Below are 72089 nucleotides of genomic sequence, written 5' to 3'. Positions count from 1 at the left end.
GTAAGCCTTAACAAGCCAACTTTATACTACAGTACTAAAGCTTATGGGTATCATCCCCACCCCAATTTTACTTTCTATTTGGAAGGTTTCTGAGTTACCATATTGTATGTCAAAGTGTTATGAATGTTTTAATGCTTTAAATTTTCATGCATGCAATTAGATAAGAATACATATGAAAGATTAATTGGTGAATCAAGATTAATTTTTATTGGTTCCTAATTCACCCCTCCCCTCTTAGTAACCTAGCCTATCTTATATTTCCAACAATTGGTATCAAAGTTGTGTGGTTCTCAAAGAAGAAGTTTAACAACTTGAGCAAAGATTAGAAGCAATGGAGGTATTAAGACTTGATAAGGTTATTGACAATGAAAAACTAGATTTGGAATTGGCTATTGGGCAACTTAAGAAAGAAAAGGAGAAACTCTCTAAATCCCTAAAAAGAAGAAAAGATCTTGCAGTACAGATGAATGACAAACTCTACACTAAAGAAAGAATTGAAGATATCTACTTAGAAATTAATTCAGATGAAGCTAATGAAGCAATCAAAGAACTATTAGAAAAGAATGGTAAACTTAAAGAAGAAGTAAGAAAGTTTAAAAAATTACAAGAAATTCAGTCAGTAAGATTGTGTGAAGTCATGGAAGAGAAAAAAAAAGATAAAAGAAGAGATAGAAGGAAAGAACAATGAATTCAGCATCTACCCCTTCAACAGACAAACTTCATTGATCAACTTACCAATACAAATAAAGAAATTATGAATCTAAGATCAGAGAATGAAAGATTGCAAAATGATTTAAACACTGAAAAGCAAACAAATGAGAGGATGGTGAAATCTCAAGTAGACATGTATCAATTAAATGAGAAAAACCTGTACGGATAGAAATGCAAAGCAGGAATTGGATAAACAGAAGAACTTGAATCATCCAAGCAAGGAGCTCAAAAGGATCTAAGACCTACTTGCAATCACTATGGTAAGTTAGGTCATACATCAAAAGAATGTTGGAGTAATGGTAAAGCTAAATTCAATGGAAAATGCTACAATTGCAATAAGCATGGTCATAGAGCTAATGAATGCAAAGAGAAACCTAAATTTGAAGACAAATGTCACAAATGCAAGAAGCATGGACACAAAACATATGAATACAAAACCAAGATATTGAACCGAGCAGAATAGATTGCAAAAGCTATAGTTGGTTGGGACTACAACACATGGTGCAAATGTCACTACTGTGGAGATTTTGGACACATCGAAATAAACTATGTGATACATCACATGAGGACAAGAGACACCACTAGAAGAAGTTTTATTTGTATAGAACTTGGACACCTTGCCAAGAATTGCATGAGCACTGGAAAAATTGAAGATGAAAGAAATCCAAGGCTCACAACATCACAAAGCAGATGAGACAGCAATGGACTCTAAGATCTTCTGAGAATGCAAGTCCAAGTAATGAAGCACATGTCACTTAAGAATTGGGTGACTCAAGCATTTCTATTTGACCTCCCACAAGGATAACTGGAATTGAGATTTTGAAGTAGACATCCTACATCAATTCCAGTCAGCTAGAAGGAAAGATCCATATCAACATTCAAGATGCAAAGGGATCATTGAGTGTCTAAGGTAAAACAAAGACCTTATCGAGCTAGGTTGGGTTGCAAGACCCTGTCGAGCAAGGTCGGGAGTAACTAAGTCATTGTGTGGGCACCAAGTCATGGATGACTCTATCGAGTAATTAGATCAAACCAAGTGGAAGATAGTCTGTCACTGAGCAAGTGAATGTACCAAGCATTTATAGCGATTGGAAAGTGAATTTGTTAAAAGGGATGAAATCGAATTCATTTGTCACCATGAATTTTCAAAGAGCTATATGTGAAGAGTGATTTCTATGCACCCAAGCAATATTGGTGATTTTTTGTTGAAGTTTTTCGTGTTTTTGTAAACCCTACCAAGCATGGCATCCTCTAGTAGCAAAGACAAGAAGGGATCTGAGATGTTGGTTTGCGGAATTGAGTGGAAAGCACCCGACTTCAAGTTAAGTCTGGCAATTACAGAAATGCTTGATCCAACTAGAGCTTAGTCACATATTCCACCAAAGGTACTACTAGTTAATGATATTTGCTCGCATTTTCATTGTTCGATTCAAGACATTAGAACCCTAGAAATGGATGAAACTCTGGAAAATTTGTGTGTGAATGGTGTGTTGAAACCCAAGCATCAACACTTGGAACCCAAGGGTTTAATCCATATTCCACATATGCTCCCAAGACTTTTAGATAAAATAGATAAGGCTTATCCTTAGTCATGCACACAACGGGTAGCTATGGTTGGAGCATCCTATTCCCATAATGAAAAAAATGATTCATCGAATCACAAGGCTCCCAATGTTGACCAAGGCAAAGTCTACCAAAACCCTAAGTTGGGTAGAACTAGAAAAGAAAACTCTTGTCGAATGGGATGGAAGAGGCATGAAGATTAGTTGTGTAGCTGACATGGAGCTGAAGTTTGGAATTCATATAATAGCACATAAAATATATAGCTCTAGTCATCTCAACAATGTATCATGTGATGCAATTGATCTCACTCTCAAGGTGGTGAAGAACAACATGTCCTTCAACCTTGCTGAGCTAATGTTGAACCAATTCGACAAAAACATGGAGAGCATCAGAACTTCGAATAATAACTCGTGTAAGTTTGGTTCACTTGTAACCTGTTTATTCTTCTTTCTGAAAATTTTTTTCCCTTTCAAAGGTATAGTTGTATGGAGAAAATATGTGCCTATACTATACCAAATCAATGAATATATAGCAGAGATGGGTGAGAACTATGTCAGTATCATGGATAATTATTTTGATTCATTCAAAGAAAAGATGAATAACAAGTTCAGGATTCCCAATAAACTTATAGAAGTTTACAAGGATGATGTTTGTTTTATGGTAGACTGTGACAAGGTATAAATACATGCAGTCAAACCTAGAGTGGTTTGGGTTAAGCCTCTAGGCTATGAGATTAACATTGATGACACCAAGGACATCATTGAGTCATTGTTGAATGAACCTGTGGATCCCAAGGCTATGTATATTTCAGTACATATGATGAAGCCAAAGCCAGAATTGAACTAGAAATAAAGCTTCCTCGAGCTATCAGCAAAGGAAAGAAGAGGATATCAAAATTGAGATAAACTAGTTCTACTCTCCTATTAACAGAAGGTAAAGGAGATGATGTGGTAGAAGATGATGTAGAAGATGAGGCAGATGAAACTAAATCAAAAGAAGAAGAGCTAATCAAGAAAAAAGGTAAGGTTATCATAACTAAAACTACCAAGTCATCAAATATAGTATTCACAAGAAGAACATCTAGAAAGAAATTAAAATTGGGTGAAGAAGCAGAGGATGTTGTTTTCAAATGGCCTCCACCTACATTTCAAGAGAAACTGAAAGAGATTAATTCTGGAGCTAGCATGGTAAATTTTAAATCATTGAGCTATGAGACTAGAAATGTGGAGAAGAAGAAGCAAGTTGAAGACATGACTATGTCTAAGCTAGATAAATGGAAATATTCATCTGATCAACTTGCATAGAAAATTCCCAATGAACTAATAGAAAGAATCAAGCCAATATGGGAACATGCCAAGAAAACTACAAACAATATATATGAGCAAACTCTGAGGTAACTCTTGTCGATTCTTAATGAAAAAGAAGTAAAAGAATCCATGAAGTAGAATGAAGAAAAACTCACTTTGAAATTTAACACTTGCTTGATACTAATTAATGACATTGAACATGTGGTGAAGAATGTCGCTACTACATGGAAGAATATCTACAATCTTCATCAAAAGAGTGATTTTGTTGTTCATTTCAATGATAAAGATGATGATGAAGATGACAAGGAAGAAAAGGAAAATGATGAAGAAGAAGAAACAAATGATGATAATAAAGATGATGAGGGGCAAGAATAGGAAGCTGCCGAGGAGAATTTTCCTAAGATTCGGAGCATTAAGGAAACAAACCTGAGAAAATTGCAGCAATAGTTATGGCCTCATTTCCTCACTGATGCAGAGCCACACCTTGGAAAACTCAGGAGGATTCAGTCACTCAACTGAGTTTCTTCAAGGGGCACGACATCAATCAGTCGGGATCGAACTCGCATAAAGAAAATCATCTCCAAAACTTTTCCACTTCGATTTTTTTCTTTTTGATATCGATTTACAAGATGAGAGAGTAACAAGGCAAAAACTAAAACTTTCTCTATTACCCAAATTCGAATGCCTCTCTTACATAGCCAACCAGCTTATTTAAAACTGACTCTCCTTTTCTAATAAAAGGATGAGAAACATTTTTTCGTCTTCTATCCAAGAAAAGGATAAGAATCTGAAACTGCCTACTACCTATTATTGGAATCTGACAATCATGCAGTAGGCCACATTTTAAATATCCATATTTTTTTTCGTCTTCTATCCAAGAAAAGGATAAGAATCTGAAACTGTCTACTACCTATTATTGGAATCTGACAATCATTATCTACGAATTAAAACTATTCTAATTTAAAAAACCTATACCTGGTCCTAGGTGGCTATATCTGGAGAGCTTATCGAACTGCTACTCTAGGTATGCCACCACATGTAGGACGTTATTACAAACTTCAAAAACTAAAAGCATTTAAAACATAACATTAAATTTCATTACATTTTCAACAATGTTGCCTCCTATAGCGTTTCTCTTCTCTGCCACTGCAGCATATTCCCCTGTAGAATGAATCTCAAGTCCTCTTGAGATGATGTGTTGTAGAAATGAATCTCATTCTTCTTTTGAACTTTCCAATTTCTTTGAACTAGGATGAGCATATCTTCAAGAAAAACAAAAATAATATCCAACTTCTCCACATTGTAGCTTTGATTCTTTAATGTTGTAAATGTCACAGAAAATTCTCCAGCATGATTCACTATACATGAAATCTACATCTCTGCATAAACATTATTAGAAGAAAACATATCATCAACATTAAGATTATTTGAGTTCTGTTTTTGAATATGAGCTTCCTTATACACCATGTAATGTGCATCATATCTATCTTCATCAATAGTAACCATAAACTTATCTGCTTCTTGACTATCAACCAGTTTCACATCTTGAATCTTAAGAATCGTATTTATCTCTTCTTCCTTTATTAAACATTTATCATCATCTTGATCTTCTGTAGTAATCTCACTTTCAAATATCTCTTTCTTATTACAACTTTTCTCAAGAACAATAACAGTATTGCACTCTTTCCTTTCTTCTTCAAGCTGAGTTTCCATACTACCGCCATGCCTTTTCCATTCTCCCACGATGGCTGCAAATTTTTCCCATAAATCAGATTCTTCTTCAGAACTTGCTGTTACACATTCCTTAGCTTCATCTTCATGCCATTCCTCTTGACATTTTTCTTCATTATGCATATTTAAGGCTTCATCAGTTGCCTCCAAAATCTTTTCCGTAGGAGTACCTTCCAACATTGTACTCTTCTCTATTTTCAAAGGACACATTATTGTTCCAACCATAACTTTATCACACTCAAATCCCATAGGGCTTTCCTCTTTATTCTTTTCATCAACATTTACTTGTTGCACTCCTTCTTTCTGCATTTTATTTTCTCTCAACTTAGCTTCATTCTCTTCACGTTTCCTTCTCAAACTTTTTATTTCCTCTTCTATCTTGCTTACCTCTTCTTTTTGTTTTCTTATTTCTTCTTCCTCTCTTTTCTTCTTTTCTATCACTTCCACCTTCAAGTTTGAAAACTCCATCTCTAAATTTTCTTCCTCAGTCTGATTTTTAGCATCATTCTGTAATTTTTCTTTGAGTACCGGAACCAGTGCAAAGAGTGGGCTCTTCTTTCCTTTCACCTCTTTCAAGAATTCTTTCTTACCCATCACCATAACTTTGGCTTCTGCAGCTTTTGATTCTTCTTCACTTGGCTCAACTAAAGGTATTATTTCAATGACCTTTCCATTCTTTGTAATGGTATACGTATTCTTCACTCCATCATGATGTGCCTTGAGATCATATTGCCATGGTCTACCGAAAATTAAATGGCATGCATCCATATTAACAATATCAAACAATAATCTATCCTTATAGGCTCCAATATGAAATTCCACCCAAGCTTGCTCTTCTACTATAGTCTATTGTCCTTTATTTAACCAAGATACTTTGTAAGGATACAGGTGTTGTATTCTTGGTAGCTTTAACTTTTCCACCATTTCAAGAGACACAAAATTTTCTATAGAACCAGAGTCTACCAGTACCTTACAAACTTTTCCCCCAGATTTACAGGTAGTTCTGAAAATGGACTTCCTTTGTGGTGGTTCTTCTTTGACGAGCATTTTCAATAGTGTTCTTCTCATCATAAGTGCTTCCCCCTTTTTTAGATAACCATAATTGTCTGAATCTTCTTGTGCCAGGTGTATTCTCCTTTCACCATGAGTACTAGAGCTTGCTTTTGTTGGACATTGGTGTGCCATATGACCTTCCTGATTATAGTTGTAGCATCTTATTGGTCTATTTGTCCTTCCTGGTGATTTTCCTCTGAAATTTGGCCTTCTACCTCTGAAACTTCCTCTGAAATTATCAAACTTATTAACTTCATTATGCATCTCCGTTTGTGGCTGAAAATTTGGACTCCTTCCTGCAAATGTACCTCTTCCTCTGAATGGTTGTCTTCCTCTGCCTCTGTTATTATTTTCTTGTCTCCTTTTGATTTTCTCTTCCACCTTTAAAGCTAGCTGATAGCACTTAGCTATGGTGTTAGGACTCAGCAACTACAACTCTTCTTGTATGTTCATCCTCAAACCATTTAGGTATCTTGCTACCTTTATACTCTCAAGTTTTGCAAATTTTGACCTTAGACTTAACTTCTGAAATTCTTCTGTATAAGTACAGACATCCATATCCCTTTGTCTGAGATTCTACCTTTTCTGATACAATTTTACCTCATAGTCTTCAGGGAGATACGTCTCTCTTATCATTGACACCATCTTCTTCCACGAACAAATTTTTCTTTTATCCTCCTTTACCCTTTCTTCTTGCACAAAATTCCACCATGTAAGGGCTGCTCCCTTCATTCTAGACTTAGCCAACTTAACTTGCTGCGACTCTGAAACTTTCTCACATTCAAAATGATTCTCTAAGGCTTCAATCCATTCCAACACTAATTCAGTGTCCATATTTCCTGTAAACATAGGTAACTCCACAAATTTTCCTCTCAAATCCTTTAAAGCTTTAAAAAATGGCTTCTCGTTCTCAGATATTCTATCTTCTTCACTGTTGGGTACGTCTTCCTCTTCTTCCATTTCTTCTTTCATTTCTTTCTTCCCAACTATATTCTGCATATATTCCAACTTACTAGCTAGTTCTGCCACTATCCCCTTCAACTCCCTATTCTCTTTTTGGATAAGTTCTTCTTGCTCCTCAACTTTCTTCACTAACTCTACATTGGTCACCATCTTGCTTGACCCTATTGAGGAATCTTGATCAGGGGCGTTCAACATATAACTTCACAACCTGCAACTCTCAAGCTCTGATACCAAAAATGATGCAGAGCCACACCTTGGAAAACTTAGGAGGATTCAGTCACTCAACTGAGTTGCTTCAAGGGGCACAACATCAATCAGCCAGGATCAAACTCGCATAAAGAAAATCATCTCCAAAACTTTTCCACTTCGATTTTTTTCTTTTTGATATCGATTTACAAGATGAGAGAGTAACAAGGCAAAAACTGAAACTTTCTCTATCACCCAAATTCGAATGCCTCTCTTACATAGCCAACCGGCTTATTTAAAACTGACTCTCCTTTTCTAATAAAAGGATGAGAAACATTTTTTCATCTTCTATCCAAGAAAAGGATAAGAATCCGAAACTGCCTACTACCTATTATTGGAATCTGACAATCATGCAGTAGGCCACATTTTAAATATCCACATTTTTTTTCGTCTTCTATCCAAGAAAAGGATAAGAATCTAAAACTGCCTACTACCTATTATTGGAATTTGACAATCATTATCTACGAATAAAAACTATTCTAATTTAAAAAACCTATACTTGGTCCTAGGTGGCTATATCTGGAGAGCTTATCGAACTGCTACTCTAGGTATGCCACCACATGTAGGACGTTATTACAAACTTCAAAAACTAAAAGCATTTAAAACATAACATTAAATTTCCTATTACATTTTCAACAATGTTGCCTCCTATAGCGTTTCTCTTCTCTACCACTGCAGCACTCACTCTCTAGGTAAATATTTAAAGCCATCAAGCTTAGAGAAAGCTTCTTCCAAGTTGGTTGTTGAAAATACTACAGGTCCAAGCACTCAACCAATCTTTGCACCTATTCAGCTAAGTACGTCATTGACTGAAGTGATCAACACTTCATCTACTGAGCAGCTAGTGATTCCTCCTTCATCAGATTTGGCTACTTAGCACTAGGTATTTCTACAATTAGTGCAATATCTACTTTTATTGCTAGTCCTTCTATTTCCACTATTCTTACTATTCCTAGTGTACAAGTAGTTAGTACAAAGATAGTTGAGAGTAAGCCTCAACTAAGTACTAAGGTTTCTAGTAAAGGAAAAGATAAAGAAGAGGACATAGATCTTGATGAGGATATAGTTATGCTAAATTGGGATATCTCTACTTTGAATCCTAATCAAATGCATATAGTAGGTGAGCTTTCGCAGAAGAAAGCTAAAAAATAGAGGCTTAAAGAGGAAAGAAATAGAGAAAATCAAGTGCTAGAAGATGCAAAGAACATACTTGCAGATGCACTTAGCACCAAGGTTGATAATTCTAACCTATTTCAGCTCAATTAGTAGAAGTTGTTCAAAAATTTAATGAAGATCTGAATGGGTAAGAATTTTTTTTGCAAAGAACATAGAAGAAAATTGAAAACAAAGTATTGGAACTAGTTGCACAGAAGATTACAATATATCAAGTAGACTTGTCTATTATTCTCAACTCATTGGAAACCTTTGCCAACAATGTCACTTCTCTATTCAGTAAACTATGTGATATATATAAGTTTACTTAGGAAATCAAAGATAAACTCTCCAAGATAGATGAAGACCTAAAGGCAAGTGCACATCAGTTGTCACTTGACTCGAGCTACAGTTCTTCTCATTACACAAAGATAAGATTTATGACTGATATGCAAGCATAATTACTAAGGGAAGAAGCCAAGATAAGGGCCATACTTGTAGACATATAAGCCATAATTCTTTTGAACATGGATGCATTGCAGAAACACATTTCACATGCCAAAACTCTCATCCATGGAACAACTTCTCCATAGTTGATCGCATGATGGAGTTATTATCAGAAGTTCATATTGCATTGCATGCAAGCAAGGTGTTGCAAGAAAATTGGGACAAGATAATGTCACTGATTTTAAAGGTACATTCTGACTTCTTGTCACATTTTGGCATTACTATGTAGCACACACCTTTGGCATTTATGTCAAAAAGGGGGAGAATATGTGATGATGCAATAAAAGGGGAGAAGATAAGAAGAAAAGATGTAATATAAAGACATGAGACATATGTATATAACATGTAAATTATGTTGAATATATATTTATGGGGAAGCATCATAATATTATACATGTACATGTACAAATATTCATATAAACATCTCTTACAAAAGAAATTTTTAAAAATCTCAAAAATAGAGTATATTACCAAGTTGAAGACACAGGATGGAGACTAAAGATTGTTTTGAACTTTTTGAGAATTCAGCTTTGATTGATAAGTGTTTTTGTCACTAATGCCAAAGGGGGAGATTGTTGACATTACAGTCAAGTTTGTTTATTAGTGACACACACACTTAATCAGATGGTTAACAACTACCAAGCTTATCTTTTAGTTTATAGTGTTAACCAAGTAGTTCAAGATCTATTGAGTTCTACAGTTGCTACCGAGTTCCATGAACAATATTTAATTCACACTGAGAAATATCTACCAAGTTAGTGATTACCAGTGTAAACCAAGCTTCATAGTGTTTACAAATTTTCTCAATGCAAACTAAGTTCTCTAGTGTTTACTGAGTTCACAACTTCAGTAATGTGAATCTAGTGTTGACCAAACTATGCAGTGTCAACCAAGTGATTCAATTTACACTGAGCTCATAGTGATAGTGTTGATCAAGCTATGCAATGTCAACCAAGTGATTCAGTTTATTTGTTGAGTTTCGCAGTAATCACCGAGTCACCAGCGCAGACCAAGTTTAGACTACTTGGAAGTGATTAGTATGAGCTGAGCTTCTATGTCTACCGAGTGCATGACTATGTTGAGTGTTGACAATGGTTGTCGAGTGTCAGAACCTCACTGAGTTTTTCTTTAGAACCCAAGTACTAGCAATTGGATCAACTTTGTGTATTTTGATGAAACTTGTGTTGTAGCCAACTTTGGTGAATTGTAAATTGGATTGATATATATGAAATGTATTGTATCACATCCAAAAAAAAAAATGGTATGAGTATAGAAAGATATGTATAAGAGAAGAAGTGTGAAGTGAAAAGGCTACAAGAAGTATAAGGAGTGGCAAAGATTTATCTATCACAACAAGGTGATCATTACACTCCAAAGGAATCTCATTCAACAAATTAAAGTTACAAATCAAAGATCAGCCACTGTTTCATCCTAACAAGTGGAACAGTTAAATCCTTTCTCAAGGTAGACTTAACAGTCTCTTGTAAATCTCTTTATCAAGTACATACTTTGTTGTATGTTTGTAAATCCTTTTGCAAGGTGGACCTAGCAGTCCTTATTGCTCCTAAGAGGGCAGATCATTAGTAGTGATCATTACAAGCCTTAGCAAGCCAACTTTATACTACAATACTAAAGCTTGTGGGTATCATCCCCACCCTAGTTTTATTTTCTATTTGAAAGGTTTATAGGTTACCCTATTGTGTGTCAAACCGTTATGAATGTTTTAATGCTTTCAGTTTTCATGCATGCAATTAGATTAGAATACATATGAAGGATTAATTGGTGAGATAAGATTAAGTTTTATTGGTTCCTGATTCACCCCTCCCCTCTCAGTAACCTAGCCTATCTTATATTTCCAGCATGCCTTATGTTCTTGATTCAAATATCTTAAAATTGCTTTCCTTGAGCAAAGTTGTTGGTGACATGATAAGCCTCTATAAATGTTTAAAGAAATGAATCAATTGAAATATGATTTTGTAATATATTATGTATGATTTTGTAATATATCTCAATGGTATGATAAAGCAAGTAGTGTTCTAACTCGTAATCTTGCAAATGGGCAAAATGTACATATCCTTTACATACCGATTTATCCTTGTTCCTTGTGAATTCTCCTTTTTCATTCATCTTTTTTCCTGAATACCCACTTGGTTCCAATCACATTTGTGTCCTTTGGTCTAGATACCAGTGAGCAAGTTTTATTTTTTTCTATTTGTTCAATTTCTTCATTCATTTCTTGAATCCAATCTTCATTATCCAAAGCATCTTTTATTTATTTAGGCTCAAACTCATAGATTAAACATGTATAACTCTTCTTTTTTTTCCTTGTCATAACTCTAGAGTCTTTGTTTCCAATAATTTATTTAGGTGCATGGTGTCTTCTCACACACTTTCTATTGTATGTTATTTTCTTCTATCTTCTTCTTCAATTTCATCTTGAAATTTTATTTCAAGTTCATTTTGTATCTCTTCTTCTAGTTCTAGTTGCTTAGTAATAACTTCTTGATGTTTGACAATATCTTTATGTATCTTGGCATCATCCTACAGATACTTGGCACCTACAATTTATTGCTCGGTTGCATGTTGTTGCAACTTGGCATTCACTATTTTTTTTATTTCTTGGTAGATTGATTCTCTATCTTAGGTAAGGTGTAGAAAGAACCTGCATTGACATGTATGAATGTGTTGTAATCTTCAGGTTCCATTTTGCATTCAACTTCATTATTTTTTGCATATTCATCAACTTTCATATTTGCACTTTCCACAACTTTGTTAGTGTTAGTATTGAAACACCTATAAGCTTATCTCTTAGTGGAATATCCTAAAAATATGCCTTCATCACTTTTAACATCAAGTTTTCCATTCCTATTTTCCTTCAGTATGTAACACTTTCTTCCAAAAACTTTAAAATACTTCACATTAGTTGCATACCCATACCATAATTAAAAAGGTGTAACATTTGTAGCTTTCTTGACTTGTACTTGTTTCAACATATAGATTGATGTTTTTTCAAGTTCTTTCCATTATCTCCATGACACATTCTTCTCCATCATTAGTGATCTAGCACAATCTATGATTGATCTATTTCTCCTTTCAGCTATTCCATTTTTTTGAGGGGTTCTAGGTGCTTAAATTTTCATTTTGATTCCTATATCATTGCATAATATGTTGAACTCATTAGAGATGAATTCTCCTCCTCTGTCAAATTGCAAGAACTTCAAATTTTTGTCTGTCTCCTTTTCAACTCTTTCCAAATGCCACTTAAATTATTTTTAGAAATTATATTTTTCTTTAAGAAACATCACATTCATCGTTCTAGAATAGTAAACAACAAATAGAATGAAATATTTGTCACCCTAGTAGCTTTGGTCTCCAATAGGTCCACAAAGTTCAGTATGAACCAATTCCAAAATATCATTAGATGAGTATGTCTTGCTCTTGAAACTAGACTTTTTCATGTTTCCCAATTGACAATGGTTACATATAGCATTATCAAGTTACTTCAATCTTGGTAATCCTCTTACTCTTTTCATCTTACTAATTCTTACCAAATTATCAAAGTTCACATGACACAACCTCTTATGCCATAACCATATATCTTCATTTTGTGCAAACATACATGTATCATCAAATAAATCTAGATAGAACAAGTTACCTCTTGTCATATCACCAATCTCATTTAGCTCACTAGTAACATCAAATATCTTGGCCTTCTTATGATCAAATTCAACTTTTTATCCTAATTTGTTCAACTGTGAAACACTCAACAAGTTATAGTTCAGTCCTTCAACCCAATAAATATTGTCACACTTAATCTTATCAATCAATTGTAGTGATCCTTTACCTTTCAAAAGACATGGTGCATCATTTCCAAAATTAACACAACTACCTTTATATTTTTTTATGGTTTCAAAATTGTTTTTATCACCAATCATGTGATGTGAGTAGCCGCTAACAATTATCCATCTATGACCTTTACTCATTTATGAAATTAATATTATCAAGATGATTAATGAAGAGGATTTGAGATGTGACATAAAAAAAGGACCTAGAGGAAATTTTGACTTATGAGAAACTACAAAAGGGCACTTGATCAATTTGGCTTTGACAATTTAATGTGATTATTTAATTATAATACAAGTGAGGAAGACAATTTTACTAAAGCCTAGAAGAAATGATCAAAGAATGACCAAATGCATAGGTTTGACCGAGCAAAAGAGATGAAGTTTAAGCTAAGCGATGTTAGTGTTGATCGAGCACATTGTAAGCCAAGAAAATATAGTATCAACCGAGCATCAATATTGACTGAGCATCTATAAATGTGTCAAATAGAATAGTTAGTAGTGACCGAGTAATCTAGTGATGACCAAGTTTTAGAACATATTATTGGTCGAGGTACAACATTTGATTAGTTATGAGAAAATCATGATTCCCAACCAACATAGTTTATTTCTTGGAATATGGAAAGTGTTTTGAATGTAAGGATGGATGACCTGGAGCATTTAATTCAAGAGAAACTATGTTTGAGTTTTTTTACGCAAGAATTCAAGGAGAAGTTTGTAGAAGTTTCTATAATAGAAAAGATGAGACAAAATGATGGAAGGATTTGATGAATCTAACTTAACCTTAAGATCTATGGTGATGTTTAAATGGAAAAATATCAAAATTACCTATTTAAGGAGGTATAATGGCTAATCTAAGAAGGTTGGATCATTTTTTTATTCTAATTATTGCCAAACTTGAGCAAAAGGATGAACAATGAAGAGTTGTGAAGATGGATGATTGCTTGAAGGGATGTCAAGCAAGTTAGTAATGAAGATGATGGTGAAGGCTAGTCAATGAGTCACTTTTTGAATCAAATTATGATGTGTATTTAAAAGGGTGATTTGTATTTATCAGATCAACCTACTATTACTTTCTAACCACTATATTAGTTTTGAAATCCTTTAATCAAGGTTGACCTAACAATCATATGTAAATCCTTTAATCAAGGTAAAATTCCAATGGAATTTTCTAAATTTATCTAACAAGGCTACTTTTAATAGGGTTATTAAATCCTTTAACAAGGCCACATTTAATAGTGTGTTTTGTAACCTTTAACAAGGTTGTTTCCTAATAGAGCTTACTTCAGAAAGGTGGAAATTTGGTGACATGCTAGTGGTGGTTTTTCCCAAATTGGGTTACCACCTTAAATCCTAGTGTCATACTTGTGTGGATGTCATTTGAGATGTTTTATTGTTATTGTTTTACATTCTACAAGTTTGTCACTATTAGGATAGTGGACTACAAGTTTATGTTGTTGATTATCCGCTATAAAGATTGAGCTACTAAATGTTTAGGTCTGAAGCATTTAAAGTGATTAAAAGTTTAATTGGTACATTTGGACCTGAGGATAACTAGTTCACCCCCCTCTTAGTTATTCTAAATCATTGTAACAATACTATTATATTGTGAAAAATACAATGAAGTCTTACAACCACCAACAATTAACCTCTATAATAGTAGTGAGAAAAACTAGGAGATCGCTAAACTACAAATACTTCAGCAAAAGCTTTGAACATCTTTTGGTTTTACTCCCTTTAACTAGGTGAAATTCAATAATACTCATAAAAATTGACTCTTCCCAAATTAATCAACAAAGAATGTAAGTCCTTCAATATCTACCATGCAAGCAACAATAAATAATATTTCATAAAATTTTGAAAAACTATAAACTTATAAATAGTACTAGATTACAATGTAAGTAAAGAAGGTTACAAACCTTGAGACATGGGCCTTTTATGTTCATATTCTTTATAACTTCTTCAAATTGGAATAAACTTATTCAATTTTATTTTCTTTCAAATGTAACTAATCTCAAAGCCCTAAAACGCTTTTAAGACACTATAAATTAAATATCAAATTCAACAATGAAATAATTTGTTATCATTAGAAAATTTTAAACATTTCTTTTTCATTTATTTTCTCTATGGTGGTTTTTTATAGCATGGATTTTTCCCCCTCTAATTATGTTTTTTAGCATTTTTACCAAAACAATGCTCACAAGAATTTATTTTATTTTATTTTAAGTAAATGTATGAGTTTCACTTAAAATTTACTATAGTGAATTTAGTGTTGAGTTGAATTGTAATTGTGCATGGTTATTGTGACACATGATAGCAACAATATTGAGCTATTTTTTTGGTTCAACAAAAACTTTGTTTTGTTACTAGTGTTTATATAGCCTTTAGAACCTTTTTATGATTGTTCCTACAATAAAGGCAGAATAGAGTAACTTCCTAGTTTTTCCTAAGAACTATATTTTATATTAATCTATTTCAATCCACTTTAGTTTTTTATTCATGCAATATGATTATGGTTTCATTTCATATGTTAACATATTAGATATATACTGAAAAAATATTTTTTTATTAAGTAAAATAGGTTTTTAAAGGGGTGTCTGAAACCCACTAGTTAAAAACATAATCCTACTTAAAGTCTAGTGGTAGCTACATAATAAAAAATAAGAATAGGCCATTCTAGGCCACTAGAACTAAACTTAATGAAAATAGACACAAAGAAGAACAGGCAAACAAAAACCACCAAAAGCCAGGGGACAGACAAAAAACCAGGAGCACAAATCAAGGCTCCATATCTTTGACCAGCTCTGCAGGCTTGAGCTCTAGCTCTCCCTTAGTCTTAGCCATCATAGTCTTCAAATGAATATCCTTTTGAGACTCCTCCTTTTCTCTCATCCTCTTGTCTAATCTCCTTATTTTGCTCAAGCTCTCATCCTGCAAGTAGTCATCTTCATCTACGACCCATATTTCCTCTTTGTCCTTTTCCTTCTTCCCCCTATTATGTAATATCCCTTTTTGGATATTATCTTGTTTTCCCCTTTTTAGTATATTTAAAATTGAATATTGCAGATGTATTATGAATACAATCGAAAATCATAGAAGACCAACTAGCATATATCCAACCTCTTTATGAATATAATATTCAAATGTAATTATATGAACATGCAATACGAGTCAACAATATAACCAAAGACTTCTCCACAAGATAGCAATTTGTTATTTCCAAAATAACATTGAAGATGTCAAACATATAACCATGAATTACAAACTGATGAGATGAACCTGCAAACTCTTAATTCCTTAAACAAAGTTATTTCCTTATACAGTAACAATATAACAACCAACAACTAAAATGTTATTGTATTATACAACAACAATACAATAACTAGTACATAGAAACCAACACTAAATATAGATTTAACAGTCAGATTGGAATGATAGGATAAGAACCTATAAGCACAAATGAAACACCTGAAGTGATGTTTCCCAAAATAATGGGTTTGTGTCCATTGCCTGCTAGCATGAGGGGCTACGTCCTCCAACTAGTTGAAAGTTAAAGCTTTCTGAGACTCTCGCAAGAGAGGAAACTAAACCAAATAATAAATCAAGCATGCATGTCCTTGAGTCTTTTCCCCCTTTTAATACACAAATTGAGACTCTTTGACTCCCCTCTGGCCTTTGTCCTATTCCTTGTGACTCTTCAACTTCTCTATGATAACTCATTTTATTCCTCCTCGTCCTCTTGTGACCACATAAAATATCAATTTGACCTTTAATAATAAGTCTCCAACTTACATAGTTAAATTTAATATTGTAAATTTGTTCCTTCTTAATAATTCTAATGTCCCCAAAGAAGGGACATAAAAAATATCCCCTCCTTGAGATTGCTTGCCCTCAAGCAATATGTACCAGGATCCCATATAAACCTAAAGTTAATCCAGTAGCCCAAACTGACAACAAACTCGACCAAACTGTGAAGCACAATACCACTCTGCAAAACACCTGTCAACGAAATTCTTGGATCCCATATTACTCTTCGAAGAAATGTTGCACCTGTAAATTGATCAACATTGATCATTTCCATAATCATCCTCAAACTAAATAGGAGCACAATAAAATCCTCGTCCAACCATAGATACAATTTGGCAACACCTAGATCCCAAACTTTGTTATGTTGCCTCACTGCTATGAGGATATAGAAATATATCCAAGGTCCATGTATAATCCAGTGGAATGTGAAGACCTGACTTAAGTGGATGATGTAAGAAATGAATTTCTCATAAGCTGAAACCACCATCCCATGAACATCAAAGTTCATACTGTTGGCATAAACTTGAAGAATTCCCAAACACATAGGTGTTATGAGTATGAAAGATGCTGAGAATCTACCCACAAATCTCAAATAAATACTGCACCGAGAACTGTTCAGAGGCTGATGAAGAAAATTCACCCAACTCCTAAATGGAATGAAATGAGAAAATATGTTGGGACTGAATAAATGATAAGCAACAGAAGTTGATTCATCATTCCCCTACTGCGAATCAGATTCACTGCTAGAATTTGAGCTAGGATCACAAAGTCTGAAATCAAATTTTTCTTCATGAAAAATAAGAGATGATCCCTTATTTAACACAAAAAGAGGATTGTTAGACATCGTCAGACATCCAATCAACAATAACTTCAAACAAAGGGTTATCAACAAGCTAAAATTGTTCTAAAGTTATGCTACTTAACCATTTGGGGCAGCTATCCAAGTCATACATATGTTGAATTCTCTCAAGTTCGTCAATGTCTACCTAGAAGAACTCTTGTCTCATTCTATTCTCATGTTCCTGAGAGTGATTCATGGTTCTAATCTAATTTTTTTCCTCTTGAAGAGAAAATTATGCATCATCTAATGCCTCATGAGTATCCTTAATCTCCCCCTTGAGTTTCATTATCTCATTTCTTTCTTTATTTAGCTGATCAACATGAATTTCAGCAACCTTAAGAATGTTATCTTTGTCGAAAAGAATATACAAATAATTTGATTTCATAGTCTCAAGAGCTATTATGATCATCTATAAATTAGCAACAAGACAATCTCCTTCCACTCCCTTTTGAACCTTTCTGTATAGATCTTTCACCAACTTATGAGTGTTGTCATAACGTACCAGAGAAGTCACAATACTATTTTCATTAACCTTAAACTGACTCCTTAAGGTGAGCATTTCATGATTGTTATTTCAAAGTAGATCATCATTTTGTAGGGTCATCTTGTTATGTTCTTCTAATTTTATGTCATGGGCATCAGAATTAAAAGATTCATCATGCAAAGATTCCAACCAACAATAATCTCGAGTGCAACCACCCTCATCCTCCTATTTGTAAACACTCACCTCCATTTCACCAACATAAAAACTTGTACCTCATGTAACATCATCTATTGGATCGCAAGAAGGCTACCCATCTTTGATAGTTGTCTGTTCTTTTGATTCAAGATCATCCAAATGATAATTCTAGTCTATTGGAATTTCTTCGTACACCATTATGTGTTGATCATTTCCATAGAGATCATGGGCTAAATCTAGATACTTTATTTTTTCCATATTAGTCATATTTTGCTGACCTAGATAAAAATCCAAAATAGTCATTGAATGATAAATTATTCTGAATTTAGATAGGATATTTTTTATATTCTCTATAAATGTCAAGAATTTCTGCTCTTATATCAGATCCAAAACCATAGGTTAACTACGCTTGTGGCATCATATTATTCTTCATGATTAATCCTAGCCCTATATTAAATACTTGCTTGTGCTTGTGAGTGCTCACCTGTGACACCAAATGTAATCAATGAAATTATTTTTTTCTTAGGAGATCTTTATTTCCTACATGAGAACCTTTCCAAGATCTTTGGTTTGTAAATCAGATTTTAACATCACTAGTGCTGGACTAAATCCAAATCAATGTCGTTCCTGCTCAATCCAATTATTTTTTATTCATCAAATCTTAACTTTAGACTTCCACAAATACAAACATGTTCAATCCTCTGGGAGCTTTTCTCAACCACAAATAATTATGAATTAATATTAGCAAAATGTATTACTCTTTCTCATGACAAGGACTGTCATTTATGGAAATAATGTCTCAAAAGAATATAATAGGAATGGAGTTCTCACTTACAACATTCTTGTTGTTCTTGGCCACCTTCGGACTCTTACAATAGATCAACGATACCACACGATGCCAGATAATCACAAATTTTTGAATAAATCACAACTTCTAGATAAAAAATTTGTAACCTATGTATTGGTGCTTCCCCTTCATTGGCTCAGTTATAGAATCTGCTAACCAATCATTCACTAATCGTCCTTACCAAGATAAGGGCATAAAGTTGCCTAGTTTTAATTGCTACTCACAGATATACTAGAACTGCATAGTAAATCCAATACATAGATATATCTCCTTTATGAATCATACACCTTGCTAAACATGAGTTATTTTTTGTCTTTCAACTTCTTTAGCTCTACCTCCACGCAATGATTTTGTCATTCCATACACAAAAAAATTGCTGCTAGACTATACAAAATGAAACTGGTATATTCTCCTCTTGCTCCTATAGTATCATATTTATCTACCTCAAAAATCAAATCTCACTTCCAGCAAGCATACCAAGGAACATAGCACAATTAGCCCACTTAAATACTTACGATCATCCGGAAAGATATCTTTACTAAGTCAATGAATTAAACAAAGAATTATGTAAGATTTCAATTCCAAGGGATCTTGCCAAACTTTTTAGGTCTCAATTTATGGGTTTTCCCTATGGGTCCTAAAGAATTGTAAATGCAATGGAGCATGTGTCATCACCACGTCCAGAGACTTAGCTAGCCCATTCCTGATAACTATTGTTACACTCATGAGGGTGTTCAACTCCCATCCACGTATCAACTAACTTCAATATATACAACTTGGCATCTAATTTCCCGTGAGTAATACATGGCTCCCAAATCTCCTGTTCCTGGTCCTGAGCTTGTTACTGATAAAGTGAATCATATTAAGTTCGATGAACTAACTACAACTAAGTCTTCCAGCATCCACTATATTAATAGTTGAAACTTAGGAATTGATTTATGGTAAGTATAATCATTGCTTTTTAAACTAGAGATATGCTATCAATAACCACCTGACACTCTTCAGTGGAGAATGTTTCAACAGAGGAAGTATTTTTGCAACGATCGAATAAAATGGTGATGGTGGTTGTTGTAACCTAATAAGAGCCTCTATGGTGCCCAAATTTTCAATAAACTTTGTAATTTGCCTATGGTAACATGCTTGTATATAGACTATAATCCTTTGAGATCTTATTTGAAAACTGTAATGAGTATATTATTTGAGCCATTGATGGTTGTTCCAAATGAAGATGTTGGAGTTGCAATTGTTCTCCCCATAGAGGCACTTAATACATAGTATCATAAACCCTTTGATAGAACCCATTGAATTTATTAAATGCCAATCGATAGGTTTCCATGCATGCATTCATACACTAGTTGAATTAAATACCATGCAGTACATATCTGCACGAAAACTCGACATAAAATAGAAGAAATAGATGTATCCAAAATATAGGAAGAAGCTCTAGGCATCTTACATGTTCTGTAAACCACAAACTTGGGCTTTCAATAGTCCCACTTAGGATGCCATAACCCTGAGTACCTACCCTAGCTTCAATATTTTGGCAGGGATTCAACCAAATAAATTTTGTTGAACGTAAATCAAATTGGCCACTGTCCTTGAACAATTTTCGTGAATTATAAAGACATGCTTTAGCTAAATAAAGGGATAGATCACCACTTTCAACAATTTGTCTTTGTGCTTCAACAACCAACTCAACTTGGATGGATGTTGAAGAAAAATCTTTAGCCAAACGTGTCTTATAATGGTAATCTGATATAAAAACCTCCAAATATATTGATTTGAAATTCTATGACTTTGAAGCGAATAGATATAACTTGTGATACATATTAGTTTTCCACTCAATACTTAAAATTCTACGAGGTATCTGATATACCTTTTGTATCTCAATAGCAATTCACAGGCTAGTAGGAGAAACCAGCTCTGATACCACTATAATATCCCTTTCTGGATATTATCTTGTTTTCCCCTTATTAGTATATTTAAAACTGAATATTGCAAATGTATTATGAATACAATTGAAAACAGTAGAAGACCAACCAACATATATCCAGCTTCTTTATGAATATAATATTCAAATGTAATTATATGAACATGCAATATGAGTCAACAATATAACCAAAGACTTCTCCACAAGATAGCAATTCATTATTCCCAAAATAACATTCAAGATGTCAAACATATAACCATGAATTATAAACTGATGAGATGAACTAGCAAACTCTCAATTCCTTGAACAATGTTATTTCCTTATACAACAGCAATATAAGAACCAACAACTAAAATGTTATTGCATTATACAACAGCAATACAATAACTAGTACACAGAAACCAACCCTAATTACAGATTTATAGTCGGATTGGAATGATAGGATAAGAACCTATAAGCGTAAATGAAACACTTGAAGTGATGTTTCTTAAGATAATGGGTTTGCATCCACTGCCTGCTAGCACGAGGGGCTACGTCCTCCAACCAGCTAAAAGTTGAAGCTTTATGAGACTCTCGCAAGAGAGGAAATTGAACTAAATAATAAATCAAGCATACCCAGCCTTGAGTCTTTTTCCCCTTTTAATACACAAACTGAGACTCTTGGACTCCCCTCTAGCCTTCGTCCTATTCCTTGTGACTCTTTGACTTCTCTCTGATAAATTATTTTATTCCTCCTTGTCCTCTTGTGACCACATGGAATATCAATTTGACCTTTAACAATAAGTCTCGAGCTTATATGGTCAAATTTAATATTGTAAATTTGTTCCTTCTTAATAATTCTAATGTCCCCAAAGAAGGGACATTACATATTGCTTTCCTCCAACATCGAGTGCAGCTAAATGATATTATTATTTAATCCTTTGATAATATTGAGGCTTTGGTTAACAAAGCTATGGAGAGAGCTCTCCATCTTTTCCACTCTTTTTTCCATCTCAATAACCGTCGCATCCATCTTTTTTATTATGATGGTCTCGTCCCCCCCTTCCTTCCTTTCCTACCCTTGTATCCTATAATTTATCTATTATATTTCATGGAACATCCGCTTAATAGACTAGAAATTGTCCACCATACTATTATGGGTGTTGTTTAGGAGGTTCATCCCCATTTCCCTAGCATTATCGCTTAGAATCACCAAAGTCAGTTCAATGAGTTCCTCCAATTGAATTCTACCATCCCTTCCCTCCAAGACCTTTGGTCAGATATGTTCTCTCACCTAACCCATTTTCGTAGTGCTTGTTTCAAAGTTCCTCCATGTAGTTTTCTTACCCTTAGCACCAAGAGTACAAGTGGTTTTTTTAAAACCATACTGCTCTTTTCTCTCCTCTTGAGCTATGAAATTGGTCTTCTTTCATTTACCATGTTCCTTCTCTGCTTCATTCTCTCCACCCCTCCTCCTTTTGGTTGTGTTGTCATCCTTCCTACTTTCCTATGCCTTACTGGTGCCCACCTTTTTCACATTACCCTCCTCGTCTATTTCCATCCCCTCTTCCTCTTCATTATAATCCTCTACTAAATTAACCTTAGGCTTAATATTCCTTCCCTTCAGGCCTTTCCTAGACCTCTTCTTATTCCTATCCATGTCCTTCACAATTTTGGCTACCTCTTTTTTGTCATCTGAATGTAGTCCTACACTGTCCTTTGTATCAGAAGGAAGGTAAGAGCTTTATGTATCCTCTAAGGACTCTGCATTATGGGCTATAGATTTTCCACAAGTTTGAGCCTTAAAGTGCTCATAAATAAGTAACAATAGACCCTCATGGAAAGCCAAGTTAGCATATGCTTTCTTCTTAAAACCCATGATATTCTTATTTGTAGAGAAAAAAAGGTAAAATGGAATAGAGATTTTTTCTCCATACCTAAAGTGGTTTAGGATAACAAAATGGTGGGTATGGATTCTATCATACCTAGTGTCAAGCATTATGTAAGAGATAATCACCCTTAGAACAAACCTCTAGATTTTATTTATTGATATAGGTTCATAGTACACACCAGTCTTCACTAATTCCTTCATCTCCTTGGCATCCTTAGCAAAATATTTCACAACATTTAGGGAGATTTTCTTGTCCCTAAAGAATTTAATGCCATGATTAGGAGAATCAATGACCTCCACTATAACCCCTTCATTGACCTAGAGTTCAATGCCATTAATCTTCACCTTCCCATCTTTCCATGACTTAACCATTAGGTCTGTATCTTTGGATCCTAGTCATGAAGTATATCTATGAAGCTCATGATGTTGCCTTCCCTCAGATTTTCCCACACCTTTAATCTCCTCTTCTACTTCTCTACTTCACCCTTCAAATTTCTACAATGCCTTTTCCTCACCATATTGTTGCAAAAATTGGAACAACTACTCTGTGTTCTCCAAGTGTGAAGAGCTAAAAATTGGTTTTGCTCACAAAAATTGTACTTTCCTTTTTCCTCAGTTAAGTAATTGTAATAACAATTACCAATCACCCAGAAAACATGCCACAAAGCCCCCCAATTATGATAACTCTATTTCAAACTATGCCAAGCTTTCATTACTTTTAATGTAGGATTGACAGCTTTAACTTCCATAATTACACTTTATGTTTCCCATCCTCCCCTGGATTCTCTCAATCTCAATTAAAATTTTAGAGGCCGCCAAAATCCCCTCCCCACTTGGCCACCTATGTGATATGTCCCTTCTAACTGCCTCATTGACCATCTAGTCAACAACTGCATTTTCCTTCTGGTGAACATGTGACACATAGACCCTCTCGAAGGTTAGTAATATTTGTTTTGTTTCTTCCATAATATTCTTAATACTCCAGGATGAGGGGTGTTCACCCCTTAGGCATTTTATGATATTATTTGAATCCCCCTCAAGCCATAGGCTTTTAACCCCTACCTCTTTTTCCATCTTAGTTGTTTGAAAGGTTACACAAGCCTCAACATAGTGATTGGTTTGGTGTCCCAGAGGGAAAGTGACTAGTGCTATAGCATACCCATAGCAATTTCTTATCACCCCTCCACTGCCCACAACTCCTGGATTACCTTTAGTCACACCATCAAAGTTGGCATTGTGTCATCCCTAAGAGGGTAAAGACCAATAACATTCCTTTCTTCTTTTTTGAGTATCATTACTACTTCCAATTTTGTCTACAAATGAGTTTGATCCTTTATTAAACATATAATTTTCTAAAATGTCATTTTGAATTTTACCAGACATAATTTTGGCAGGAAGGCTAGCATCCCTAAAGATATAATTGTTGTGTTCGTTCCAAATTCCCTAGCCAAAGTGAGGCAAAGCCCATTTGATTATTGCTTGGAGCCCTGATCCCTTCCAAGAGTCATCCCATTGCATGAAGAATTCAATGGTCAAGATAGGAACACACCAGCTCATCCCAAAAGCTTGACTAAAAATAGACCACACCTCTCTAGTGAAGGAACAGTAGATAAATAGGTGACCCACAAACTCAGTCTAATTTTTGCAAAGGACACATCTATTAGGAATATGAAGACCCCTTTTACTTAGATTATCTATAGTTAGGATCTTGTTTTGGAGTAAAAGCTAGAAGAAAATGTTGATTTTAGGGATAAGGCTAGGAAACTAGGCCTTTGCCCAGTCCAGTCTTGAATCTTGTCTCATAATAGCTTGGTACCCTAAAGCCACTAAGTAGATGCCATTATAAGTTTTCTCCCAAACAAGCTAGTCCTAATCATCATTCAAAACCACACATTCATCAAAGGTTTAGGTCCTCGAATAATAAAGAAAGGTCCCTCCAACCTTGGCCAATTCTGTAATCACTAACATATCAGCCATACCTTTGGATACAAATACAAGCCCATCTTTCATATTCAAGAATGTTGTGAAGAGGCCCTTGGATCAACTAGTTGTCCTACCAGAATACGGTGTCCTTTCCATTACCAACACTCCATTTTTCCTTACTGTTGATCATCTCTTTGGCTCTTAGAATGTCATTCCATATATTTTATCCATTGCGAATTGATCCTCCATAGAGAAAGTGTCTAATTGAAGGTCTATGAAGGTATTTGTCTTCCATTATGTCCCTCCAATCCCCCTTGCTGGAAAAGATTCTCCAAATCTATTTAGCTTGGAGAGCTTTATTGAAAATTTTCAGTTTTCTAATTCCCAACCCCCCATTTTGTTTTGCAAGGAACACATTGTCTCATGCCACTAGGGAGAATCTCTTGTAGTCTTCCAATCTAGACCAAAGAAAATTGCTCTAGATCTTCTCCAAGTGATTAACATACTTTTTGGGAACCCCAAAGAGACTCAGAGCATAAGTTGGGAAATTTTGAAGAGTGGATTTGACCAACTAAAGTCTTACCAGCTTGGCTAAGAGTGACTCCTTTCCAACCAACCAATTTCTTATTGAACTTGTCAATTAGGCTAATCCAGAAAGAATTAGGGGGTTTGAGGCCCATGGTAGAAGGGAGGCTTCTGAAATCATAGCCCATAATATTAGCAATCTTCCTCTATCTCATAGCTAGAGTGTTAATGAAGAAAACAGAGCTCTTGTTCTAGTTGATTAACTACCCTGAGCCCCTAGAGTAAGAATTCAAGATATTTTTCACCACTGTGGCTTCACCAACTATGGCTTCCCACCCATAATAGTTTCATCGACAAATTGTTGATGAGAGAAAACTAGGGGACTAGAAGAGGGTTTGATTCCAGACAGAGCTCCATAGTTTTTGTTGGCAAAAATCATACTTCCAAGGCATTCAACCAAAATAATGAAAAGAATGGGTGAGATAAGATATCCTTTCCTGAGCTCTCTTGAGGGTTTGAAGAAAGAAAAGTGGGGAGTCATTGACCAAAATAGCTAAAGAGTTAGTAGTCACCAACTAGTTAATAAGTTTGATGGCCTTAGAGTTAAAACCAAAGGCTCTAAGAACTTTGAAAAGAAAGGACTAGAACATCTGATCATAAGCCTTGGACAAGTCAAGCTTGAGGAGGAAACCTTCTCTCTTTCCTTCTTCCAAAGAGTGGATAACTTCATGGATAGTCATAATTGAGTCCAGGATTTGTCTCCCCGAGATAAAGCTAGATTGTTGAGGAGCTATAATAGATGGGAGGACCTTGATAATCCTTGATGCTCGTACTTTAGAAATAATCTTGTAGATCGAGTTGCAAAGGTTGATAGGTCTGAATTGGTCCAAAGAATCTGCCCTTGCCACTTTAAGAATAAGCACAAGAAAAGTGATATTTACCTCCTTGAGTAGACTCTTGGCTCCAAAGAACTCTTGAACTGCTTTGGTGACATCCTAATGGACCACATTCCAAAACATTTGAAAGAAAAAAGTTCGGAAACCATTTGGGCCTAGAGACTTGTTGGTTGCAAGTGAAAAGAAAGCCTACTCAACTTCCACAGGGGAAGGGATAGCCTCAATCATTGCATTCTCCTCTGGTTGGATCAGAGCTTGGACATTTGAAATGATATCCAGCTAATCTTGATCCACAAGATTAGGATCTATTGAAAGAAGATTAGAGAAGAAAGATATAGCCTCAACAACTATATCATTTTTCTAGAACAACTTCCCCTAGCTTGATTCTGCTAATTCTATTATAAACTCTTTGTTTCAAAGTAGATGTATGAAACTACCTAGTACCTTGGTCCCCCTCTTTTAAGCAGACAACCCTCGATCTTTGTTTCTAATAGGCCTCCTCTTGACCAATTATATTGTGAAGCTATGTTGGAATAGTTTTTTCTTCCTCCAGCCTCTCTTCATTATACCCCTCCTTCTAAATGACATCTTGAATAATGCTGAGATCTTCTGAGATTTGTTCTTTGGATTAAAATATGTTACCAAAATCAAACTTATTCCACTTTATAATATTATGCTTAATTTTTTGTAGCTTCTTTGCCACCTTGAACATGATAGTTCCCTCTATGTGAATATTCTTCCACTTCGAGATACAGAGAAAAATATCTAGGTGGGAAGTTCACATTCTCTCAAATCTAAAGGGGAAGTTACATTTGATGGCAATGGGGTCCAAAGTGAGAGAAATAGGAGAGTGATTTGAGCCTGTCCAGGACATTAATGATATATTGCAATAGTTAGAATTCATCCAGTCTAAAGAAATAAGAGCCCTGTCTAGCCGAACTTGAATGCAGTCTCTACCCACTCTCCTATTGGACTAGGTGAAGAGACCTCCCTGAAGATCAACATCCAGGAAGGCCATTTCATTGATAAAGTTAGAAAGGTCTTGCCTACTTTCTAGATCTAAAGCCAAACCCCCCTATTTCTTATTATCCCTTAAGGGGGTATTGAAATCCCCCATGATAATATAGATTCCCACTTGGAATCTAGATAAAACATTCTTAATTTTAACCCAATAGTTTCTCCTTCCATTCTTAGTGTTGGGAGCATACATGTTCAAAAGAACCCAGAATTCATTATTTTTTATATTTTCAACTTGAATGAGAAGAATATTATCTTCACCATATAAAACAAGTGACTTGAAAAGATTAGAGTTGCAGAGAGTAATCCATCCTCTCGAAGCCCCGTCTGAATTCATAGCAAAGCCCTCCAAACTCCTACTGAAAGAGATTCTCTCCACCAACTCCTTTCTCATTTTGGTTTCTTGAATTAGCATGAAATCCAGTCCATGGTCCCTTAGCATATTTCTTATTACCTCTTGTTTTTGGGATCCATTTATCCCACGGATGTTCCAGGATATGACCTTCATTTCTTCTTTTTAAAGTAGGCCTCTTGGATGGTCCTTTGACTCCCATCTTCTAGATTCATTCCAGTATCCTCTTTCCTATTCTGACTATGACTATTTCTCCCAGGAGTCTTTGGTTTTTCTCCAACATCATATTTCACTCTACTTCTTATTATAGCTAGGGAGACTAGAGAAGTGTCTCAACTCTTCTTTTTCTTTCTAATAGTAGTCCATTCCCCCTATCATTCATCAATACAACTCACAAATAAAGCCTCCATTCTAGTTAATTATCTTGGCAAAGAGGACATAACCAATTCCACCACTCTTGAAATCTTCCCAGGATAGGCAATCCCCTAGCTGAAACTACCTACTTCCATGGGGTTAGGCCCACAGGATTGAGTTGCCTCCATACTCCCAACCAAATCTTGGGAATTGGGGACATTTGAAATTTCTCCTTCTAGTTATGGGTCTATACTTGCTATTCCTGATAAGGGATCCCCTTGGGAGATTTCCCCCATAGGACATGATTTCAACTTGTTACCTAAATCATCTAGTTTAAGATCTAATTGTTGTTTCTCATTTAGAAGATTTTGTGATTTGTCTACCTTTTTTTGGTTCCAATGGATTCTCCCCCTTGGACCCCAACAACAGCGAATGGCTAGGTAGCCACCATTCCCTCCTACTACTACTCTGGGGCATCCTCATGGTTATTTTTTCCCCTTCTATCTCTAAACTTTCTCTCCTTCTTTGGAGCTATTGATATTTTCCTTTGTAATTTCCTTGGCCTTACCTTTATTCTAAAGTTGTTTCTTGGATTTTGCCTCCTAGAGCCTTGGGCAAAGCTTAGCAACATGGCCTGACTTCTTACAATGAAAGAAACCAAAGGGAACACTTTCAAAATCTAGCTTTTAGATATGGGTATCTAGCTTAGGGTGGAGATACACAACCTCTGGCATATCTCTACCCTCACTAACCCCAATGCATATCCTAGCATATGTTAACTGGCTCCTTGACACCATGACAAGGTCAATGAACAAGAGTTCCCTAAATGATTTAGCTATGCCATCAAAGACATCCTCATACCAAAAATCCATTGGAAGTTTAGGAAGATGAACCCAAATATGAGCTTGAACAAAGAAAGAGTCATTGAGATCCAAATTTGAAGTCCATTTATGCAAGGCAAGAGTTGAACGTCCAAAGGACCAGGACCCAACACATAGAATCTTAGTGAGATCTTTGAGGCAAGAGAACTCAAAGGAAAGGAAAACCTTAACCATTGCCACTATCTCCACATGCCCTTTTAGGTCCCATTTGTTTCTTACATAGGACCTCACAATGTCAATATTTGGCCTTGGGCCTATGAACTTCCCAACTAGAGAGGATGTCATAGAAGCAATGTTATGATCTACAAGCTCATCAACAATTTTGATAGCATTCTTCCCATTTCTTTGTCTGAGATTGTTGGAAATATATAGGATAGGCTAGGTTACTGAGAGGGGAGGGGTGAAGCAAGAACCAATAAAAATTATTCTTATTTCACCAATTAATCCTTCATGTATATTCTAATCTAATTGCATGCATGAAAAATTGAAATCATTTAAAACATTCATGATACTTTGACGCAAGATATGGTGAGCCAAAAAACCTTATTTTGGGGATGATACCCACAAGCTTTAGTACTGCAGTATAAAGTTGGCCAATTAAGGCTTACAATTGATCACTTCTGATGATCTACCTTATTAGGAGCAATAAGGACTACTAGGTCCACCTTTCTAAAGGATTTACAAGACATACAATGAAGTATGCACTTGGTACAGAGATTTGCAAAAGACTGTTAAGTCTACCTTGTGAAAGGATTTAACTGTTCCACCTATTAGGATGAACCAGTAATTGCTAACCAATTGACTAAGTGTGGCTCATCAATAAATAAACTTTGACCATAATGTCAACAATCTCCCCCTTTGGCATTAGTGACAAAAACACTTATTAATCAAAAACTGAATTCTCAAAATTTCAATTTCAAAACAATCTTTTAGTTTCCATCGTGTGTCTTCAACTTGGTCACATACTTTGTTTTTGAGATTTTTCAAAATTGCTTTGTAAGAGATGTTTTTTAATTAACTATACATGAATATTATGTTGCTCCCACATACATATATACATATTATACTTTACTTACTATATATATATCTTTATATCACATCTTCTTTCCCTTTTTATCTTATCTCATCTTCTCCCCTTTTTTACATAAATGCCAAAGGTGTATGCTATATGGTAATGCCAACATCTGACAAGAAATTAGATTGTACCTTTAAAATCAATGCCATTTTCTTGTCCCAATTTTCTTGTAACGCCTTGCTTGAATGTAATGCAAACTATACTTCTGCTGATAACTCCATCATGTGATCAACTATGGACAAGTTACTATCATGGATGAGAGTTTTGGCATGTGTAATGTGTTTCGATAATGTATCCATGTTCAGGAGAATCATGCCTTAGATATCTATAAGTGTAGCCCTAATCCTGGCTTCTTCCCTTAATATTTGTACTTGTATATTAGTCAAAAATATGATCTTTAAGTAGTGAGAAAAATTGTAGCTTGGATCAAGTGATAATTGGTGTAGACTTGCCTTCAAGTCTTCATCTATGTTAGATAGTTTATCTTTGATTTCCTGAGTGAAGATAGATGTATCACATAACTTGTTGAATAATAAAGTAACATTATTTTCAAAGGTTTCTAATGAGATGAGAATAGTAGACAAGTCTACTTGATATATTGCAATTTTTTGTGCAACTTGCTCCAAAACTTTGTTCTCAAATTTCTTCTCTACTCTTTGTAACAACTTTTTTTTCCCATTCATATCTTCATTAAATTTTTGAACAACTTGTACTAACTGAACCAAAATAGGTTGTGTACTACCAACCTCGATACTTAGTGCATCTACAAGTATGTTCTTCACATCTTCAAGCACTTGATTTTCTCTACTTTTCTCTTTTTTAAGCTTTTTTTGCTTAGCTTTCTTCTGCAATAGTTCACCTATGATGTTCATTTGATCAAAGATTCAGAGTAGAGATATCCCAATTTGATATAACTATATCCTTATTAAGATCAATGTTTTGTTCTTTACCTTTTTCCTTGCTTGAAACTTTAGTACTTGATTGAAGCTTGCTCTCAACTATCTTCGTACTTAGTATTTGCATACTGGGAATTGTAACAACAGTAGAAATTGAAGGGCTAGCAAAAAAAGTAGATATCACATTGATAGTAGAGATACCTAGTTGTTGTGAAGCCAAATCTAATGATGGAGGAAGCACTAATTTCTCAGTAGAGGAAGTGTTGATCACTTCAATCAATATAGCACTCAGTTGAATAGGTGCAAAGATTGGTTGGGTGCATGGTGTTGCAGTGGTTTCCACAACCAACTCAGCAGAAGATTTCTCTGAGGTTGATGGGATTAAAGCTTTGCTCAGAGAGTGAGGAAATGAGGCCATAATTTTTGCTACAATATTCTCTAGGTTAGTTTCCTTGATACTTTGAATCTCAGGGAGATTCTCCTTGGTAGCTTCATGTTCTTACTCCTCATCCTCTATATTTATGCCATCTATTTCTATATCTTGTTCATCATTATTTTCCTTTTCTTCCTTGTCATCTTCATCATCTATATCGCTAAAATGAACAACAAAATCACTTTGTTGATGAAGTTTGTAGATATTCTTCCATGTAGTTGTAGTTGTCTTCACCACATGTTCAATGTCATTAACCAATTTCATGCAAGTGTTGAATCTCAGAGTGAGTTTTTCTTCATTTTTATTCATGGATTCTTTTACCTCTTTATCACTAAGACTCAGCATGAGCTACTTTAGAGTTTGTTCAAATATATCTTTTGTAATTTTCTTAGCATTTTCCTATCTAGGCTTGATTCTTTCCATAAGCTCATTGGGAATTTTTTGTGCAAGTTGATCAGGTGAGTATTTCTATTTACCTAATTTTGACATTATCATGTCTTCAACTTGCTTGTTCTCATCTACATTCGTGTTCTCATATCTGACATATTTGACGTTTTCCATGCCAGCTTCTGCTTCAATCTCTTTTAATTTTTCTTCAAACATAGGAGGAGGTCTTTTGAAAATAATTTCCTCTACATCTTCTTCACCTAATTTCAATTTCTTTTTAGATCTGGTTGCTCTTCCTGTGAATATTGCAGTAGATGACTTGGTAGGTTTGGTTATGATAACCTTACCCATCTTCTTGATTAACTCTTCTTCTTCAATTTTTTTTCTTCTATCTCATCTTTTGCATCATCTTCTTCCACATCATCCCATTTTCCTTATGTCAATAGGAAAGTAGAACTTGCTTCCCTTAGTTTTGCTATCCTCTTCTTTCCTTTGCTGGCTACTCGAGAAAGCTTAATTTCAATTTCTAATATAGCTTTGGATTCATCAAAAGTACCAAAATATGTGGCCTTGGGATCCATAGGTTCATTCAACAGTGCCTCAATGATATCCTTAGTGTCATCAATGTTAACCTCATAACTTAGAGGCTTAACCCACACCACTCTAGGTTTGACTGCTTGAATGTACACTTTCTCACAGTCTACAATGAAATAGACATCATCCTTGTAATCTTCTACAAGTTTCTTAGAAATTCTAAATCTGTTATTCATCTCTTCCTTGAATGAATCAAAGTAATTGTCCATGATACTGACAAAGTTCCCCATCTCTATTATATAGTCATTAATCTGATATAGTATTGGCACATCTTTTCTCCATATGACTGAACCTTTTGAAGGGAAAAAATTTTGCACAAAGAATAATAAAGAAGTCAAGAGTGAACCAAACTTACACGGGTTATTCTTTGAAGTGTTGATGCTCTCCATGTTCTTTTTGAATTGATTCAACATTAGCTCAGCAAGGTCAAAGGACATGTTGTTCTTCACCGCCTTGAGAGCCAAATCAATTACCTCACATGGCATGTTGTTGAGATGATTGGAGCTATAGATTTTATGAGCTATTACATGAATTCTAAATTTTAGCTCCATGTCAGTCACATTGCTGATCTTCATACCTCTTTCATCCCACTCGGCAAGAGTTTTTCTTTCCAGTTCTACCCAACTTAGGGTTTTGGCAGTCTTTGCCTTATTCAACATTGGGAGCCCTATGATTTGATGAATCATTTTCTTTATTATCTAAATGGGTTGTTCTAACCATAGCTACCTATTGTGTACATAGCTAAGGATAAACCTTATCCATTTTACCTAAAAGTCTCAGGGCATATGTGGAATGTGTGTCACTAATACATTTGGAGTGAAATTGCAATAGAAATTTGTGACAGCAGGCAAATGTTATGTGTTTTTGGCTTTTTTTTTTCCAATTATAACCTGACAACATCGCAATTGTGACTCTAATGGGCAAAAATGTCACAATTGCGATGCTAACAGGATATAAGAAAAAAAAAGCAAAAAGCGTTGCTCATTTGAAATTTGTCATGTTCAGAATCGACACAGCTCTGCGTGCGGCGAAAGGGCCAAGGTAACATTCGGAGGACTCTTGCCATTGTAGTTTTTATTTTTGTTTTTAAGTTTGATATGCTCAAGAAAATGTGATAGAAATAACTTACCTCCTTACCATACCTTATTATGTTCTTTGTCACTTACTATTTAGGGTTGGTGTTAGTCCTCCCCCTTCTTTCACTGCATGGGTACGGAGGGCATGATTGACTGTTCAAATGATAATTTGCTTAAGGTTGTGATGGTTGTACTTCCTGGCTTCACATATCATCACCTCTGATTTCCACTTTTGCTACACTTGGTATTACCCTCTATTTCCAACCTTCATCCAATCATCTGATGCTTGTATGTTGGCTTGTGCTTGCACCTAACGTCTTGCTAGAAACATGAAATCTTCTACCATCAATTTGTAGACTTTGACCTCCAAGATGGTCAGTTTATCATTTTAGGAGAGAATGGTATTCATTTTATATGGCTCATTTATTAATGTTGGTCCTTCCATATAACTCTGTTTATGCAGCCGTCTCCTCTCCCATACTATTGGCAACTTGTGCTGGAAGTTATGTCAATATACAAGGGATCAACTCATATCCCATTGGTGTATATTCACATTAGGTGAAACAATATAAAGTATGATGATGCATTAGAATGAAGTTTTGGTGATGCTTCCTCCATTCTTTTCCATATCTTTTTGCCTTTTTCTCTACCATGTTTGCTACAATTTATAACATGTGACAATAATATGTTGCAATATCTATGACAGTAACAAACTTGTATCCTCCTAAGTTAGCTTTCTAGAAGGTTTGCACTTGCCGAATAAAATGTATGTCCTCTTATGGTGTTCTAAGGCTTCAATACACATTAGCATGGTGTGATTTTAACCATTATCAATATTGGAATCACTGTAGTAGCGTTGAGGCAGGTCATATGATGGCTTGTATTTCTTGTCATTTCTTATTTTTCTTATTGCTTATTGGCCTCACTATTAAGCAAGATCTTTGGCTTTTCTTAGAAGAGCCCATGTTTTCATCTTCTCTCTAATTCAATTCTTAGGTTACACACTAATTGTCAAGATTGTCTAAGTCTCTACAATGTCTTTTTGCACTAGAAAATTGACCAATCTATTTGTCATTATATGTGTAGTCTAGATAACTAGTACTCAAAGTAGATATCAAATTCATCAAATATTGTCAGGCTACCCTCTAAATTATTTTTCTCTTTAGAAGTGAACCCTCTTGAGGTTTGTAAAGTGCAGGATTTATTAATAATTGTGTGGGTATAGTATAAGTTGAAGAAAATATAGGCCCTTATAGTGGATGCAACTTTAGAAGAGGAATCTCAAATGAGCTCAGCAATTTCAATATCCATTAACAAATTGGGCTGTGTATGTAGCTAACCAAACAAGGGGGTGCAGGACTTGATCCAAGTTTTGTTCTTACTATGATATCTGTGGCAAAACATGTTGGACATCATTTGATTACATTAGTAGACTTAGAGATTGCTACTGCAGAAGCTCGTATGGCTAATGATCAATTATAATTTTTAATATCCTAGTGATATGTGATAGTTCTGTACTGTTATCATTAATATTTAAGAATGTTGAGTCTCCTAGTGAGATCTGCAATAGCTAATTGTCCCATTGGAGGTCATACCGTTCTTGTCACAGTTCTTGATTGAATCAAGTACGCAATTACCATTTCAATATTATTTGGTTTATGAAGTCCTTTCGTGATTTTTATCAGAAGTGTGATTGTCTCATTGAAGAAGATATAATCTGTAGAGGTTATTTCTTCTGTCCCAATCAATATACCCATAGGATGGCAGGATCATGCTTTAATACCATTTGTAATGAACCTTTTTGAGGGTCCATCATTTTTTTCGACTTTCCTTTTATCCGCTCTTTCCATGCTTAGTATTTGTAACCCAATTCCTGGTTGTTCGTTCCCTGCATGTTCTCTGTATGTTCATTCCCTGTATGTTCTCTGTAACCATGCTACCACAAAAATACCATGGTAGAAAATATGTGGTTCAACAGTACACAATAATCAGTTATAATTATGTCAGTCCACTACAAGCAACATTCATTGTGTGCCACTGCAAGTATAGGAAATGCCCTTATATAAGGTGTTGTCACTACTAACACAGACCCTGCTCTCAATATAGAAAAGTAAATGTTAGAAGAGGGTATGAACTTGGTCTATTTTCTGGTGTATATTCATAATGCCATTGCCTATTTAAGACAGGGATTTCGAATATACAATTACTACCATACAGAAGTGATGTTTATATATAGTACTTTTTCATTGAATGCATGGGTGAAGGATGGGTGGTGGGTTAGATTAAAATGGTACAAATGAAGCAAAAATGGACTAAGGATATCTTGAGCCATTGAACAAGTGTGTATGGACCCACTTTCGGCTCCTATGCTTCAGATGTAAAGGGTAAGATCTTTGGCTATCTTCAAAACCCCCACACCAAAATAATAATAATACAAAAAACCAAAATCAGTTATATAAAATGACTGACACAATTTTAGTTTGATCTGCTCAAGCAAATGTGCCCCTCTATTAGTAATGAAAATATCATATGATGACAACAAGAATGATAGAACTGCCAGCGCTCTCGACATACAAGTCAGGATCTAAAAGACTCCTCTGAAAGCCATGTGCATCTAAGTAACTATCAGTCTTGGTGTACCATGCTTTGATAGCCTACTTAAGGCCATAAAGAGTCTTCACTAGTATGCGTAACTGGTGGTCTTTGCATAATCGGTGCTCTTTGCATACAACTTTGAAATCTTGAGGCTGGGTCATGAATACTTCTTCCTCCAAATCACCATTGAGCTACAATATCATTTGATAAAGAGTGTTCTTGAGGAGGGCAAGTTGCAAGTTAATAACTGATACTAAGGTGAATCCGGCTGATGCATTGACAAAGATATTACCAAGGGAGAAGTTGAAATTTTGTAGGACTTATCTTGGCAATGTCAAACTCTAACAATAGGCCTTCAACGGGGGAATATCTCCAAAGGTTTGCAGCAATGGTTATGTTTGAAGTGGTAGATTGTTGGATAATGAAACCCAAGAGTCACCAATTTCCTCCAATTGTTAGAGACTTTACATTCTTCATTTGAAAGCTTAATATATGTGTGTATATGTGGATAATGTTTGATTCATTGATCATTGTAATGCTAAAGCTTGCTGTTGTAATTAAAGTAGAGTATTAATAAGAAATTTCCCCTTCTATAAAATTGGATGTAGCCATCTCAGTGAACCACCATAAATCTCGTGTTTTGTGTCTTGATCTTGTTTTTGCTTTTAGATCTAATTTTGGTATTTGTTTATTTGCACTTTTTTATCAACAAATATGGCATTGCTCAAAGGAAGTGGTATAGATAGATATTGCTCTGATCCTGAACATCAGTAGAGCTATTCTTCTTGGTAAGAAAGGTTTTAGAAAAAGAGCTTGCATGATTTTTTCAATTATATGTCATTTTTTTCAGATGTTAAAAATTAACCCATAAAAAATTGTCTATGTCTAGTTCTACGAAAAAATTCATTCCATTGAGGCATTTTTTTCAAACATATTTCATGCATCCTGAGTCTCACTAGAAAACTATCCAAACCTTTAGATTCCTCAATGATTCTTGAAAACTTATCGATTTGGATCTAGTTTTTACTTTTTACTATCTCAAAAATTCTAGTAAAGTTTTCCATGCTTGCAACCATTGAATTTTCAATAAACAAAATTTCATCTAGGCATGCTACCAAGCACATGGCATGCATTCTGCGTTCTTGCTAAGAAAGATAAACATGTTTTTGATTCCTGGGATACTGATTATTGGAAAAATATCTTAAAAAATTGAAATGAATGATTTGACAAATTTTATACCTGTAATCATAGAATTCCAAGAAACTACATTCCACTGAGGCATATTGTGCTAAAGCCATTACCCGAAGGTCTAAGGAATTGAAGCTATAATTAAGTTCTGATACCACTTGTTAGAGGGTTTTCATTGCGCCAAAAAAACCAATCTATCAATGCCCAATAGAACCACTCAACTTATAGTACACAAGAGGCAATTAAGCCCTTGTAATAAATCCCGAGAGAAGTGCTGAACATTTTACTAACAAGTTAGTTACAATAGTATCAAGCAAATGATTTTGCAAATGAACAGCAAACTAAGTGGTCTTGATCTTGGTAGAAGCTCTATGATTAAATACAACTCATATAAGTGACCTCTTGGAATGTCCAAATACTTCATCCCTAAAAACATTATGATGACCTCTTGGAATGTTCTTGGAATGTCCTAATACTTAATCCCTAAAAATATTATGATGAGTACTTTATGGACAATTTAAGTTTATAAAACATCATATAATTTATACAAGATATGAAAAGAAGTTCCTACTTGAGAAACGTGCCTTATTAACAATTTCAAATAGAAACATAGAAATGGAAATAAAAAATATAAGGTAATCATAAAGATCAATGATTCCAAAGAAGTTGGTTTGGCACATAAGATTCATGTTCATTGCATTGAAATGTCTTCATTTATGACTTGATGTTCCTTGTTGATTCATCCACGTAAAGGGTATTCATGGATTTGTTGTTGATACTTTGATACTGACTGTTGTTTCACAAGAGATTTTAAGAAACAACAGTATTCCTTCATAAATGACAGACATTAATTTAGAGCCCAAACTCTGGAATCTTAATATTGATTATAGGATCATAGGATCAATGTGTGAGAAATTTCATTTGAGAGGATTAAAGAAAATATTTTTTCTTACTTTGGAAGTATACTTTAATCTTTTACAATTCACTCTTTAATCGATGGCATCAGTGATGTTATGCAACATTTATTCTTAATTGAACATCTTGAAAATATTTATAAAAGATGTTATTCATATTAAAATAGATATTTATAACCGTATTGGATGCTTAAGTTTTTTAAGGTTGTTAAAGATTTGTTAACAAAATAAAAATATGAGAGCAGCTAGCTTTTTTGCAGCTAGACTTATGAGATGCTTCAAGTTATTTTTTAGCTTGGTTGTCAAAGATGATACTTTGATCGAATTATAGTGAACCATTTTCATATGAATATGAATTTACAAATTACAAGTTTCACATAAGGAATTAGATATTCTCGGTTCGCTGATCCTTTCTACTTTGGTTTTGATTTTTCATATTTCTAATCTAAAATATATATTTTTGCAGTTGGAAGCTATGCCAACTTGTAGTTTGGCATAGAGATTCCTAAAACCTATCTAATCTTTAAAAGAAGTCTCTATAAAAAATTCCCTAAAAAACCTTTATTAGCTTACTTGAATCGATTAGTACATGCAGACCAGACCATATTAATCATGCATGGAAAATCATCTTGTTGTGTGCCCAAGGATGAAACTATAAGGCATCTGGAATTAGCAGTGTGTAGTTCTTTCTACCAAAATTCCCTAGCTTCCAGCTACTCGTGAATCAAATCCTTTCATGGAAATCTTCTCCACCCCTGAGGTTTGAATTGGAGTCTTGATAAGTAAAAGTTTGACCCCTAGGATTGACCAACTAAAAATAAAATAAGATAAATCTAGGGAATCTCTGCCAAAGATAGATGTTACAAAAAAAAAATTACTTTTCATTTTCTTTTCCCTTGCATAGGGACTAACACTGTCCACAAGGACTACCTTGGGAATATTGGTAGTAAAATAGTCCCAAAATATAAAAAAGGAAAAAGTTCAGGATTTCATACTGTAGGTGTCATTTTTAATATATCCATAGTTCTCAAAACTTGTAATTGGATTTCAAAAATGTCACCACCTCTTGCTGCAGCACAAAATCAAATGAATGTCTCAGAATTAGTTTCCAAGTTAAGTTAATCTGAGATGGTGTAAGAACTACCATGCCCAGGTTATATTTATGTAATTGGACTACAATGCTACTGGAATAAAATTGTATCAGAGCTTTTGTATCAATTGATAAGTAGGAGATACTTGTGTTCCAATTATCAATTGTATAAGAGCTTTTGTACAACAACTTTTGTATCAATTTATTAGAATATACTTGGTGTTCCATCATTAATGAGGACTGCGATTGAAATGTTGATTCTGCAAGCATTCTAATTCACTATAATGCACTGTAGATATATTGTCCTTCGATAATTGGACAAACCCCAAATGTGTGTAATGTGTGGCTTTAGTGTTAATACGTGTATCTATATAGTTGTTCAAACCAGATTCAATTTCTGCAGGAACAGTAGAAATGTGCTTAACAAGCATATATATCATCAATTGCATGCCATTTCATCATTTTCTGTTCTTAAATATTAAAATTGATAAAGGAATAATTTAATCAGCAAAGCATTCATACTTTTCTGACTGAAAATAGTTAACATGAAAGTACTATATGTGAGGTATCCACAACCCTAGTTTTTAAAACCTTTAATTCCAATACCCACACAAACCCTAGAGAGAGATTTTCAATGACAGGCTTTTATGAAAGACCTAATTCTAATCTAACAAATTTATTAAGTATGAACAACCCTATTTTTTTAAACCTTTTACTCCAATCCCCGCCCAAACCTTGGAGAGAGGGGATTTCAATTAAGGGCTTTCATGAGAGGCCTAATTCCAATCTATCAAATTAAAAATTGCAAAATCCAATGAATTCAAAAGAAAAAGCTAGCACAGGTAGTGGATTTCCTAGAGAGACTGGGCTCCCTTACTTTGTGCAAAAAACATACGAGGAAGAGATCCTGAGACTCAAAAGCCTCTATTTTGATTCGTATGCGGAACAGAGTAGCGCGACAAGATTGGGTTAGTCAAGACCCATCTAATCAATCAATCTATAGGACCCATCACCCTCTCAAAGGTATATCGCTTAAGAATTTTACCCACTCAATGAAATAAGGATTCTCATAACAAGGAATAAGAAAGTTCAAAATATCTATAAAAATTTGTCTAAAACAAAGAATGAAAAAGCTAATATCTAAATGTCCAATTGATAGCACAAAAGGGAGAAAATGATATGATTCTCCAATGACTTGATTCATTGATGATCAACAATAATGAGTAATCGATACAATACATGTAGATGTGCCTGAATATAACTAGGAGTAATGCAAGTGATGAACACAAGTTATAACAACTAAGCACATGTCCACCAAAGGTGGATTATCCTCCATTGTGGGTGAAAGCATGTGAACAATGAGAGGATAAGAACACAAAGATGGATCACACAAAGAGAGGTGTGAGACAACAAGTGCTCAAATAAAGTACAAACTCTTAGATGTTTACAAGACAACTAGTATGAAAATGCATTATTCTAAATAAACTAAAATAAAGACAAATTAGTAATATCTAATTACCCCAGAACTATCCTCTATCAAGACTTAAAATTATGAAGACAGACAAAGAAAACATTTCAGGAGTGATACAACAAGTCTTACCAACAGACATAATAAAATGCAACCTGCGGCTCTAGGGAATATGGAGTACCACCAGTACAAATGCTGAAACTTTGGTGCATCAATCAGAAGTAATGGCAAACCAACAGCTACAAAATATATTATTTTGAGTCAAATAAGCCATTCTTGGGACTCCTAACCAGGATTTAGAGGCAGCTACTCGCTACTTGCAGTAGATTAAGTTATCAAGAATGAAAACCACAATACAACGTGATTCAAAGGAAAAAATGCTATGGAAGAGAGGCAAACCAGGAGGATGCAGAGAACCAGTGTATATCATGAATGCCATAGATGCAGCCAATGCAACACTGTGTGCAATCCAACCTGAGCCAAAAATAGTGAGTGCAATCACTCCAAGAAGTGCACAGCCGATATGAGATACAAAGATGTTGTACTTCTGCAAATAAAATTCAAAACCTTGTTTATTTAACATGCTCGTACAATGCTTGTTTTTAGTTTCTTAAGATGCTACAACAAAAATGGGTTTCAAAAGTTTTCAGTCCTACCCGTGCACTTGGTGCTGCTGGAGTACTAAACAAAATAGCACAGACGGCACCAAAGGGTGCAATAGTTAATTGCAGCCCTTTAGGTGCAATCATCTTGTCCACATATCCCATAATAGACATTGCCAAAAATGCCCCTGAATAAAAATAAGTGAATAAGCTAAACTAATCAAACCACAAACCACCAAGAAATATTCATACTAGTTGCAGATATATGTTGGATTACACTGATCATATAATACAATTTACACTGGCCAAATAAGTTAGGAATCTATTAAGTGCCCAAAAAAATCTTTGAATGTGCAAGATGTTGATTTCTTGGGGTTTTGAACAAGACATGATTATTAGATTACTACAATCCATTTCTAACATCAAATTTTGTTTTTGGATTCAATTGTATATGTTTTTTTTGGGATAAAGAACATAAAAAATGGATCCAAAAACAAAATTTGATATGTACGACATGATTAACCCAAAAAAAAAATGAATTTAGCAAAGCAAGTTGTACAGCTAAATACTTAAACATTTTCCTTTTGATATTTTCTAGAGTGACTACACAATCCTGCAAGCTTTTCACAACCTAGGGAAATGATTAGTTGTCCTTTACACTCTCCAGTTGAACTCTATTTAGCACCTGGATGACCAAACCATATTTTTGTTTGTGATATTTCATAAGACCATCTGCCATATATATCTGCATGGCAAGCCCTTGATTTGTAGAAATGATGATCAAAAGTATGCCATTGCAAGGTGTAAAACATATATGGTATAACAATTCTACAACTAGCATTAAAAAGCACTTTCCTGAGCTAGTTTTTCCACATTGTCAGAGAATTCCTTTTCAAGAATCCACAATGACATTTTAGAGTTGGTTCTATTCCTTATTTTCTCTATAGGGAACATTGCACTAATGCACCTAGGACTACATATAATTATAGCTAGTTGGAGAGGAAATAAATGTTAAGATTCAGGATCATTGATTAGATGTTCAACCATATCCAGTGAAATTTGATTTCTAAGCAATTCCCTTCTCAGCTGAAGCTTTGCCAATTATCTTGCAGAAAAAGTTTGATATGCTTCCATAACGGCAACTTCAACTTACCCCTTCTACTTGATGGCAAGTGACCTGACAGATGAGTCACGAGATTGCATACATCCTTGAGTAGTATCTTATTGCCCAGATATCAAAAATGTATCATGACTAGCCTTTAAACCATCTTCACATTAAAAACATTTTTTTCCATACGGCTCAGTTGAAGGCTGAAATGATACTTCAGCATGACAATTAGATTCCACAATATGGCTCTCTATTTGTTGTATATGGGGCTCTTGATGTTCTTTTTCAAGCAAAGAATGTGATTGTTGGACTTTGAAACTGAAGGCTTTCTCTCCCTAGATAAACCTCACTCAGATAGCATGCACTTGATGTTTTTAAAAAAAATCTCTTTTAACATTTTAGCAAACAGTTGGTATGCATTCTCCCCAACTTCAACTTCTTTTGGCATTATGTCAAACAACTCATGCCTGAGTTGATGTTGCAATTCAACTTCTGATATTCAAATCCATTGAAAATCAACGTTCTCTATGTAAAATTTATGAGAATCCTCATCAAAACTAATGGATGATTTTCTGCAAGGCTACTTTATGACATTCTTGGAGTAGACCACAACTAGAACAACATAATAGCTAGAGGTTAAAGATAATTCCTACAGTTGTATGCGTTATCAAAGTTCAACAGTTTTTTTTTTTTTTACAACTTTTTAACATCAATTATCATTTGTTCTTTTATACTTCATGACAAAGACTTATGAAACTTATGAAACTTTTTGCAATAGGAGTTGCAACATCATTTCCTAGATGTTCCTATGTTCCTAGTACGAGAATGGTGAAGGATGTCATATTAATCGTCAGCGACGATGAATGCATTCCATTAAAAGTAGTCAAAGTTCCAGGTACTTTAAAGTTATTATTCTATAGTGATATAATAGTAATTTATTTTTTGATCACTCTTCATCAACTAATGATCCCATGATTGTTTTGTAGGGAATGATGTTTTTTGGAGAAAACTTGGTGATGAGTGTTTGCGAATATTCAGGCCCACCCTGCATACCTGGTGGAACATCATATCCTAACTAAAACCCCAAACCACTATTTTGATTTCATATCATTTCTAGAATAGTTTTCCTTTTCATCCATTTCTTGAACTATATTAAAGGTAGCTTCACTTCATTTATGAGTCTAACATGTTTTTTTTAACTTAAAAGGTGGAATAACCAAGACAAACCATTGAAGGATGATCTTATAGAGAGCATGACCCAACTCTTTGGACCTTGTGCATTCGAGAGAAACAAGCTCCTTGAAAAAGTTGGTTTTATGTTTGAAGTATATTAGGGACCAATACAGAAAAAATTTACGGGATAACTCCAGGTACGAGCGTTCGCCCTATGTTCCTAAGGCTGAGTGGCAGGCTTTAATTTTGGATGGAAAGTATAAAGCTGACAAGAAAAATAATATTACACCAGTAGAGAGTATAGCAAGGTATGTGATACTGTTGAGAATGTAATTATGTACTAATTAACCTCTATATTTATACTATCTAACATATTTAAAACTTTTCACAGATTGCCTGACACATCAAAGGCAACAAAAGCAAGACTAGAAAAGCATGGGACACACAAGCTCGGCTCTGGTGGTTTTTCAAAACTTCAAGCATGAGTTGTAAGTATTAGTAAATGAAAAATTGTATCAAATTTTTTATATATTGTGATGGGAAATGCTAGGATAGACTAGCTTGTCTATGCTCCTGATCCTCAACTTTTGCAACTTTTGTATTTCCTTTTGATATTTTAACTACCCTCCATTGGTTGATGAAACAATGCAAGTAAAATTCACCATACCACGCAAAAATGCAGGGCTCAGAGTTAAAGAGATGCCTCACAGAAGAGGATAAGAGAATTGGCTTCCAACAAGGCTATAGAGTCATGGCTGAATGGCTACGAGCTAAAATCAGTGTGGAAGGTTCTAATAATGATGCATCTGAGCCACAGGTAAATAAGCTAAATGAAATTTATTTCAAATTGAATACTTTACCAATTAGTCTATTTGATGTTAAGTTCCAATATAAAGTGAGTACATCTATTTTAAGCAAGCAATGATAACAATGTGTAGGATGTTGGAATGTAGCCTAAAAATCCTTCTACACAATCTGTAAATGTTGAAGGTTCGCATGATGTGCATCCCAGTGGTGGAGGTATACATTTGCTATTAAAATTTTTATATGTAATTGCAATTGGTGTTTGGATTAACATAACATTTTGTATAGCAGCTGTAGAGGATCGAGGGGTCGATGTTCATGAGCATGTTGACGTTGAGTCCAGACAAAATGATGTGGTCAGATCAGGTAAAGAGTGCCACAATTATGTTATTTAAAATAATTAAATACTTGTAACAATTATAATAAATTATTTTTAATTTAACTCTTTTATTTGTTATTGCAGAGGACCCCCCTTTACAATAGCATAGGAATTTGAGATCATCAACAACAGAGAAAAGAACAACTGATGAGGGGGGAATTGATGATGACACTGATGCTCCTCTTAGAGCTTACATAGAAAAAATAAATATAAAGAAAAAAAAGAAATGATTATCATCTACATACCTTAATTGATAATGACTGAATTTTATGTCTCAATGAATTTAATTATGTGGTAATGAATGTTCATGAATTATTTGTTAATGCAAAATATTGATGAATGTTGCATGTTTACGAATCTAATGTGTTAATGAATGTTATCATGTGATATTGATTGAATGTTACATTTTATTAATGGTTGAAAGAATGAATGAATGTTAGATGTTAACGGGGAATGTAGAGTGATGTTAGGGGGAGGGGGGTGGGGCCAAATGAGCTTCCACCTTCACGTGGTTGGCCATGTTTAGTAGAGAATATTATACTATTCTCGAAACAAAGTGAAGCTCAATAAGATACTAAATATTTCTCTATTTTGTCCTATGTTTAGACTGTTGTCCGATGCATCTAAGTCTTCATGCTTTGAACTGTCATGAAGTTCTAAACTTGTAGCTTTTTTATTGCATCCTTGGATCTCAGCACTGTCTTGGGATTGTGTTATCACCAATGATATGATTATCATAATTAACTAGGGACTAATGTATTATTGATGCCAAATGTATTAGTGAATGGGCAAAGTTGACTAATGAATTGCTGAATAATATAAACTTCTAATTAGGCCATGAAAAAATAATAGACAAATTCATTCAAGCAAAGCTTAAAGATCTCCAAACATTAGAACCATGCAAAGTGAATTAAGCATATCTAAAAGGTGATCTAGTAAATGTAGCTGGGAAAATCTGCTAAATTTATGCTCACGTTGGTTGCATTTCCCTCTTCTTCAAGTAGGTCTTTTCTCTTGCACCTTAGCATGAAAAGGACCATTCTTGTTATTTGTTTGTCTAACTATTGTTTTTTCATCGACTAGGATGTGGTAGGCTTGCAGGTACTGGGTTCACAATGAAAGCATGGAAAATTTCATGAACTTTCTATGTCTATTAAATCACTGTTAATATTAATCATTTTGTCAAAGTAGAATACACATTTTGTCTATTGTTATGTTCAGTCTGGATGATATGCATATGATATAGAGCAGATCTTAATGTTTTGATTTGCAGCTAAACGAGAGTGTTGGTTGCAAGGAAAAGAATATGGACATTAAGAAGAAGGTTCTAATTTTGTTTGCAGTACTATGCAGCTTTTGCATTTGTGGCTCCACAAAATGAGGTCACCATTTTCTTGTATTATTCTTGGTTGAATTGTTGATCGGTCATGATTTTCTTGTATTAGTCTTGGTTAAATTGTTAATCAGTATCAGTGAGTGCCAAAGTAATTTGGATAATGAATTGCACAACACAGACTTAATGCTTGGAAGTTATAATTGTGTTTTATATATGAATAGTGCTTACATTGAATTTCTTTTGAGATAATCAATGTTCATAAATTATAAGAGATTTTAGGAAGTTCATGTCTGAAAATCAAATACCATATATTATTAAGGATATGAGTTCTCTACAGTCCATTATAATTGAAAGTAATCTTGTAGGCTAAACTAATTTAATGGATCTCAATGACCTATTGTAGGTTAAACTGATTTTATGGACGTTTCTAATCACACTCAATAATGTATTACAGAAAGGAAAAGGATCCAAAAGTTTAATCAAAAAACTTGTTTTCAATGTATGTGCATAGTTTTCTTCTGATTTCCTCTTACTAGTGTTATATGATGTTCTAAAGTTTCCTAAAGAGGAACATCTCTATCTAACTTGGTTATGCTTGTTGTGGGCGTGTTCTCAATGTGGACATCCAAGTTTTTCTAGAGTTACATGCATACTAAGAATCCTTAATGTGGAAGGATTTGAACTGATATTACCTATCAATAGAATTATTTTCAGTGGTATGTAAGGGAACAGTCTTTTCATGATCTACCAGTCTGAAAACTGATTTCTTTTTTCTTGAGGCAATGTTGGTGTGCTCAATACCTGCTCTTCATGCTTTGATGTTTTTATATTCATGTTATTAGTTTTAAATGCCTAATGTTAAAAACCACTACTTCAAACCTACTCATCAACTTGGCTCTGAGTGCATGATCAACCTACTTTCTTCCATCTTTTGTTGCTGAGAAATGTTTTCTATTACTCCACCTAGTGTTTCATGTTGCTTCTATACCATCCTTGACAACCAACTTACACCACATCTTATGGGAGCATTTCTCACAATCTTCATTCTACATTAAAAACTATCACATATATTCAATGATTTCTTTCTTCCTAGTTAACAAATTAATGGGTATTATATCTTTTTATACACACCCATTGGCCCTAAGCACTAATTTGTGTGTGTAATATAACCAGTGACAACGCCACGCCATGGTAGATTCATAAGGGAGGCAATGAAATCTCCCATAGTAGTGACATATGACTACATAATTGTGGGAGGAGGAATAGCAAGATGTCCACTAGCAGCAACACTTTCACAGAACTTCACAGTATTGCTTTTGGAAAGAGGAGGGAGCCCATATGGGAATAACAACATTATGAGACTAGAGAATTTCTCAGTGAATCCGGCAGACAATTCCCCAACATCGCCCTCCCAACAATTCGTGTCAGTGGATGGTGTATACAATCACAGAGCACGTGTGTTAGGAGGAGGAATCCATTAGTCAACTTTGCCCATTCACTAATACATTTTATTGCATCCTTGGATCTCAGCACTGTCTTGGGACTGTGCTATCACCAATGATACGATTATCATAATTATCATAAGGTGCTAAAGAAAATTGGCAGAGAAATTATACATACTCAGCATCTCACCTCATTGTAACTGAGCCTAAATTAGAGAGTTCAATCTTCAGAAAAAATCACAAACCTTACTTTGATTTCCACTTTTTTGTATCATGGATTGTTTAAGCAGTATACAAATCTAGTCCTAATGTCATTATTGTTTTTTCTTGTGAAGGTATATGGGCAGGTATGAAAACTATGCACTATTTTGATGGGAAAACTTATGAATGGGTGGGAATAAGCCGACAGCGTAGTATTATGGGTAAGGTAAGTATTATCTTCATGCTCAATTTTCCTTATCCAAGTAGAAAAGTATATTATTTTTTAAAATTTCCAATCTAATTATATAGCTCTGGAAATAATGTATTCATAAGGCAGAATGTTTACCTATCTCATCTTTTAGAATTGTTGATTGTATCTCTCAAATCTTAGGGATTAGTTTTATGTGATGATAAAAATCTTAACTGAATTGAATCCAGAAACCAATCACTATGATTATAATAAATAGTAGAAATTTAATATTTGATTCTCTATAATTTCTAACTTAATATAAAAAAAATTGACTGAAGCTAAATATCACATATATCATTTTTGAAGGACTATCAATAATCTGTTATTATAGGAGTGAATTCTATAGACATTAGTAACATTTCAACAAATAAAGCTAGAACGAGTCATCAACCATCTCGAGTGTTGAGTGTTCGATCAAGGGATAAGTATTAACTGCAATCCTATCATTACTTTTAGAAATTCAATTCATGCTCCTCTAAAAGCATATAATGCTTTTTCCTCCTCTATTTTAAAGAAGAATAATGGTTCATATGCAAAAAATTTATTAGAATTCAAGTTATTTTGTGTTTATTGGCCTTGACAAGATATTTTTTGCTACGTTGTGTAGTGGTAAGTGTTAAACTTTAATGCAGTGTTAAAAAAGTTTATCGACATTGAATGACATACTGGACTCAACTGGCTATAATTGGAGGTTATTACATGTCGGAATCATTTAGGAGTATAATAGAGAGTCATCCTACAAATGGCAGTTCTGAGCTATTTTTTTTCGCAGGCATGCCAAGTTTGGGGGCATCGATAAATGAAAAAATATTTCACTCCAACTTCACTTGGTGAGCTAACAACCTGTAGCTTGAATTTTGCTCCCTTCTTTTCTGTGAGCAGTCGTTAAGATCTTTGAAAGCTGAAAAGAAGCTGCTTTAAGTCCCCTTTTGGTTGGCTCAACAACTTTTCAAGCTTGCAGCGTGACAATTGTTCATAAAGTCATTTTTTTCTTTCTGATTTCAAAATGTCGATTTGTGGTGATTTTTAGCGGTGCTCAGGATTCCATTCGGCTCAAGGCTGTCAAAGTTTCTGCAGAGGTATGCAAGTTTGAAATTCTTTGATATCATCTCAAAATTTGGGCTCAATCTAAATAAAATCCTTTTGCTAATGTTTTCAAAGAATAATAGATTGTAGATTATTTGTCAAATTGTAAAGTTTTGTGACGATTTTGAGAGATTATCTGTGAACAGAGGCTATAGATGCCTGCAAATGCTTCATTATAGACCCGTGTCTAAGTTCCTATGTGTGAAGCCATTAAGCTCAATTAATGATTTGATTTCTTCACCAAATTCAGCTTTAATATGAACTAATTCCTTCGCTAGTATTTCTATGCTTGAGAATTACTATTTTTCTTTGTCAATCTGGAAATAATTGGATACTTTAGATGTTGCCTGTAAATTGAAGGATATCAAGCCATCCCTCAAATAAAAAATGTAAGGTACATCCTAAAAATTTCCATGAGGCTAGAACATCTTAGGCATAGTTGCAAAAAATTAAGAAAGCATAGATGCTAAAAATGTATGCAATTTATTTTTTGTTTTACGGCGTAGTTGTCGCAATTGCAATGTCTACCACTAGCTTAGCGACAGAATTGCTATGGCGGCAATGCCAACTTCCGTCACAATGCTAGTGGCAAACATCGCAATTCAAGCATTGCAACGGGGTTGACTTGCCGACAATGCCAACTTCTGCCACAATTTTTTTTGTTTTATGGTGTAGTCGTCGCAATTATGACAACCATCACTAGCTTAGCAGAAAAATTGTTGTGCCAGCGATGCCAATTGCCGCCGCAATGCTAGTGGCAGACATCGCAATTGCGACATTCATGACAAGCATTGCGACAGGGTTGTTGTGGCGATGATGCCATTTTCTTTGCAATTGCCAGGTAGTCTGTCGCAATTGTGACGTTGGCCACAAGTATTGTGATGGGGTTGATGTCACAATAAAGTGGTTGTATAGCGATGGATAGGCGTCATAATTATGATGGCATGGGATAGACGTCATAATTTATGACTAAAAAATAATGATGTCTATTACTGTCACAATGGCAACACATTGTCGTCGTAATTGCGACACATAGCCGTCACAAATCGATGCCAAATGTATTAGTGTGTTAAACCATTGGTCTCCAAATGTTGATGCTTGGGTTTCAATGTACCATTCACACAATTCTTTTCCAAAGTCTCATCCATCTCCAGGGTTCCAATATCTTGTATCAAACAATTCAAATGTGAATGAATATCGTTAACAAGTAATACCTTTGGTGGAATCTGTGACTGAGCTCTGGTTAGATCAAGCACTTCTACAATTGCCAGACTCAACTTGAAGTTTGGTGCCTTCCAATCGATTCCTTGAACCAACATCTCAGATCATTTCTTATTTTTGTTGTTGGAGGATGCCATGCTTAGTAGGGTTTATGAAAACACAAAAATCTTCAACTAAAAATGCACAGATCACTTGGAAGCACAAAAATCACTCTTTGCAAATAGCTCTTCAAAAATTCATAGTGATAAATAAATTTGATTCCTTTCCTTTTAACAAATTTTCATTTTCTAATCACCATAACTGCTTGGTATGATTTATTGTTTGGTGACAGACTATCTCCCACTCAATTTGACCTTAGTGCTTGGTAGAGTCATTCATAACTCGATATCGAAAGAATGTTTTAGCGTATCTCAACTTTTCTCAGCACGGTCTTGCAACCTGACCTAGCTCGGTAAGGCCTAGATTTTCCTTAGACACTAAGTGATGCCTTTTCATCTTGAATGCTGATATGGATTTTTCCTTCTAGCAGGCTGGAACTAATGTAAGTTAGGTCATACATCAAACAAATGTTGGAGTAATGGTAAAGAAAAATTCAATGGAAAGTGTTACAATTGCAATAAGCCTAGTCATACAGCTAATGAATGCAAAGAGAAACCTAAATTTGAAGGCAAATGTCACAAATGCAAGAAGCATGGACACAAATCTTCTGAATACAAAACCAAGATATTGAACACAACAAAACAAATTGTGGAAGCTATATTTGGTTGGGACTACAAAACATGGTGTAGATGCCACTACTGTGGAGAATTTGGGCACATTAGAGAAATTTGTGTAAAACATCACATGAGAACAAGAGACTCCACTAGAAGATATTTTATTTGTACAGAACTTGAACATCTTCCCAAGAACTATATGAACATTGGAAGGATTAAAGATGAAAAGAAATCTAATGCTAACAACATCAAAACCTTTTGAAGGGAAAAAATTTTGCACAAAGAATAATAAAGAAGTCAAGAGTGAACCAAACTTACACGGGTTATTCTTTGAAGTGCTGATGCTCTCTATGTTCTTGTTGAATTGATTTAGCATTAGCTCAGCAAAGTCAAAGGACATGTTGTTCTTCACCACCTTGAGAGCCAAATCAACTACCTCACATGACATGTTGTTGAGATGACTGGAGCTATAGATTTTATGAGCTATTACATGAATTGTAAATTTCAGCTCCATGTCAGTCACATTGCTGATCTTCATGCCTCTTCCATCCCACTCGACAAGAGTTTTGCTTTCCAGTTCTACCCAACTTAGGGTTTTGGCAGTCTTTGCCTTGTTCAACATTGGGAGCCCTATGATTCGATGAATCATTTTCTTTATTATCTGAATGGGTTGTTCTAACCATAGCTACCTATTGTGTACATAGCTAAGGATAAACCTTATCCATTTTACCTAAAAGTCTCAGGGCATATGTGGAATGTGTGTTAAACCATTGGTCTCCAAATGTTGATGCTTGGGTTTCAATGTACCATTCACACATAACTTTTCCAGAGTCTCATCCATCTCCAGGGTTCCAATATCTTGTATCGAACAATGCAAATGTGAATGAATATCATTAACAAGTAATACCTTTGGTGGAATCTGCGACTGAGCTCCGATTAGATCAAGCACTTCTACAATTGCCAGACTCAACTTGAAGTCTAGTGCCTTCCAATCGATTCCTTGAACCAACATCTCATATCATTTCTTGTTTTTGTTGCTGGAGGATGCCATGCTTAGTAGGGTTTATGAAAACAAAAAAATCTTCAACTACAAATGCACAAATCACTTGGAAGCACAAAAATCACTCTTTGCAAATAGCTCTTCAAAAATTCATAGTGATAAATAAATTTGATTCCTTTCCTTTTAACAAATTTTCATTTTCTAATCACCATAAATGCTTGGTACGATTTATTGTTTGGTGATAGATTATCTTCCACTCAATTTGACCTTAGTGCTTGGTAGAGTCATTCATAACTTGGTGGCAAAACAATGTTTTAGTGTATCCCGACTTTGCTCGGCAGGGTCTTGCAACCTGACCTAGCTCGGTAAGGCCTAGATTTTCCCTAGACACTAAGTGATGCCTTTTCATCTTGAATGCTAATATGGATTTTTCCTTCTAGCACGCTAGAACTAATGTAAGATGTCTACTTCAGAATCTTATTTTCAGGCATCCCTATGGGAGATCAAGTAGAGATGCTTGAGTAACCAAATTCTTGAGTGGCATGTGCTTCATGGATTGAACTTGTATTCTCAGAAGATTTTAGAATCCATTGCTGCCTCATCTACTTTCTGATGTTGTTAGCATTGGCTTTCTTTTCATCTTTAATCCTTCCAATGTTCATATAGTTCTTGGGAAGATGTCCAAGTTCTATACAAATAAAATATCTTCTAGTGGAGTCTCTTGTTCTCATGTGATGTTTTACACAATTTTCTCCAATGTGCCCAAATTCTCCACAGTAGTGGCATCTACACCATTTTTTGTAGTCCCAACCAAATATAGCTTCCACAATTTGTTTTGTTGTGTTCAATATCTTGGTTTTGCATTCAGAAGATTTGTGTCCATGCTTCTTGCATTTGTGATGTTTGCCTTCAAATTTAGGTTTATCTTTGCATTCATTAGCTGTATGACTATGCTTATTGCAATTGTAACACTTTCCATTGAATTTTGCTTTACCATTACTCCAACATTTGTTTGATGTATGACCTAACTTACCACGGTGATTGCAAGCAGGCCTTTGATTGTTTTGAGCTCTTTGCTTGGATGTTTCACCTTCTTCTATGTATCCTATTCATGCTCTACCTTTCTATCTGTATTGACTTTGCTCATTCAATTGATTATGTATGTTTGAGATTTCATTATCCTCTCATTAGTTTGCTTTTCAATGCTTAGATTATTTTGCAATGTTTCATTCTTTAATCTTAGATTCATGATTTCTTCATTTGCACTAGTAAGCTGATCAATGAATTCTTTCTATTGAAGGGATAGATATTGAATTTCATTGTTCTTTCCTTCTATCTCTTCTTTGGCCTTGTCTTTTTCTTCCATGACTTTGCACAATCTTACTGACTAAATTTCTTGTTCTCTTTTCAGTTTTCTAACTTCTTCTTGAAGATTAGAATTCTTTTCTAATAGATCTCTAATTGCCTCATTAGCTTCATCTAAGTTTCTTTCTAGATAGCTATCTTCAATTCTTTCTTCAATGTAGAGTTTTTCATTCATTTCTATTGCAAGATCCTTTCTTCTTTTCAAATATTGAGAGAGTTACTCCTTTTCTTTCTTAAGTTGCCCAATAGCCGATTCCAAATCCATCTTTACATTGTCAATAGCTTTATCTAGCCCAAATACCTCCATTGCCTCTGATCTTTGCTCAAGTTGTTAAACTTCTTCTCTAAGAACCACAAAGCTCTAATACCAATTGTTGGAAATATATAGGATAGGCTAGGTTGCTAAGAGGGGAGGGGTGAATCAAGAACCAATAAAACTTATTCTTATTTCACCAATTAATCCTTCATGTATATTCTGATCTAATTGCATGCATGAAAAAATGAAAGCATTTAAAAAATTCATAACACTTTGACACAAGATATGGTGACCCAAAAACCTTCCAAATAGAAAGTAAAACTGGGGTGGGGATGATACCCACAAGCTTTAGTACTACAATATAAAGTTGGTCGATTAAGGCTTACAATTGATCACTTCTAATGATCTACCCTATTAGGAGCAATAAGGACTACTAATTCCACCTTGCTAAAGGATTTACAAAACATACAATGAAGTATGCACTCAGTAAAGAGATTTGCAAAAGACTGTTAAGTCTACCTTGTGAAAGCATTTAACTATTCCACTTATTAGGACGAACCAATGGTTGATCTTTGATCTGCAACTCTAATTTGTTGGTTGAGATTCTTTTGGAGTGTAATGATCACCTTGTTGTGATAGATAAATCTTTGTTACTCCTTCTACTACTTGTAGCCTTCTTACTTTGTACTTATGCTCTTATTATATTTGCATCATGTGTTCTTTTTATGTCATGTTTGGATGTGATACAATACATTTCATATATACCAATCCAAGTTGCAATTCATCAAATTTAGCTACAATATAAGTTTCACCTAAATACACAAAGTCGGCTCAATTGCTGATAGTCAGGTTCTGAAGACAAACTCGGTGAGGTTCTGATACTTGGCAACCATTGTCAACACTTGGCATTATCATGCTCTTGGTAGATGTAGAAGTGTTGGAATGTCTTAATGGGAAGAGATCTTCTGAGAGGGGGGGTGAATCAGAAGTACTAGCCTTTTAACCACTTTTAAACCCTTAATAACATATAACTAAAATTAACATGCATGCATATAAACATTAAACAATCATGAGAGACAAACATGCATCACCACATAATACTTGAGATTTTGGTGACCCAGAAAGCCTCCAGGAATAAGAAGGTAAAACTGGGGTGGGGATGATACCCATGAAATTACTGCACCAATTGATTTCAACCACTTCTGATGGTTTGCCCTGTTAAAGGCCTACCCTAGTAAAGGCTACAACACACTGTTAATATGTGACCCTATTAAAGGATTTCTACACCATGTTAGGAGTGCGCCTTGTTAGAGGACTTAAGAACATTCAACTTAGAATGCCACCCTGTTAAAGGATTTACATAAGGCTATTAAACCCACCTAACTCATTAGGATTTCCAAATTCCTAATACAATTGTGAGAGAGTATTAGAATAATACACCTGAACTAATGCAATCTCTAATGCTGATCTTAGGCTCTTGATATGCTCATCTATCCTTGATCTCTGTTAGATTTGATCTGTTGATTGTGCTCCTTGTTCTATTCAGATCAACTAGATGTGTAAAAATGTTGTCCTTTCCACTAAATATTTTACACCAATGCTTTGTAACAACCTCAATAAAAGGCTCTTCTTTTCCTTCTCCTCTTCAATTCTCTTCCAATGGTGTTAGGACTCCCTTATAAAGATTAGTGGATCATTATGCATCCTTGGATAAAATGTTCTCGCTCAAAACCTTGAAATTCACCCATTGGTTGCATGTAATTCTAATTTTCTCATTGGCTGCATGAGGATCGCATAGGTGGATGGAAGGATTTGATATTATCTCCTTATCTTGTCATGAGTATGCATAACCATTTTATGTCTTGGTTTGTATTGGCACAAACTCTTATGCTAATCCTGCGTTGCTTTACACATGAAGTAATACTGATGCTCGACACCATCTATTCTAGATTGCTCGGCATCCTCTGTGTTTCTTGCATTACTCAGCTCCTATAGAATTCCTGCATTGCTTGGCTTCTACTGATTCTTGAATCACTCGGCTCCTATTGACTTTGTAATGCTTGGCACACACTATCTTCTGATCTACTCAGCACATGTTGAATTATGTATAGCTTGGCATATACTGTAATGTGTTCTGCTCAGCATCAACTGTAGTTTTCTCAGAATTATCTATGATTTGGCACATAAAGAAATTCTAGCTCAGCTTCCATTGTGTACTCGGCATGTATAGTGAAAATGGTTAAGTGTGTTGACACTCATTTGTCAATCTTATTTATTTGATCAACAAGAAGCTCAGTTCATACTAATAACTTCCAAGTAGATGAACTCGGTTAGCATTGGTGACTCGGTGAACACTGCAAAACTTGACCTAAAAATTGAATCACTTGGTTGATGCTATAAGACTCAGTCAACACTAACATTGTAAGCTCAGTATAAACTGAATCACTTGGTTGACACTTCCTAGCTTTGTCAATAGTTGATTCACATCACTGATGCTACAAACTCGACAAACACTAGAGACCATGATTTGCACTGTGCAACTCAGTAAACACTATGAAGCTCGATTTGCACTAATATTCATCAACTCGGTAGATACCTCTTGGTGTGAACTAAATACTAATTCTGGAATTTAGTAGAAACTATAGAACTCGATAACAACTATATATCTTGGCAGTAACTCTTAACCAATTGACTAAGTCATGTGAGTCACTAATAAACAAACTTTGACCATAATGTCAACAATCTTTTATCTCTAAGAAGGAGGACTTACCTGTGGGCTTGATACCAAAGAAAGAAGACCAACATTCATTCAAACCTGTGACTAGGACATTCTGAGCTAATTATGGGCCCAACATATTCTGACCAGAAATCAAAGTCTCCTTCCCTGCTACCTACCTTGATTCACATGGGCCCTCACTCCCACAGGAAACTTTATTCCCCTGGTCATCCTCCTCCTAGCAGGCACTTGAACCCTTCTCTGCACCATCCTAGATAGAACCACCTAAAGCAAAATTCAAATTTCTGATCTCACTTATTCCCACTCCTACTCCCGCTCCCTCACCATTCACCATATTATTTTGCATTACATAAATAATAACTTTCCATTAAAAAATGTGTTTTTGGGAGAAAATCAGGACTTCTAGAAGATGAAGATGATCATCAATGTACAAATCTAGAATATGGTGTTTCTTGTTCAAGTCATACAGAATTGGATGATGATGACATGAACACGGAAGAAACTAAAGTTGATGACGATGATGGTAACAACAATGGTCATGTTGATGATGACTGCAGTGGTGGTGGTGATGATGATAAGGTAGTGTATCCAACTACATCATGATCATATAGACTACATTATAGATTATTTCTAACATATATTATTAGGATGCATTTTTTTTTGGTTACTAGCATATGTATCGTTTTCATGGATTGCGGTACCATATTAGGGAGTTGATACATTTTGACAAGTACCATTTTATTATCATTTCAATATATTATGTTGACTTGTGTCATTTTTTCTCACAAATTTTGTCATTTTAATTCACATAATTTATCATTTTTACTTATATCATTTGTACTTGTGTCATTTTTACTTATGTTGATTGTTGCACACGTATCATTTTGACATGTTTTTGATCTAGATCAATGTAGTTTCTCGGATAGATTGTGTATAAGTTTGATGCAAAAAACTCTATACACAATCTATTCTAGAAAGTGCATCGATCTAATTTATGGATTGTGGAAACCTGCTCAGATTAATATTTTTGATCTACTAGTATATTGGATTTTCACTTAATTTTAGTTATGTCTAATGATCTTATCAGTATTCACTTACCAATTTATATATATTTGATGAGGTTGATATTTTTTTGGATGAATATTTGCTATGTGTGATGATTTTAATTTCCTACTAAGGATATTGTCAAATTCAATTAAATTATACTTAGTGTTGATATGGGTTTCATGAACAGAATAAATAGTATTAATTAATACAAATGGAAGTAATATATGAAGATTTTTTTGAAGTATAAAATAAAGAAAAAATTGAAACAAAAATAGAAGCAATATTGGAAGCCAAAATAGAAGCAATTATAGTATCAAACAAAGGAGTGAATTGGAAGGAATATTACAAGAATAAAAGACATCACAAAGGAATAAAAATGAGAAGCAAAAAAACAATTAAAAATGAAAGATAAAAAGGAAAATTGGCAATATAAATGGAAGCAAAAAGAGAGCCAACTAGGAGCAAAACTGGAAGCAAAACTAGGACAAAACCTTGAATCAACATAAGAAGAAAAATTAGAACTAATAGTGGAAGTGAATAGTTACATCATAATAGGAATCAAACTAGAAACAACACAAGAAGACAAAATAGAAGCGATAGTGAAAATAAGAAGTGGTGTCATTATAGGTGTCAAATTGGAAGCAACAGAAGAAGTGAAAAAAGGGCGATAATGGAAGCAAAACTAGAAGCAAGAAGGGCATTATAATGAAGTCTGTCTAGAAGTAAAAGTATAAGTGAAATCATAAGAAAATATTATAATTTATAATAGAAGCATAACTAAAATAAAAAATTGGGGGAAAAAACTAGAAATAAAATAAGAAAAATAAATGGCTCTATAATAAAAGGAAAAATAAAAATAAAATTGGGATGCCAAAACTAATGCAAAAATAGAAGCATAAATAGAAGAAAAATAGGAAGCCAATTTTGAAGAAAAATTAGACGAAAAAAAAAGTTTCAATAGAAGATGAACTTGAAGTATAATGGAAAGATAATATGATGCAAAATTAGAAGCATCATGGATATTTTTTTTTTAACAAAAGGTGACAAGGCTTGTATATATTTATATTTATATAAAAGAGTGTGTGCATCATATTAATAGCAGAGCATGTAACTTGTATCGTATTAATAGCAGAGCATGTAACTTGTAAATGTCTAAAAAACATAAAATCTAAACCTAACTAGGATAAACAAAAATGACAAGCCCAAATAACATACAACGAGATTACATAAAACCAAAAAATATACATCTCATACTACTAATAATTAGCTAAGTAAAACATAGCTTGTGAAGACAAAAATGTTCAAACTCCATAACATCTAGCTATTCATCCATGGCATCCTGGTGTTGGGGCAGATTTCCATGGCCATGACCAGTAGAAGCAATCTACTTCTACTTCTATACATAGTAGAGAAGATGATCATGAAGGCAATGATAAGAAGGAACACAAACAAGATTAAGAACTTTGATACCATAATCATGTTCCTTGAGTATGAATAAAATAATGACTTTTGATTTTCTTCTTTTTTTATCAATGGGTGACCGATCTCATCACATACACTAAGAAAACCCTATTAAGAAAACTAAAATCTAATGTTTCCCAAGAGTGTATTTTTCCATGGCCAAAAGTAAAACAAATTCCTCTAGAACACCCTCTCTCAATACTTATCTTGTCAAACTCAAAATTTCATCATCAGATTGTAACAAGTCCATAGCATTGGATAGAAAAATAGAAACTAATGGGTGTGGATACATGAGTCGACAGGCAACTAGGGATAAAACTTCATCACTTAAGAAAACCCAAATATTCCTTGCATATTTCTTGCAATCTATATGGAAGAGAACATTGAGGGCATCATCTTAAATCATACCAGTGAATGATTGGAAAGACTGCTAAAGATGAACTGAAATTTAGAAGTTATGCTCAATGAACTTTATTCTCCTTTATATGAATTGAGAGCAAAGATGATCTTGTGTTAGCTCTGAATACTATTTCCATGGAGCTCATGGTGAATAAAAGAGATATGGCATGAATGAACTAGTTCAAAGTTAGTGAAGGAAAAAATGAAATGAGATGGAGAAAAAAATGTCAAAGTTGGGGGATAAAAAGGGAAAAAAGAAAAACACCTTGGGAATATTTCTAAATTAATGTGAAATGGAAACCTATCAATGAAATCATGTACAATTGATGACATGTAAGAAAGGAGAGAATCAATGAAGGTATAAATGACTGCAGTGAAAAAACTTATACAAGATGGTAAGGGAATCAAGGTAGGAAAATGATGATAGATAAACCAAATGAAGGACTGAATATCAATTTTTAAAGATCTAAACTCTAGATTTTGAAAATATATGAAATGATATGCATTTCTCCACATTTAAACTTCGTACTTTATTTAATGATTATTGTGAGCCATTTATCAAGAAGGGAAATCAATCTGCTTACTTTTTAAAATCTTTGATTTTTGGAAAGACATGTATTGTTGGTGAATTCTCATTAAGAATAATTGTTAAATCGTTTGTCCCAAAGTTAGAAAAAGAAACTACTAGCTTATTCCCATCATTGTATACATGCCCAATAATGACACAATTCAAATTTTGAATAGTGTTTATAATTTGCTAGATTATATAGTTAAGTTTCTAATTACATGTTTCCCATCTTTTGGGTGCATGTGTAATTACAGTTGAGTCACCTACAATATCAACATTAGAAAGTCATTGTACAGATACCTCTTGGAAGCTAAATAATAAAGAAAGTGCTTATGCTTGGTTGTTTGTAGTGTCTGGAAATAAAATTATTGCACCATGGATCAACAATCCCCTATCATTACAATAAAAACCCCTTCCTCGGCCTTTCCTGGATTCCCTCGTGCATATCCATCAAATTTAAGCTTGAAATATGAGGCTAAAGGAGGTGACCATTTTGGGTCATTCCATTTTATGGCTGGGAAATATGTCGGAAGGCACCTGGGGGTGGGATACATAGACTTGATCACATGTTCATCATTAAATCATCCCAGATTATAAGCAAAGTAATTGGAAGATTAATTTTAGTGACAACTAAATTTACAATTTCTATAATATTGGTTTTTAGCTGCAAAGTGAAACATTGGAAAGATGATTCGTGACATTGGAAAGATGATTCTATGATCTCTAAAGACTCTTGTGTTTATTTCCCACCATAAAGCCTTGGTGGTATAGGATGGGATAACTTCCCATAGTGAAGAAAATATTAAAGATCTATACAAATTGGGCCAGGATAAAAACAAATTCCATGGTTTCAGAGGTAATGGGAAGAAAATATTCATCTTTTGTAAGACCCAAGTCCAATAGTCATATGCACATTGACACTGTAAGAAAAGATGGTGCACATTTTCATTGTTTGATTTGCATAATGGACACAAGAAAGGGATACCAATGTTAAACCTTGTGAGTTTTCCACTAGTAAGAACTTGCTTCTTCAAAGCCAACCAAGTGAAAACACCTTCCTTTAGGGAATTAAAGGACATCGACATTATTTAAATAGTTTATAGAAATTGGGAAAATTATTGATTGCAAGAAGAATATCATAGCCTCTTTTAACTGTATATCTATTATTTTTTTATGGTTCCCATTTAACCAAATCATTTTCTTTTTTGACAACAATACAATGTGTTAGCTAAGAATGGAGGCCATAAATATCTGATGGTGTACAACAATAGCAAGAGTGAAGGAATACTTCCAAATAGCTTTCCTTATATGTCATTCCACGATAGAGATGTAATTGAAAATTTTGTCATCCCAAAGCATAGACACAATATTTTGTGTGATCCTAAGTGATGTTAATGAAGGATATTCATACCAAGAATTGGACCAAAAGGTTGAATCTTAACAATTATTGACTTGTGATCCTAAGTGATGTTAATGAAGGATATTTATACCAAGAATTGGACCAAAAGGTTGAATCTTAACATAATTTGACACCTCTTGCTCTCTCTTCCTGATGATGGATCACGTAGTGTGATTCGAAACGTTGATGAAAAATCTCTACACAATCTATTCCAGAAAATCAACATTATAAATCATGGATTGTGGAAATATGATTGCATTAATTATTGACTTCCCATGTGATATAATTAACTAGAAACTCTCTTGATTGTGAGATGAAATTCCATTTTGCTAAACCTGATGGTGGATTTTTCTTGTGAAGATGTGTGTCCCGTGATTATTGTCTAGATACTTGGATCTCATAACATGGAATCAAAGATAATCCACATCAATACACATTTTCTACACCATCTTAGCACCAAACACGATGTTCCAAAGATGTAAATCATAAAGACCCAACCCTCCATCCTATTTATCCTAATTCATTACTTTGAGTGATAACATAGGCATTTTCTTCCTGTCACTCATATTATCTTTCTAAATGAAGTTGGAAATGATCTTTTCCATCTCTTTGATGATAGTATTTGGAGCTTTGATAACTAAACTAAAATAATTAGGGATTGTTTCAAGAAAGTTTTGACCATTAGTAATCTTCCTACTAGTGACAACCATATTGCCTTTCAAGAAGATGTTTTAAGTTTTAGTCTTTCAAGAATAGATGCCCCATAGTTTGATGTTTTTACCCCCATGAAAAATGAAATTTCCAAATAAGGACTACGGAATCATTCTTCTTAAAAATCATGGATTAACAATAACTCCATTTTGGTTGAATGTGAGGTATTGATAACAAACATACTAGATTTGTGTTGGTTAATAGTCTATCTAGAAGCAACCTCATACTCGTGAAGAGTGTACTTGATGCAAAGAGTTTCCTAAACTAATGGATATACAAAAAGAAGTGTGTCATCAGCAAAGAGTGTAAGGGTGAGAGTTGTTGAACTATTAAACTATTATTTTTCCTCTTGAGCCAACCACTCACTTACCCAACAGAGCATTTATCTTGATAGGTAAGTTCAAATTTGAAATGAGAGGGAAATTTTGTGTGGAGACAAATAGAAGGAATGTCTTCCATTTTCATAGGTTAGAGACAGAGAAGTCAGAGCAAGCAGAGATAGGAGAGAAGAAGGAGAAAGTTGTAGAGCAACAACAACAGAGGAATAATAGAGTTTTTAGTAGTAAGGTCGGATCTCTCTTTTTGTATTCTATAACTGTATGTCATCTTGTTGAAGCAGTGATTGCTCCAAGACTTTATTGTATGCAACCCTTTATAGTTACAAGTTTATTTTATTAATAGGAGTAGCAATTTAATGTATTTTGGTTCTAGATTGAAGCCATATGCTCCCAGATCTATGATAGGTCAAACCATTTATAAATAGAAAGCAAACAAGCATAATTGTATATCTCCAAGTTTTTGGATTCCTACAGTTGTCTCCATTTCTATCTATTCTGCATTATTCTTGGTATTTGTGCAAAATAGAGTTGCAACTCTCTATTCATGTGTTTCATTTTAATGGTGGAAGAAACCAGATTGTAAGTCGATCACCAAGTTACTTGGGTCACTTGTTAACCAAGCTCTTTATTCTAACTTGGTCCTAGTATTGATCGAGTTCTTCTCATGTTTACCAAGCCATTCAATCTTAGTGTCGACCGAGTTTACTTAGTCACTATGTTAACCGAGCTCGCTCGGTCCTTCCCTATCGAGTTGTCTGAGCTCACTTAGTTCCTTTATTAACTGAGTTGACTTGACATATTGTTGACGGAGTAGTGTCGATCGAGTGTCAAGTTTTAAGTGTCAACCAACCATACTCAATTGTTGTTCTTGTTGAGCTCGGCGCTCCTGTTGGTTGGTCATCTCCCCAAGTAGGTAAAAATTTTGAAATTTTTTTACATGGCATCAAATTTGTTAGGCCCCACGTCCTTGTGAGTTTGGGAATTATTTTCTAGGTATTTGATATTGTTGTATAGGAGACATGGATGAAGATGCAAGAAAGATATGACAAAAACCACCATCCTTTAGTGGACAAAATTATGACACTTGTGCAAAGAAGATGAGAAACATTATGGTTGCAAATGACTTGTGGGAGTTTGTGGTGAATGGGTTTAATGATGTAACCGAACCAAAACACTATGCTACCCTCACCAACTATCAAAAGAATTAGCTAAAGGAGTCAAGAAGGGATGCAAAAGCTTTAATCTTGATTGAGGCAACCATGACATAAACAATCTTTCTCAAAATAATAGCAGCTAACTATTCAAAGAAAACATGAGATATTCTTGAGACAAACTTCAAAGGAACTGATAAAACTTGAGTGGTGAAACTACAAATGATTAGAAGGGAGTTTGAGAACATTTAAATGAAGGATATTGAACCTATTGCAGATTTCAGCTCAAGGATCTCTAGTTTGATAAACCAACTCAAATCAAATGGAGAAGAGTATGAAGAGCAAAGGATGGTGGAGAATATATTGAGGAGTCTACCTCAAAAGTATGAAAATATTGTGATGACCATTGAGGAAGCAAAGGACCTCACCACACTGACAATGGATGAGTTGATGGATACTCTTCAAACCCATGAGCATTAGATTAACAGGTCAACTACATCTTCCCAAGAGCAAGCAACTCCCAAAATAACTCTACAAGAGGTAAGAAAAAATACAACTCTAACAAGAGTAATGTAGAATGTTATTATTGCCATAAATTTGGGCATTATGCTAGTGAATGTAGGAAGAAGCAAGGTGATTAGTCAAATCCAAGTGCAAATGTGGTTGATGTGAATATTGAAAATGCAAACAATCCCACGGCCTTCATCATGTGTAACATTGGTGAAGAAGACAGCCCTGAGGTATGGTATTTGGATAGTGGTTGTAGCAACCACATGAGTGGTAATGAAAGTTTATTTTCATTCATTGATAGAAATTTCAACTCTAAAATTAAAATGGGAAACAATGGAACCATTCCCATTGTGGGCAAAGGATCTATCATGGTCTGCACCAAGAAAGGTGAGAAGAAGGAGATACAAAATGTTTATTTTACCCTAGGTATGAAGCACAATTTGATGAGTATTGGACAACTCATTTAAAATGGTTATAAGGTGCTAATGGAAAATGACAAGTGTGTCATTCATGAAAAGAATGAGAGTGAGAAGATTCTCATAGCAGTCCAAATGACGAAGAACCAAATGTTCCCATTGAAGATAGAGAAATGTTTCTCTTCTCAAGTCATTATTGCACCTCCCAAGCATGTGTACACAACAATATTCAACAATTAGCTCTAAAGAGTGTGATTGAAGATCCCTCCAAGCTATGGCATCTCAACTATGGATATCTTGGCTTTGCTAGTTTAAATTTATTGTCCATGACAAGAATGGTAGAAGGTTTTCCAAATATTGTAAATTCATGTGACAAGCGCGAGGCTTGTATTTTGGGTAAGCAACATAGGCTTCCCTTTAATTCTGGTAATTCTAGAAGGGCAAGGGGACCATTAGAGTTGGTGCATTCTGATTTAGTTGGCCCTATGCAAACCACTTCTATTGGGGGAGTACTTATTTTATGACATTCATAGATGATTTTAGTCGTAGGACATGGGTATATTTTTTGAAAAGCAAATCTAAAGCATTTGATAAATTTGTTGAATTTCAAGCCCAGGCTGAAAAAGAATGTGACATTATGTAAAAGTCCTAAAGTTAGATAGAGGGGGGTGTATATGAGAAATATGTTAGCAAGTAATACTAATCTATTCAAAAACAAAAGCATTAACTAGCATATAAACCATAACATATATGAGAGACAAAGTGAAACCCTCAAATGAGAATATGAGCCATAGAATGGCTCTCCCAATGAGGATGGTCACTTGCTTTGGGGATGAGTCTATTTGCTTAGATTCGGTATGTATGCTCAAGGTTCTCAAAACTAGCTTCAATGGAGATAACAAATGGCAAATTGGTAGCTTTATGAGCTCTCAATTTGGCATCATAAGGGTATGGTGAAGGGCTTTGGTTTCTCAAACTAGCATTATAACTTTAGCTTCAAGATTGTGATGAAATGGCTTGGGAGGGGATTCAATTTATAGGCTAAGGGCTTGAGGGATGGAGGGCTAAGATGGAAGGAAATGAAAAATCTTATGGAGGGCTTAGATTGCATGAGAGGAGAGCACATGGATTGTGCTTCCTTACAGCCAATTAGGGAGTGACACATGTCACAAGGTGAGTGGATGGAGGAAAGGGGATGGGTGAGTCAACAAAGGAGGCTCAAGGGATAATATCTTCATAAAGAACCTTCATTATGGCTTGTAAGAGCTTGTAAGAGTCTTTATGGCCTTTGTAAGAGCATTCATGGCTAAGTGGTTGGGATATTTTGGAGGGAGTTGAGATTGTTGACTTTCCTTGGCTTAGGAAAGTCTTAAGCTTACTTAGGGAATGTGAAAACATTAGGGGGTGGATTAGGCTTGGGTTAGGATTAGATTAATCTTGTTAGAGATTTGCAAGTGGATGGCATTCATGAGGGTGGGTGAGTTAGTGGCTAAGCTTGGTTATTATGGGTGGATGGGGTGGATTAGGCTAAAAAGGGGATTTAGGATAGCTTAGGGGTTTTTAGATTTGAGGGCTTTATTTATCAAATAGATTTATTTAATAAATGAGGATTTTGGAATTAGATAGAAGAATAGGATTTAATTGATAAATAATAGGTTATTTGTTTTATCAATTAGGACTATGGATGATTAATTAAATTAATCAGCTAGGGGATGGCAAAGGATTAATTAAATAAGAATTTAATTAATGATGCCTTTAGAGATAACTAAATAGGATTACCAAAGTGGTGTAATCAAATTTAGGTGTCTACAGGGGGGAGTATACCTCCAATTCTTTTGTAATTTTTGGCTGGAAAAATGGCATCAAGAAGGAGCTTACAGCCAATTATACTTCATAGCAAAATGGAGTGGATGAGAGGAAGAATAGGACCATTGTTGAGATGGCAAGGAGCATGATGAAAGAAAAGGGACTCCCAATTGAATATTGGGGAGAGTGGTGGTGTGGTGATTTTTACACTACAAGCGTTTATTTTTAACATTTATTTTATTGTTTATTTTTTGCAAAATCACATCGAAATGCATGCTAGAGGTTGTATGACCTTGCTATGCAAATTTTTTTGCCTTTGAGGTCAATGTTGTTTGAAATTGACAAACTTTATATGAAATAGGGGTTTTGACGTCTTTTGAAGCCAACTGTGAGGTCCATTTGGCCTCAAACTGCTCCAAAAATTTGAGACCCCCCTATTTTCATAGGAAAAGCCTGAGAAACACTGGATATGTTCTATTAAACCCTTGTTCTCCTTTTTCTTCAAACAAGAACAAGCAGCCACAGACAAGGCTCTAATACCATGTAGAGTTTGATGATGAAGAAATTCATAAATCCCTGGATATCTTGCATGCAAATAACCTATTACAAGGACGAAAGAAAAGTAGAGAGAAGAGTTTTCTCAACAAAAAAGAAAAATGTATTTGCTTGTGTAAAACAGAATGAATGAATTTACAACCGATCAATTCTTATGAAGGAGATCAAAACCCTAAGAGGTGAATGATATTTAATAATTACTAATTAATTATTAAATGGAAATGTAAGACGCATAAAGTGAAATCTTAAGAAGGGAGTAAAAGTAATTTAATAAATGAAATGAAATTAACCTTTTACTCTAACAATTTCAATTTTTAGTTGCGGCTCATATTTATTTGTATTGTTTTTTTAAAAAAAAATTTAAAAAGAAGTGAAAAAATCTTTATATGACTAGAAATGAAATAAAACTAATCAATCTACAATAAAACACTATTTTTTTTAAAGGCAAAAATGGACTGATCACTATATATATTTTATTAATAAAACCTGATTCAAAGTCTTAACTAGGAAAGAATTAGGAAAGAAAACTCAACATCATTGACTTTACATAAAAAGAGTTAGAAAGTATTCACCTGTTACAATATTGACTACAAGAAAGCCAACAACAACATCTCAAAACAAAATCCCTCAGACCTATACACTAAGATAACACATTTACAACTCCAATTGTGCATCTGAATAATGAAAAAAAAATTCCCTGAGACAACAAAAAATGAAAGATCAACACATGTACATCATTCCTCCATGTCAATTTGTTTAGAGTGCCACTGTTTACGGGGAACCCGAGAGAAAACACATGATTCTTCCCAGCCTTTCAGAGGGGCATTCAGAATGTGAGAGACCCAACCATCGCCATCCACATGCTAGAAGATAAGAGAGGGAGAGTGTGAGTCCATAATAAAACCAAAATCAATAGTCAGAGAACTACCCACCAATGTAGGAAGGTTAAGATCAGGAACAAGGGACAAACAAGATGAACTATTTGGAACCACTACATGAACCACATTTAGCAAAGAAGGACACATTCGAATGTTGGGAGTGTCCCACAGGTCAAACAAGGTGCTAATGAATCTTTTGATGTTGGCCTCAAAATCCTTATCCAAGGCATTAGCAACCCCCTACAAAATTGTTCTAAAAATCCTGTAGTTGTGACATTCTAATGCCCTCTTGATACAATTATACACCATCATAGATTCATGTTTTTTGAGAAGCAAATGACGGGAGAAAAAACCCCCTAAGAAAGCATTCCCATGCCATAAATCATACTTATGAACTACAAACATTAATTTATTATCTGCAATGAATTGAGACTAAATCAGCTTATTTGCAATTAAAAGGAGTAACTCCATAGATTGCAGCAAGTCCACAACATTAGATAGAAAAATGGAGACTATATGTGAGGGGAAATTTTTTTGTTTTAATCTTGGCGAGAGGATATGCTCACCAATTAATCTTCTGATAGCTTGACGAATCACTGACGAATGACAGGTGGAAACTTTGTCAAATGAAGCATCATCCACATTAGCAGGAAATGGAAGCTTTGTCTCCCTAGGAAGTAGAAAGATTGTGTATTTATGAGGCATCAAGTCCTCATGAAATGAATTGTAGGAATCACATCACAGACAAAGAGCAAGAGAGGAATCCAGAATGTAGTCTACGCACACAACAATAGATGTGAAGGTGATTTTAATTTGATGGGGAGCAACAATACCAGAGAAACCAAACAATAGGGTTCCCACCAGAATACACATAAATTTATGAGCACATCCCACATATAATGAATATCTCCTAGGACAATGTATACATCGCACAATGAAATCACATGGAAATATGTACTTTGCATATGAGTTTGTAATCGAATTAAGATGCCCATGTGTGAGAGATGAAGTGGCAGCCACCAAAAGGGAGAGTGAGTAAACATAATTACTCTAGGTATCATATAGTATACTGAAAACTCACATCACATAAAATTTGCAACCAACAATGAACTTTATGTCAAATTAGCCCACTTACTTGCAAGTTTTTTTATCTGATGTAATCACTTTATGAAATTCTTCATCAAGAATAGTATTGCCAAGTGGAATGGTTCTTTCTTGATGAAAACCGTCATAACTCTTGTTAGATAAATAATAATCCAAACCATTTCCTTCACGAAGGGTATGTGAGATAAGGACTTCATCAAATGAGTCCAATAGGAGCCAAATTTGTTGAACGATATAAGCCAATTTCCAATTATGGGATACTCTTTTAATACAAGCAATTATTATTACCATGGAATCCCCTTCCACCTGAATATTGCAAAGCCAACTTGTTTTGCCAAGACCAACCTGAGAAACAATGCTTGTGCTTCTGCCATATTATTTGAACCATGAGGGAGGGGAGAAGATTTGAAAGCTAGTACATCACCCTGATGATCTCGAATGCATACAGCAACACCAAATTGACCCGAATTTCCCTGGGATGAATCGTCAAAGTTCAATTTGATTTGTTCGACAAACATAGCCATTCTAATATCTAAAATAAGGTAGTTATTCTAAGTAAAATATTATAATTTATTATTTAATCAATATGAAATATTTTGGAATATAACAAATGAGATTAGTGCTATTTGAAGTATTTTTTATGTGCTCTTAAATTATATTTCTTTTATTTGTTTGAATTTAAATTAATTTATGAATATTTAATTAGTTTAGTTTTTCTTTTAATTTTAGTTTAGTTTTAAAACTTTTAGAGTTGCTCTTAAAATTATTTTAAAAAATCCAAATTCATATTTAGTTTCTTATTTGTGGCTCATTGTTACTTAATTTTTTTCATATTTATTTTGTCCTTAATCATAATAAAATAAAATAAAATGAAATGAAAATTAGGTAGAAATGAAATAAAATAAAATCTTTCAATGAACTTCTATTAGATTTAAAGGGAGTTATTATGAAATCTTGGATTTATAATAAGGCACTTCTCCAATCTAACTAAAGTGCTTTAATTTATTAATTATTATTATTTCTATGTAAAATATATTAGAATATAACAATTAATGAGAGTGTTGTTTGACAAATGTTTTCTTTTGTATTTCTTTTATTTGTTTTTACAGTTAACTTGAACTAAAATACTTTAATTTATTAATTATTATTATTTCTATGTAAAATAAATTAGAATATAACAATTAATGAGAGTGTTGCTTGACAAATGTTTTCTTTTGTATTTCTTTTATTTGTCTTTACTGTTAACTAGATCTATATTACTTTATTAATATTTAATTAGTTTAATTTTTATTTTTAGTTTATTTTCCTAAATAGTTTTAAAAATATTTCAAATATTTAATATTCATAATTATTAATTAAGTTTTTTTCAGTATTTTTTTGTGGGAATAAGGGGTTTGAAATAAAAATTATAAGTAATCTTATTTTTTTATCATTAAAAGCAACAAGAGGGTGTTGGCCCATGGAACATCACTAGTGTATTAATAGCATTAGAACATTTTCATCACAAAAGCAACAACCCACAAGTTGCTTCTATAAAAAAATGTAAAGTTTAGAGTGTCAATGGTACTAAATGTAAAGTCTTACAATATAATAATAATAAAAACATAGTGTCTAGCAACACAGGGCAAGTAAAAGTTATAAAGGCAATAAGACTTATAATAAATAAACTATAAAAAACCATAAGACAAAAAACCTAATTGCCTCCCAACCGCTTCAATGGTAGTGTGGAAGTCCACTCTTCTTTAAGGAATTGGAAAACGTCTTTATACTCTTCATTTTTCTTTAGCTTTGTCCAAGAGATCTTCTCACACAGAACACACACTGCCACTAAACAAGCATGCATCACTTTGATAACAAACTCGTTAGAATTTTCAATTTTCCTGTTGAAGTTGTAAACCTCTCTTCTCATCATTTGTATCATCATTTCCTACTTCTCAATCTATTCCTTCATCTTTCCTAGCAACTCACTAGGCGCCGAGCCACCAGTATCCTTAGCCACCTCCATAAAAGAAACTTGCATGACAAAGGGGTTGGGTTTGAGGTTTGGAATAGGGTTTTCAATCTAGATATCAGAGAGGGAGGGAAAGGGGGTATTCTTGACATCAAGGGGGGAGTCCATGGACTTTCTTGAGGAATGGCTAGAGATTTCCTTACTATAATTTGTAATCGAATTATCAAAATCTAACCCTTTAGTATTTTTCAAAGCTCACTTATATTTCTCCTTAGCAAGCCAGTTAGACCTATGAGCCCTAGGGGCTTCAATAATGTCACTTGACTCCACAATATACACCTCTCTCTTACCTTTTTTAGGGGACTTGGTGAGCTCACTAGATTTTCACTAGGGTCAGGCGAGGAGGACGATTCCATTTTGGGCCTTTTTTTGCTATGTTGGGAAGGGTACTAAGGCATAAAGAGGTGATTAATTATAACTGTTATTTTTTGCACATAACACATCTATTGGCTAAACTAAACCCCCTTTAAAAAGGTTATTCTGAGTGAGAACCTTCCCATGCCGAAGGTTCCACCAGAAGAAATCTATTTTGGGGATGAGATGCTTATCCCAAATTTTGCCCCATTCAAGACTAGCACTTGATAAAGCTATAGTGAGATCATAGGCTGACTTTGTGGAAAATCCTCCTAAGGTCATAGGGCCCCAAATAATTTTTTCCTCAATGTTAGTCAAAGGGATTCTCACGTGCTTCAAATTATCAATCAACTCCTAGGAAATGACTTGAAGCCCTTGGTTGTTGGTCAAAAATTGAGTCAAGTTAATCCACCTTTTGTTACTAATGTACCCCTCCACTTTATCACCCTATCTATGTGTCAACATAGTACTCAAATTAAGATTCTTAGTAGTGTCCAACTGGGTATGGTATTCTAGTTGCCCTTCCAAAATTTTATTTTTTGGTTATTTCCAAGTTGCCATTTAAAACCTTTTTGGAGAAGAGCTTTACATTTAGTAATGTTCCAAATTTTGGAGCCCTTGGGAAGATTACCATCTTTGAACTTAATTATCCTTAAAAAATTCCTCCTCACATATATTTGGCTCTCATAATGTTGCACCAGTTCTCTTATTCAATAATAAACTTCCAAGCCATTTTACAATTGAGAGCTATATTAATATTCCTGACTTTCCTTAAATCTAAGCCTCCAAAATTTTTAGGAGCATAAATGATGCAGGAGCATCCTAAGCTTTCTTACAATCTTGCATGTTGGAGGAATTCTGGTTTGTTGTTGTCAAGTCGGTCACCAAAGAAGTGGTGATCAATCACTGTTGGGCATAGTTTATGCCTAGGAGCTTGACATACTCTATGAGCTCAACATACAGTATGGATCTTGATATGCTTGGGAGCTTAGCAT

General features: G+C 34.5%; 1 protein-coding gene across 1 annotated transcript; it reads right to left on the bottom strand.

The window, feature by feature from the left end:
• Positions 1–39182: 39182 nt before the first annotated feature.
• On the bottom strand, positions 39183–69253 carry LOC149568391 (uncharacterized). The gene is made up of 6 exons (XM_089816722.1): positions 69075–69253; positions 56545–56636; positions 41370–41503; positions 41113–41260; positions 40846–40952; positions 39183–39224 (listed from the first exon to the last, which is right to left on the bottom strand). Exons 1-6 carry the CDS (start codon positions 69251–69253, stop codon positions 39183–39185), a joined length of 702 nt encoding a protein of 233 aa, XP_089672848.1.
• Between the last annotated feature and the right edge of the window lie 2836 nt (positions 69254–72089).

This window comes from Cupressus sempervirens, chromosome 3 (genome assembly GCF_028749045.1).
Source record: "Cupressus sempervirens isolate cs-2001-9-10 chromosome 3, ASM2874904v1, whole genome shotgun sequence".
Taxonomy (NCBI): domain Eukaryota; kingdom Viridiplantae; phylum Streptophyta; class Pinopsida; order Cupressales; family Cupressaceae; genus Cupressus; species Cupressus sempervirens.
Note: the sequence above shows the minus strand (reverse complement) of the source record. Positions and strands in the feature narration are given on the sequence as shown.

Coding starts and splice junctions, on each gene's coding strand:
- LOC149568391 (XM_089816722.1), bottom strand. CDS start 69,253: ATGGCTATGTTTGTCGAACAAATCAAATTGAACTTTGACGATTCATCC. Junction 40,953..41,112: donor TGGTTCTCTGCATCCTCCTG/GTTTGCCTCTCT, acceptor TATATTTTGTAG/CTGTTGGTTTGCCATTACTT. Junction 39,225..40,845: donor GCATTTTATTATGTCTGTTG/GTAAGACTTGTT, acceptor TTTGTGCTGCAG/CAAGAGGTGGTGACATTTTT.